This window comes from Helianthus annuus, chromosome 6 (assembly GCF_002127325.2).
Source record: "Helianthus annuus cultivar XRQ/B chromosome 6, HanXRQr2.0-SUNRISE, whole genome shotgun sequence".
Classification (NCBI taxonomy): domain Eukaryota; kingdom Viridiplantae; phylum Streptophyta; class Magnoliopsida; order Asterales; family Asteraceae; genus Helianthus; species Helianthus annuus.
The window spans coordinates 3,949,033-4,020,844 of record NC_035438.2 but is presented as its reverse complement, the minus strand read 5'-3'; the positions used below and the strand labels follow the sequence as shown (position 1 = coordinate 4,020,844).

General features: G+C 37.5%; 7 protein-coding genes across 8 annotated transcripts in view; 4 read left to right on the top strand and 3 right to left on the bottom strand.

The window, feature by feature from the left end:
• Positions 1-2,641, bottom strand: part of LOC110864425 — an 8,118-nt gene extending 5,477 nt beyond the window's left edge. The window contains exons 1-3 of one of the 2 annotated variants that reach the window (XM_022113481.2): positions 2,449-2,641; positions 1,861-1,914; positions 1-502 (exon numbers count right to left, since the gene is read on the bottom strand). The exon at positions 1-502 is cut by the window's left edge and continues 639 nt beyond it. In XM_022113481.2, coding sequence (XP_021969173.1) covers positions 1-502 — 502 coding nt within the window. In that variant the 5' untranslated portion in view covers positions 1,861-1,914; positions 2,449-2,641. Of the gene's footprint in view, positions 503-1,306; positions 1,595-1,860; positions 1,915-2,448 lie in introns of those variants that run through there. The other variant, XR_002549825.2, reaches the window with a different exon arrangement.
• A 7,520-nt stretch (positions 2,642-10,161) lies between these two features.
• On the top strand, positions 10,162-14,869 carry LOC110944297 (endoglucanase). The gene is made up of 8 exons (XM_022185959.2): positions 10,162-10,502; positions 10,571-10,783; positions 11,404-11,604; positions 11,768-11,845; positions 13,082-13,234; positions 13,375-13,483; positions 14,285-14,439; positions 14,510-14,869. Exons 1-8 carry the CDS (start codon positions 10,293-10,295, stop codon positions 14,846-14,848), a joined length of 1,458 nt encoding a protein of 485 aa, XP_022041651.2. The 5' UTR covers positions 10,162-10,292; the 3' UTR covers positions 14,849-14,869.
• Positions 14,870-21,411: 6,542 nt separating this feature from the next.
• LOC110864423 (WRKY transcription factor 22) lies at positions 21,412-23,181 on the bottom strand. The gene is made up of 3 exons (XM_022113480.2): positions 22,792-23,181; positions 22,563-22,676; positions 21,412-21,993 (listed from the first exon to the last, which is right to left on the bottom strand). The coding sequence occupies exons 1-3, from the start codon at positions 23,124-23,126 to the stop codon at positions 21,513-21,515; spliced, it is 930 nt and encodes a 309-aa protein (XP_021969172.1). The 5' UTR covers positions 23,127-23,181; the 3' UTR covers positions 21,412-21,512.
• Positions 23,182-34,512: 11,331 nt separating this feature from the next.
• LOC110864422 lies at positions 34,513-37,600 on the bottom strand. Its single transcript, XM_022113479.2, has 3 exons — positions 36,907-37,600; positions 36,420-36,833; positions 34,513-36,346 (listed from the first exon to the last, which is right to left on the bottom strand). The coding sequence occupies exons 1-3, from the start codon at positions 37,586-37,588 to the stop codon at positions 34,791-34,793; spliced, it is 2,652 nt and encodes an 883-aa protein (XP_021969171.2). The 5' UTR covers positions 37,589-37,600; the 3' UTR covers positions 34,513-34,790.
• Positions 37,601-43,967: 6,367 nt separating this feature from the next.
• LOC110864421 (probable serine/threonine protein kinase IRE) lies at positions 43,968-54,193 on the top strand. The gene is made up of 15 exons (XM_022113478.1): positions 43,968-44,329; positions 45,427-45,623; positions 45,902-47,005; positions 47,610-47,782; positions 47,866-48,115; positions 48,679-48,771; positions 49,783-49,923; positions 50,016-50,108; positions 51,485-51,692; positions 52,163-52,248; positions 52,389-52,529; positions 53,022-53,078; positions 53,561-53,731; positions 53,800-53,880; positions 53,979-54,193. The coding sequence occupies exons 1-15, from the start codon at positions 44,179-44,181 to the stop codon at positions 54,069-54,071; spliced, it is 3,039 nt and encodes a 1,012-aa protein (XP_021969170.1). The 5' UTR covers positions 43,968-44,178; the 3' UTR covers positions 54,072-54,193.
• A 12,470-nt stretch (positions 54,194-66,663) lies between these two features.
• On the top strand, positions 66,664-68,590 carry LOC110864420 (1-aminocyclopropane-1-carboxylate synthase). The gene is made up of 2 exons (XM_022113477.2): positions 66,664-67,194; positions 67,326-68,590. Exons 1-2 carry the CDS (start codon positions 66,749-66,751, stop codon positions 68,317-68,319), a joined length of 1,440 nt encoding a protein of 479 aa, XP_021969169.1. The 5' UTR covers positions 66,664-66,748; the 3' UTR covers positions 68,320-68,590.
• A 372-nt stretch (positions 68,591-68,962) lies between these two features.
• LOC110944296 lies at positions 68,963-70,225 on the top strand. The gene is made up of 3 exons (XM_022185958.2): positions 68,963-69,521; positions 69,576-69,703; positions 69,845-70,225. The coding sequence occupies exons 1-3, from the start codon at positions 68,963-68,965 to the stop codon at positions 70,223-70,225; spliced, it is 1,068 nt and encodes a 355-aa protein (XP_022041650.2).
• The last annotated feature ends 1,587 nt before the right edge of the window (positions 70,226-71,812 follow it).

Genomic DNA, 71,812 nt, shown 5'->3' with positions numbered 1-71,812 from the left:
CTGATTGTGGACAATGGTACTTGATAAAAGGCTGTTTGAATTCTTGCCAAGTCAAGGTTTGAACTCGATTTTCTCCAATCTCCTTACTATACGAGTCCCACCAATCTTTAGCCCTTCGCATGAGTTGCCCCGTGGCAAACATGACTTGGTCTTCCTTGTCGCAATGGCTTCGAATGAACACCCCTTCCATGTTGGCTATCCATCTTTGGCATTCGATGGGATCAATTTCCCCGTTAAAAGTCGTAGGCTTACATGCCATGAAATCTTTGTAGGTGCACCGTCTTACTTCCTTCTTGCCTTGAATCCCCGTTATCATCTCTTTCAACTCCTCTACTTTGCTAGTGACCATGTTCTCCACTGTACTTAATACTTGACCCTCCACTTCTTGTGCTAGCCTTGAAACATTTGAATCAATTGCCTTCGTTACTTCATCGGAAATCATCTTGTTTAACTCATCTCGAGTTATACGTTCGGTAGTATGCGTATTTCCTCCACTTGCCATCTACAAATAAACATTCGTGTCAAGTATTATCACATTCATTCTCCTCATCGTTCTATATACTATTCATTCTTAATAACTCATCCTCATAAGTCATAAACTTCTTAAATCTTTCCTTACAACATTCTAAGACATTAGTTACTTCATTCTTTTATATACATGACTTCCGTTCTTTTACACATTCGTCATTAAAACATGTGAATTATCTTAAATTCTTAGCTTCATGAACAATTTGAGGTGTTCTTTAGGTTAAACGAAGATTTAAGACTGAATTAAAGGTCCTTACATAACAAACAAACAATTCAGGAAAAGCAGACAGGGAGGGGCCGTCGCCGACGGCACAGGTGTGCGTCGCCGACGGTCCCCAGAAAGTTGCGTCGCTGACTTTAGCCCGTAGGCAGGAACATAAGCCGTCGGGTGAAGGGGTACCGTCGCCGACGGTATAGGGGTCCGTCGCCGACGGCCTTTCTGATGTGCAGGCGCTGAAAAACCAAAATTCTCATTCCCAGCCCCTATTTCCAACCCGAAATGGTCCCGGGCAGCCCCGAAACCTTCCATAGAGCACCTTAACATTCCCAACCATATTATACTAACAACTAAACCATAACCCAATCCCATTTCTATCTATAAGCATAAAATCTTTAAATCACTTACTTGCGTGGCGCTTTGGATCGAACACACTTTCACCAGAGCTTTCGGTTTGAGTTCGAGCACCACAGCCTACTCGAATCTCTCAAACCTAGGCTCTGATACCAACTTGTAAGGGCCAAAACATAAAAGACACTAACGAGCTTCATTCGAAAAAAATTACCGAACGGGTCAAATAATTCATAAGCAAAACTTCTGCATTTTAACCATAGCATGACTAACTAGAAGATGTTAAATTAACTTACAACCCAACATTCATAAACAACTAACATTGTCTTCGACTACGAGTTCGACATCTAACAACAAACAAGTTTTGTTACTTACAAAAAGACCCATTTTACCAAAAAGTACATTTAACAAAAGTTTTGACCAAAGCTAATATCCTTGCGGAAGCGTGCTTCATGAGTGTGTTCGATCCGAGTGACGCCATTTAACAAGTAGATTTACCTACATACAAGCAAACCGTTAGACATTCTCATTACAAAATTCATACGACATCAATTACAAGTATAGACCACAAGTAAGCCTTTTAAACCTTCTTTCGGACATAAGCTCCTCTAAACTTCTCATCCTACCCTTTTTAACTCATTCGACTCTTATATAATTTACATATACGGCTCACATCAACATGTCCCAATTAAAACAATTCCAACCATTGAACAATAGGATATAACCACATTACATGCTAAAACACAATGTAAGCAAGAACTTACCTTTGCCGTCCTTCGCTTGCGACCCGGATTGATTTGAACTTTCTTCTTTTATTCCTACATTCCGAATTCACATACTTTAATCTCATGTCATATTTGAAATCCGTTCTTAAGATATGCATTATCATTCAAGGTTGTCTAGGTCCTAATCAATGTAACAATGCATCAATATGAGACTTATTTCTTTCAAGCATTTTAACAAACACTTGGCGTGCGTACTACCTATCAAGCATAGAGTACAAGTATTATGAGCATAACTTAACTATTTCATATCAACTTCATCAAGAACATCAAATTCTAATAATTTTCTATGCAACTTTCATTCATAAATTGTTTCTAACTAACAATCCGTTGATATGAACACTACCAATTCTAGTCATCATACCAATTAACATAGAACTTTTATGATTCTTCTTATCATCACATTTGCAAGTGGGTTTTATACAAATCTTTAACTAAATCAGAAATTAAACATGATTTGGCCCTCTATAAGGTAATTCCAACATACATTCATAATCAATTTCAAAGAAAGCTTCATACTAAATCAAAACCCATTCATGAAAAATTACCAAATCATGGAATTCGACTTACCAATCGTTTGTCTAGCTTAGATGATCGTTTCTATGCAAACATGCATTGATTTGGACCAAGAATTCTGCTTCAATTTACTGAATTTGTAGAACTTGAGGGCTTGGGGTTTGTTTCCCCTTGGTTCAGTCGACACACACACACACTGAAGTGTGTGTGGTGTGTGTTAATATTTGATTTTAAGAAAATCACTTTCCCCTTTTCCCTTATTTGGTCCCTCAAGTTTATACAATTCGTCTTTAATTAACTAAACCTTCTCTTTTGGGTTATTCTTTCAAATTACATTCTAACTAGGTTTATATTTTTATTTAACTACATAATATACATACTTGTAGGTTTTTGGGGTGTTACATATTTTGATACGTACATAAAAATATGCACGTAAAAAATGTTTTTTAAGTAAAAGAATGATAGAGATAAACAAAATAATTTAACGAACAAAAGTTACTGATAGAAAATTAAATTAGTAGAAAGGTAGGGATTAAAAACGTCAAATGCCTAAATAGAGGGGTAGTAGATAGAAGGGACTGTTGTAGTTTATTGGGTTAGTCATAGAGATTTAAGTACACCAAAAGGCAACTTCATTTTTGATGTTTTTTCCTTCTATGCCCTCATGCAATTTATATTATCCATGTATATGAAAGGGTCAAACCAAAGCCAGTGAAAACCCCATCGACTTTGGTTTTTAAGATAGTACTAATATTTTACCCGCCGCGCGTTGCGGCGTCTCGCGACGGGTGAAAACGTACATATGACAACACACGATTTGTAAAATGCAACGTGTAAAAGACACTAACTAAAAAAAGCGTAAAACATGCGTAAAAGACGAATACAAAAAAATATAAAACACAAAGGTAGACAAGAAGTGTAAAACACAATGCATTGACAATTGCAGAAGTAGGAGTAGGATTCTAGAAGTTAAAATTGCAAGTTTTTAAAGTAAGAGTAGTAGTCCCGCCGTGTATTGTGGCGGCACGCGATGGGTGAAAACGTGTAGCAAAACAAAGAGCATAAATCACAATGCGTTAAAAAAGAAAAAAAGTTATGGGTAAAAAATGTAGATTACAAAAGCATGAGCAAAAAATGTAAATTTCAAAAGTATTATTAAAAAATGCAAAATGTAAAAGATGGGGGGACCAAAAATGTAAATTATTAGTTGGGCCTATATAAATTAAAAACCATATGAGAAAAAGAGGAGGGGTCAGTGTAGAACTCCAGCACTCTTAGGTGGTGTTTGTTTTTTCTGCAGGAAAAGGTCTCCAGTCTGCGGACCACATCTGCAGACATCTGTAGGAGAAGAGGTGGACCAAAGGTCTGCAGTCTGCAAGAAGAAGAGTGTTTGTTTTATAAAACAAAAAGCTCTTCACACACACACAAACCTCTTGTCAGACACTCCTCTCTCTCTCTCTCTCTCTCTCTCTCTCCCTTCATCTACCACCACCACCACAACCATCCACCACCACTTCAAGAACCACCCTCCACCTGCCACCACCACAACCAACAACCACCGTCAAGCACCACCGCCCCCTGTCTCCTGCCGCGAAGCCAAGAACCACCCCCTGTTCGTTGGAGAGAGAGGTCGAGAGAGAGAGGGAGACGTCGGAGAGAGAGAGAGAGATCGACAGAGAGAGGGAGACGTCGGAGAGAGAGAGAAACAGAGCCTTATGTCGACGATTGCAGCACCGGCGGAGGTCGATGGTTCAGGTGGTGTGTCGGAGGAGATGACGGCTAGGGTGGGTTGTCGAGGGGCTGGTTGGGTCATCGAGGTGGTGTGGCGGCGCCGGAGGTAATGGCGGAGGTGGAGATGGTGGAGAGGAGATGCACAGCGGCTGCTTGTTCCTTGTAGTGTTTCTTTTTAGGGTTTACTTTGGAGGAGAAGTGTTTTGAAGAGGCCAGCAGACTTGTGTCTATGTCTGTGTGAAAAAGAGGCCACGAAGAGGTTTTTTAATGAAAAGACTTCTAAAAAACAAACAAGCTGCAGACTTTTATGTCTGCGCATGATCTGCGTGAGGAAGAGAAAAGAGATTCAGAAGTACTTTTCTAAAAAAACAAACACCACCTTAATGAATTGGTGATGGAAAAACCACTACAGCAACATTTCATTTAGAATATTTTAATGCAAACAAATATTTTATACAAAGGATAGTCAACCAAAGCCGGTGGAAACCCCACCGACTTTGGTTTTTAAGATAGTATAAAATTTGCAAGTTTTCGATGCATAACCATGTTGTATCTTATGCTTAAAGTGTGTTTAATGATGTATTACTTTTAACTTAAAATTTTTCTTCTTTTACAATTTAAACTCACAACTTTTTTATTTTTAACTTTAATCTGTTATACTTTTCATCTTTTGTAAATTTTCGTTTTACGTTCAGGTAACAAAAATTTAAGATAACACGGCGCAACGTGTCCGTTTGAGAAGTTCATCGCAACACTCGGGTCCTATATCGACTTAGTTATTATTTTCTATGTTTTACGGTTCGGTCGAATGTCTTCGTATTAACACGCCACAACTTCAGTGTTGGTAGTCGCTAGCGATTGTGTGATATTGATGTAATTTGGCAAAGTTTTACGCCTCATCTCAACGCAAGAGGACTTAATTCTAGCTAGTTATATATTCATTTTAGAAAGGGTAAAGTAACATTATTATTATCTATATATTAAAATTAAAACGAAATGAACAGTTTTTTTTATATATTATATTATAATAAAGTTATCTATATATTAAAATCAGAACGAAATGAACAGTATTTTTTATATATTATATTATAATAAAATATTGTAATAATTGTTATTCTCTTTACTTTTTCAATTTTATATGTTTGGTGTCAACTGATACTTGTATCGAAAATACCGGTTCAATGCTAAAAGTCGGTACCAGATTGAGTTTGATAGTCTTTTAGTTCGAGAAATTTGGTACTGCTACCCAGTACCATTTGCTCATCCCTGATCACGGGTACCGTACGAACAACAACGGTATCGTACACCTTTTTTTTAGTTTCAGGGGTAGGGATGAGCTCGGTGCCAACTGATACCCCGGTTACGGTATCGGTATATGAATGTAAAAACCGATAGCGAACCGGTATTAGGAACGCCAAACGTTAGTACCGAACTGGTACTTAGGATCTTTCGATTCAGGAAATTCGGTACCGGTACCCATTACTATTTGCTCATCTCTGACTACGGGTTTCTACCGAACAACATCATTACCATACAACTTTTTAGTTGATTTTCTTTCGGTTATTTTTTAGTGTTTTTTTCTACATTTTCTTTTTATTTTTGTCAACGGTTCAATGTGCAACGCGATTCTATTGATTTCAAACACATATAAACATAGACTAAATAACAAAATAAGTTCGCCGCAACGCGACGATAGTTTTTATAACTAGTTATTATTAATTAATACTTATAGCCATATAAATTTTTTCTTAAAATCTATAGGTATAACATTATTTGGCAACATTTTGATTTTTTTTTATTCTTGTTTAAAAACTTATGTAAAAAGTATTTATGGGATTATTGGTGCGTTTTAATTTTCTAGTGTGTTTTTTTTCTTCAACAACCAATATTTCCTTTTTGGCCAACAAACAAATGCGATTATTGATGTGACCAATGTTTTTTAATATTAAAATTAAAACCTCACTCATGTGACCAATATTTCTAATGAAATGAAATTAAAAACCTCACTAGTTTTTAACATCAATTTTAAAGGAATGATCGAGGAGAGATTATACAAAATTTTGGATTTACGTATCAAGATAGAATTAAATTTAATACTTTCTTTAGAAACAATGTAAACACATCATGGAATATAGTTTTATATTTCTACTATTTTTAATTTTAGTATCAAACAAGATGACTTTTATTTTTGAAACTTTGTATAGTTATCGATGGTGCATAGATCTATAATTTAATCGGTTTGTTATGTAGGTAACTCATGCTCTAATGTTATATACATATAGAGAAAGAAAAAAACCATTTACAGTGAAACAAAGCCAAAGCCTAGCTAGCAAGTTCGTAGTCAGTAGTGATTCCTAAGTCATTCTACGTAATATGTATGTGTGAGATGGAAAATGGGTGAGACTCCACGAGGGGACACACTATGAACAAAATGTAGAAGACATATATTAATATTGAGAGTATACTTGTGTAGAGAGAGTCGTCCATTTAACCCTAGATTTTCTCGAATGCTACATCAACGTTATATCAACTTTTTACCAATTCTTCTCAGATAAAAGGGAATCGTCCCATATTTCCCCAAAACTAATATAATTTACTTTAGTTTAATATTTAAAATATCAATATATTTAAATATTAATATATAACTAATTTCGGCCAATAGGTGAACTTTGACAGTCCTAACTTGGAGGTTGATAATGGTGGACCTAACAAGGATAGTGTCGGTTCTGGACAAGATGATGTCACAAACTCATGGTCAGTGGCGAAGCTTGAATTTTTCGGCCACAAATTTGTATAGAACCGGGGGGGGGGGGGGGGGGGGAACGTATATACCCACAAATTTCTATACGAAAACTACATATATAATACTACTGAGCGAAAAAATCGAGGGGGGGGGCGCCCCTCCCCGCCCCTGCTCATGGTGGTGCTTGAATTGGAGAGATGGCGGAACTCGGATCTGTGTAGCATATAATTAGAAGTCTTCCCATTCAGACAGCCCTTTTGCACATGTTTATTTAGATGTAGTATGTTCATGAGCTTGGTTCTTTCTATGTAAATTTGATGAGCTAGAGTAGTAGAGGTTTGCTCAAGGGACTGAAGTTGCCCATAACAGTGAAGTATGAGAAACATATCTAATTTAGAATTAGGGGAGAGTATGCGAGCTGCTAGGAAAAATGAAGAGAATAAAAATAGTTTGTTTATTTATTTAAATTAAATAGTTTGAATTATTTGTTTATTAAATATGTTTATATAATTGGTTTATATTATTATTTAAATAGAGTTTGAGTGTTTTTTTTTTGTTTGTTTTTTTGAAAGGTAACCTTCATTGAAAAACCTGCCCATCCAAGCAGGGCTGACAAAAACTACACAATAACCACATTTTTACAAAAGAACACCACTCCTCCCAATCTAACCCTTTGTGTTTTGATCTATTAGTAAACCATAAAAAACCTAAAGCTTTAACCTTGCTAATAATGCTATCAATCCTGACAGAAGTATTAGAGAACTTAGCGAGGTTCCTAGCGTGCCATAAGCTCCAACAGACGATCATAACTATGCCTTGAACTGCTTCCTTCTTTCTTTCCGAAACTCTAAGGTCTTTACAGAAAACAAGAAAATCCTTTAGCGAGAAGGCGAAAATATTTGGGATCTTACACCACGTGCTAATGCCATTCCAGACAACCGAGGCGGCTTGACAAAAAAAATTATAACTTTCTGGAAAAGTTATAAATAGAGTTTGAGTTGGGTTATGATTAGAATGAGTAATAAAGCCATGTCTGGCTTAGCTTTTCAAAAAAAAAAGTATAACTAATGAAGTGACTTATTGACTTTTCCCCTCACAAAATAGTTTTATCCAAACACTTTTTAACTTCAAAAAGTCAATAAGCTAATAAGTCACTAATATAAGCACCCCCTAAATAGGTGGTTAAGTTTATTTTAATTTGGTGTGGTTTTATAGATAAATAATAAAAGAGTTGAATGAGTTTGTTCATATCGTCTTTGTGTGTTCTATCAAGGGTCTGACTTTCCAACAATTCGTATCATAGTTTGGCGGTCCCAACATGGCAAAGGCGAAACCTTTAAACATCTAGGTGAGGGAGGGGAGGTTTTGGGTTCAAGTCCCACAGATGACAAGAAATTTTTGGCAGATGTAGGTTGTTCTTTTTGGCAGAAGCATCTGATCAGATTTACGGGTAGACGAACATAAGAAGATTTATCAAAATGAGGGGGGGGGGATTTGAATCTTGTTGCGTTTAGCAAGGGAACAAGAACACGATAGAAGCGGCGTCCTCGTTTTGTCTTTGATCGGTGATCGAGAACGGTGTAGTGATAGGACCAGAGAATAGGGATGTCAACCTTGGTCAAAGGATTGAAGTTGTCACTAACGGTGTGAATGTGAAGCGGGTCTAAATTAGAATTAAGGGGTGAATGAAGAGATAACTATGATTTGGAGTATTATCCAAAGACTTTACATGGGTTAAGGATGATTCAAGTGGCTTCGATATAAATATAGTTTGGTTTATTTATTTAAATAGTTTGAATTATCTGTTTATTAGATAGGTTTATATAATTGGTCTTTATAATACTTAAATATAGTTTGAGTTGGATTAGGATTAGAATGAGCCTAGTCTAAATTGATGGTTAGGTTTATTATAATTTAATGTGCTTTTGTTGATTAATAATAAAAGAGTTGATTAATAATAAAAGAGTCGAATTAATAATAAAAGAGTCGAATGGATTTTGTGTTCGTGCGACCTTATTTCCCAACAAATACGATAAAACATATCACTAGGCTTTGGATCTTTACTTCTAGCTACATAAACTACATTACTTTTTGTATTGATTAAGAACTTACGTATTTTGTATCCAAACTAAAAGTTTTACTTGAGGGCTTGTATAAAAGGTCAGACGATACACGACACGATAAAACATGATACATCAAGACACGATGACCTGAGATGTTAGATACAAACATGACATGATAACTTATCGTGTCATTATTTTCCGAACACGAACATGATCTGTTAAGAAACAGGTCACACGAAACGACCTTTTAACAAACCTGTTTAGGGACATGATAAATACCACATAATTACGAACTTTTTTATTGAAACAAAAATTGCCAAAAGCTTATAAAAGTCTTTAACTAATACATAATCCTTAGCAAATTTAAAACAAAAATCCATAAAAGTCAAATCATAACATCTCATCATCATCATCATCATACTCAGTTAATTCCACCAATAGCAAAGCAAAGGTAGAGTCTAAGGAGCGTAAGATGTAGACAGCCTTACCTCTACCCCGTAGGAATAGAGAGGCTGCTTCCAGTGAGACCCCCCGGCTAGATAGTAGTTTTGCATCAAGCCTTGGACATAAGGCACATAACACTCAGCACTCGGGACAAAGACCGATTAGTGAATGTACCCTTTTGTCTCTCAGCTATCAACGCCACCACATGATGCAAAATTAACCATCCTCAGCTTTTAACGTTATTTTCACGAAGTTAGTAAAATAACGTTAAAATTCGTGCACTTTCATTTTTGCCCCCCGATGGCCCACACATATTCAAATCATAACATCTATTACAAATATAAGCATATCACTAACCGGTTGCTAATTAACACGTCTTTAACATGTATGGACACAAATGTTATCGTGCCCTAAACCTGTCGACCTGTTTAAGACATGAAATCTGTTAAGCCTAAACACGAAATCTGTTAAGAACGTGCCCTGTTAACTGTCGACATGTTTAACACACAAAATCTGTTAAGCCTAAACATTTAAGAACATGTCGTGTTAACCAGCCCGTGTCTGAAAGTGTCATCCCTAAATAAAACACATTAATTATTAATGAGTAAAACACACACAATTTGCCCATGTGGAGAGTTCTAGCCCAACAAGCAAATGAATTTCATGATTCATGCAATTTTGATGAATCAATAAACAGTGTTTACGTATAGTTTGTGTGGTCTTATAAATTATAAAACCTTCTTTTGTAATATAAATCAGATTATTGTCGTATCATCAAGTTTACAATATTCTACTAATAAGAATATATATAGTTAAAAAAACTGTAGTTATATTAATTTATCCATTTTATTGCAAAAGAAATAAAATTTTAACATGCACCCTGGTGAGACCACTGATTAACAAGCAAATCAAAAGCCATGATACATGTAAGTCATGTGTTTCGGGTTGCGGTTTTATCCTGCATCATGGCGGCTAGTACTAATGCACAAGCCATGAACCATGACTACAAGGATGCACTTAGCAAGGCGATATTGTTCTTCGAAGGCCAACGGTCTGGAAAATTGCCCTCAACTCAGCGAGTTAAATGGCGTGGAGACTCGGCCCTGAGTGATGGCGAGTCGAAGAATGTATGTATGGTTTACGATGCATTATATGATAGTGTTGTGAGGTGTAAGTGTATTGTGAAAATTGGCAGGTTAGTTTAAGTGGAGGATACTATGATGCTGGTGATAATGTGAAGTTCACATGGCCTATGGCATTTACTATCAGCTTGTTGAGTTGGGCTGCTATTGAGTACCCGGAACAGTTAAACTCAGCGAGTCAACTCGGTTACCTTCGCTCGGAGATCCGTTGGGGCTCCGATTTCATTATCAAGGCGCATGTTTCATCCACCAAACTCTACACTCAGGTCTCAGTGGCAAACTAGATTTAAATAATCTGAACCGGCTGTTTTTGGCCGATAATAATACCAACTCAGTTATTTAACCACAATGGTCTGAACTTTTCCATTTTGTTTGTAAAACAGTTCGCTGTTAAAAAACATAACGGAGTTAAGTTTTTTTCCAAATTACAAACCGATGTTTTCGGGCTTTTGATCAGAACGAGGATACGAGTCGATTGATGTAAAACTGACCTCAAAACCGTGCTCTAAACGACTTGATTTTTGTTAATTAGAAGTTCAAACACCCGAATTGAAGCACCGTTTTCGTTGTTTAGAGCACTGTTTCGAGGTAAGTTTTACATCAATAGACTTGTATCCTCGTTCTGATCAAAATCCTGAAAACATCGGTTTGTAATTTGGAAAAGTTCGGACCACTGTGGGTAAATAACTGAGTTGGGATTATTATCGGCAAAAAAGAGCCAGTTTGGATTATTTAAATCCAATTTGCCTTGTAATTTTAGAGGCAATACATCCGGTGTTAAAATAATAACGAAACTTTATATTTAGTTTTCTCATACTTAAAAGCTAAATCGAAAATTTTAGGATGCCATATGGACCATCCGTGTACTTTACTCTTGTATTTACAGGTAGGAGATGGAAACAAAGATCACGCGTGTTGGGAGCGGCCAGAAGATATGGACACTCCACGAACCGTCACAGAGATCAACACCAATTCTCCGGGAACTGAGGTGGCGGCCGAATCAGCAGCCGCGCTAGCGGCTGCATCGATTGTTTTCAAAGGGGTTGATTCAAATTACTCGTCAAAGCTACTAAAGCATTCAAAATCAGTATGTAACACGACACAATTAACTATATATCATACAGAAGTTAAATAGATGTTGTTGAAAGTTTACACATAATTTATTTTGTTTTATTAATATTTTCTTTTCTTTTTCTATTATTACTATTATATATAGTTTCTAATAATTGTAGATTAAATGAATATTTCAGTTGTTCAAGTTTGGTGACAAATACCAAGGATCATACCAGGGTTCTTGCCCATTCTACTGCTCCTACTCTGGTTACCATGTAAAACTTCTATCCTAAATCTGTTCAAGGGTTAACGCATGGTTTTGGTTTTGTTTATCCATATAACTTAGACCATCCGTAATGGTTAATGCCTCTTAAGGGGCATTTTTTGCCGTATCAGTATCATAACCATAACGCTCTATGTAATGGTTAAGACCCCTTAATGCCCTGTCATTTATTACTTTCCATGTTTTTCCTCCGCAATGACCATTATTCTAGAAATGTCTCTCCCTAGTCATGCTCCTATAATACCCATGATAGATGGTGTGGGGTATTATCAAACCCTTTCAAGCCCCTGTAATGCCCATTGCACATGGCTTTATAAGATGTCAAATTAATTAAAAAGAACCGAGTTAAATTAGTCAAAATGGTTCAAAAATCTTCTAGAGAGGAAACATGTATGGTATTAGGTGATACATGACTGAATGAGTATGAGTGACAAAAGTTCACCAATTGGGCATAGCCCCCATTATATAATTAAAAAAACAAAAAAATAGGAAAAAATAAATAAAACAACCCTCGGTAATCCGTCGCTAATTACAGACTAATACCCTAACATGGAAAAACTGATTATCACCGATGGATTACTGACTGACATCAAACCCCGGTAAAAGTCTTGATCCGGTTTTTTTTGTGGTAACACTTTAGTGACGGGATATCTGTCGATATTTTGTTGCTAATTTGAGGAATATATTAAGTTGTGGATAAGATCCCCTTCAGGCTTGTTAGTATTAACATGTTCGTGTTCGTGTTTCGAAAATCTGACACGATAAGATTTCGTGTCTTGTTCGTGTTTACGTGTTTCAAGTTCGTGTCTTATCGTGTTCGTGTCTTAACAGATCGGGTTGACCCGGTATGCCAGCCCTAGAAATCACCGAATATAGACATTTTTGACCTACTTTTAAACTATAACTTAGCTCACAAAAAAATATAATGTATCCAAAATAAACCAATTAGAAAAACGCCATATAAACCATGCAAGAAGGCTAGAATCTAGCAACAAAAAACTTTGCAAAGTATTATGGGTCCACAAAACAATCAATCAAAAACAATACACGTGTAAAAAGCTAGCTAAACTTTGAAAACGACATGTAACCAGTATATATAGATCACATTTCACAATCATGTCTAGGAATTGGGTTATGAAAACCCCATATACCCGGCTCGTTATCATCCCATTATTTTTATGAGTCGCTACTAGCTTAAAATGTTAAAAAGATATATACATCGTTTTAGGACGAATTGTTATGGGCTGCGGCTTGGCTTTACAAGGCGAGTAGAGAAAGCCGGTACTTAAAGTATGCGATAAGCCATGGAGGATGGAACCAAGCCGCTACAGAGTTCAGCTGGGACAACAAGTTTGTGGGAGCTCAGATATCACTTGCAAAGGTAATACAAAAAAAATAATAATAAAATAAAATAAAAAATTAATACATGTACATAATAACAACTTGTGCATTTATCCTTGTTTTACAACTCATTAAACCTATTGTATTTTTATTTTATTTTTTTTTGTTGGAAACATTTAGGAATACTTTGCAGGAAAACATGAGTTGGAGACGTTCAAAAGGGGGGCGGACTCATTTGTATGTGCCATAATGCCAAATAGCAGTGTCGTCCAGATTAGAACCACTCCCGGTGAGCCTTCAAAGAGTTTTTACTTTTTGCCCGGTTAACCGGCTCATCGGTTAAAAACCAATTAAAAATAGTCGGTGATTTCTAAAAAACATTCTCTAACCGGTTACCAACCTATGGTTAAAAATAACTAATAATCGGTTACTCCTTGATCGGTTATTAACCAGTTACGCTTTCGATTAATAACTGGTTACAATTATTTAATTGGTTATGTTGTGCACCTCTAATGACGTATAATGCAAGAGAGACAGACCCATAAGAAAGTACTAAAGCCCAATCATGTCTAACAAAATCTAGATTAAATGTGATATAGAGTAGAGGTGCAAATGAAAGGGACACGGAACCCGAGAAATGCCAAAACCGGGTATGACGTACCTGATTCTATACCCGTCGATTATAGATCGCTCCATACCCTATGACTTGAAATCGGTCTCAACCTGGTTAGACACGAACTAAGCCGGTCAAGAACCGGGCAATTCATTCATTTCTCTCTATAACTTTAATTTCTTATTTGAAATTGTTTTAAAGAATTTTGTTATACTATGTAAACTAAAGCCAGTCCAAACACAATGGGCCAGGCCCATGTTATAAAGCCTTTCCAAACATAAATGAGCCAGGCCCATATATGATTAACAGGGTTACCATTCTGCATTTCTGCTTCTCCTAGGTGAATATTATTTTGATGCCCTTTATATTTTAAATGTTGACAGTATCACACAATTACATTTTTACCTTTACTCTATGTGTGGTTTCAAAGGTCATATTAAGTTAGGATATAATAACTAATGTATAAAGAATAAACAGGAGGACTTTTGTACACTAGAGATAGTAGCAATTTACAATATGTCTCAAGTGCTTCCATGGTGTTACTTGCCTACTCCAACATACTCATCGGAACTATTCAATGCGGCAACACGAAATTCACTCGTGCCCAGATCAAATCTTTCGCAAAATCTCAGGTTAATATTTATTAAACTAAGCTACGTAAAAACTTGAAAACTAACTACAAAGTATTTCAACAATTTTCAGGTTGAATACATTCTAGGAAACAATCCTCTAAAAATGTCATACATGGTTGGATACGGTAGCACGTATCCGCAACAGTTGCATCACCGAGGTGCATCCATTGAATCGGTCTATGTCCACCCAACTAAGGTGGGGTGCAATGACGGCTACTCGAGCTACTATTCCTCTAGTAAACCTAACCCTAATATACACGTGGGTGCGATTGTTGGAGGACCAAACGCAAGAGACGAGTTCAGTGATACAAGACCAGACTCTTCTCACTTGGAACCTACAACTTATATGAATGCAGCTTTTGTGGGTTCCGTTGTTGCGTTTCTTGATAATAGTCTTGACAAGTACTGATTTCATTTCATACGTTTGATGTATCTTTATTTTTATAATCCTTTTCATATTTTATATTATAAGTAGATATAAAAAATGGTTGTGTAATATAATAATTTAATAAACAATTCACGTTGTAGGCTGTGAATATATATTTAATTTCCAACTATATATTATTTTATTTTTGTGGATATTAGTAAAATATGTTTGACCATCTCTTTCAATTGCCATCAAAAGCGTGAGGCAAAATTCGGCGTCCGCAAACTAGCTACACTTTCACATTTTATTATTCCCATATGGCCATTTTCTTCTTACATCATTTCCACCAATAATTCTAGATATGGTCCAATATATTATTTAATTATTATTTGTGAATATAAAATGAATTAATTCTAAAAAATAACTTTTCCGTCATCATATATATGTTACAACGTGAAATGCCACCAGTATAACATATTAAATAATCAAAACGCAATAAAAGATGGTTAGTAATTTAAATCCATTGTTAATTTTTTTTTTTTATTGAAAAGGTTCTTGTTTGGTAAAGTGGGTACACCTATGGTATTACAAACATCCCTGATTGTAATCACCCCAAGCCATAAGTAGCTTGTTAATCCATAACTTTTGGATCTACTTCAAACCATAATAATACGTAGGAGTTATTTGGTAACCACTGCTAATTTATTAAGTGTTGAGCCATTAAGATGACTAATTAGGTAAAAGACTATGAACCAGTAAGAGGACTTACTTGGCTCGACCTGATTGGTTGGTGGTGGTGGATCGAGGAGGTGATGCATGAGTGGTCGGTTGACAGTTATGAACACGGGTGAATGGATAAAGAGGTGAAATTTTAATTCAGCATCATTTTAAAACTTAATGGGTAAAGAGGCTTAGTAACTGATTTAGAGGTATCTTGTCATTGAACTAAACACACTTAATGTTTTTCATCAGACGTACACCTAAGCTTATGCATCCTAAAGTCGATATATCTCAAAAGGTATATGAGGCACTCACCACCTCAGAGAGCCTATATCCTGATACCATTATAAACATATTAAGACCTAAGTAATATGTGATTGTAACGTGTAACAATTCGTCTTATAAAATAGAATAGTCAGATATAGCACCTTATACGCTCTTAAATGTGGTCTATTAATAACTTCTTTGTGGTTTTATATTGATTTAAAAGTTACTTGTCGAATCTAGTAATTCAGCTTCATGTATGAATGATATTTGACCGATAGTCTATCGAAGTGTGTCGCAAAGGAGGCTTTTGCCTCTCATAGGGATGGAGAATTAGAATTTAATCATTTTGTAAGTCTTACGTTATATGTAGTTAGGAGTGACTTTCGAAATGGTTTAAGTTAGATTTCAAATTTATTAAGTAATTTTAGGCTTAAGTTTTAGCATAAACTAGAAGTGAAGTTATTTAAGAATACAATTTCACCCCTCAAAGTAAATTATCCTCTAATTTGAGCTATTGTTTTTAAGGCAATAAATTTAAACCTACCGCATTTATGTGATACTCACTATACATCAATTGGAAATTTAATATAGATAATTGTGATTCTTTTAATCAAACTATATTTTAATTTGCTAATTAATTAGAATTGAATCAGTCATACAACTCTCCCGTCGTGTTTTGTTCGTAAAAAAATAAAGATAGGATCTTCGTGTAACCCACAAATGCATTTCAATTTAATTAAAGAAACTTATTCTAAATACAAAGGAAAACAAGACCGTACAAAATGGTTTTCGTATCTTCCAACTTCCAAGGGCCAACAAATTAACAAAAACAACCCTAAATAAATAGTCTTTAGTTATAACAAAACACACTTGCTTATATAAATTAATAGAGTTTGTGTTCATGAGAGACATGATGTCGTGATATTTACGCTGTGTTCCCGAGTTAAGTTAAGGGGAGAAAAGAAATGATTCTTTCATTTTCTTTTCTCTTCTCTCCGTTTCTTTCCAAATTGGAAAAATTAAATTTAGGCAAAAAACCCTCTAATTTTCTCTTTTCTTCTCTCCTTTAATGAAACTCTGGAACACAACTAAAAATTATTTCTTTCCAAATCTTTTCTTTTCTCTCATTTAATGAAACTCAGGAACACAGTGTTAGGTGCTTCCCCTCTATTAAAATAGGTAAAAAGTTCTAACTCTACAAGGTGCAAATATACTCGTAAGTTACTTTGGCGTTTAAAAAGATAGTCACTTGCAATTAAATTTACCTATCTACTTATTGGGGGTAAAATCAAATAAATAGTTTATTTTGCCTAAGTAGGATGACTATTCATTTTTCAAATTAATGGTTAAAGATGAAAGTGTAGAAGAAATGATGATTGCAAAGGTATCTTGGGAAAAATTTTATTTGTGGACTTTCTCTCTCCACATGCAAGGCACATGCATATTCCACCCTCGTTTTTTAAACGTTCATAACTTTTTTATACGACATTATTTTTTCATAAAAATTTCACCATAAAATCGAGCGTCTTTTTATCTTTAATTTGAGTACCATATTGCTATATAAAATATGAAAACTAAAAAAACCCACCAAAATGTGTTGTATTTCTATGTTGTATAACATTTTTTTTTGTGCTGGATTTTTGTACTATATTTTTGTGCTAAATTTTTTGTGTTGAATTTTTTGTCTTAATTTTTTTTCTCAATTTTTTGTGCTTGATTTTTTTTGTACTACATTTTTTGCTGATTTTTTTTTGTGCTATATTTTTTTTTTATTAGATTTTTTTGTGCTACATTATTTTGTGCTATATTTTTTTTGTACTAGATTTTTTATGCTATATTTTTTATAACATTTTTTGTGCTATATTTTTTTGTACTAGATTTTTTGTGCTAAATTTTTTTGTACTAGATTTTTTTGTACTATTTTTAAAAAACAAAAGGGGTGGCACATGTCATTTTTACTCATATTTATAAGGACTAAAATGTCCTTCATTCCTCCTTATTAAGAGTGCCACATGTCATCATCACAATCCTTCTTATGCTACTTAGGGAGGGGCTCATGCGAGAACCACCCTTATTGTGAGAACCTTGAGAACCAATGTGAACACGACCTAAAATAGCTAAAAAAACCTAAACCCCCCCCCCCCCCAAAGCTAAATGCAAAAAACTAAAACCCCAAAAAAACCTAAAAAAAACCTAAACCCCCCTCCCCTCAAAAAAAAAAAAAAACCTAAACCCCCCTCCTCCCCCCCCCCCCCCCTCCAAGCTAAAATGTTAAAAACTAAACCTCCAAAAAACCTAAAAAAATCTAAAAAAATTTAAAAAAAAATCTAAAATTTTTTTAATACTTTTATACTCAAATCGCTACTTTTAGTGGCCAAAAATTTTTTTTTTTTTGCCTTCGAAAAGTAGCGATTTTTATATAAAAATATTAAAAAAAAAATTTGTGTGATTTTTAGCTATTTTTAGGCATTTTTGGTGTGTTCACATTGGTTCTCGCGGTTCTCACAATAAGAGGTGGTTCTCGCATATATATATATATATATATATATATATATATATATATATATATATATATATATATATATATATATATATATATATATATATATATATGTATATATATATATATGTATATATATCAAAAAGAGTATGGAATGAATAGTAATAAAATATATATTAAAAACAGAATGGAATTAACAGTAATAAAAATAGAATTGAATAAATGTATCAGGTACTGGTGCCGGTATTGAATTTATCAAACCGGGTGTATTTTTGGTACCGATTCGGGACCGGTATTCATCGGTTTTTACCCTCAAATACCGGTGTCGTACCAGTACTGACCGGTACCGTACCAGGTATATTCGGTACCGGTACCCACTTTTGGGGATTTCGGTAACGGTATTTTCGGTACCGGTTGATATCGAGCTCATCAAATCCTGTAGCAACGTAGCAATGCAAGTAATTGCACCATTTAGATTACTTTTCATACACACAGTAAGTAAACTGTATTTCGTTTGAATGATGTTTTATATACACAACAACTTATTTTACTTTATTTTTTGTCTTTTTCTGTAATGAGTGCATTGTAACATATAAAATTAACTTGAATATTTAGATTATTGATGAGCAATCGTATCAAATCATGTAATCAAACCGGTTTCGTATCGGTACCAAATTTACTATACCAAATCATTTTCGATACCAATTTGGTACCTACCTTTTGGCGTTTTCAGAATCGTTACTATCGGTTCGACATCGGTCTAGCACCATACCTATATTTATTGATTTTTACCTTCAAATACCATACCGTATTGTACCGAGCATTTTTGGTGCCGGTACCTAATTTCGATGATTTTCTGGATTGGTACTTTCGTTGCCGTTATCGGTATCGAGCTCATCCATATTTTAACGTGTTAGTGCCGTAATAGCTGAACTGAAAACAACTGAATTTCCAACATGTATGACGTGTGGGTCCTATTATTATATATATTAGGTTATTTAAAATCGATTTTTTAGGACGGAGTGACTATCCTTTTCACGATATTTTTATTTATGTTTTGATATTCGGTATCTGTTTGCCGTTACTGACACGCGTTTTACAGTTATTGGGTCCCCGCCGTAACTTGCGGGCGGAAAATTAACTAGTAAAGATAAATTAGTCATTAGATCATATAAAAAAATAACAACAATCACATGCATGAGACGGTCAAATTATGATAGCAGTAATGATTTTGTTGAGCAAAATTATGTTATATATATCCCCTCAGATATTTTGAAGGGGTATGATCTCAAATTTTACGTCGATTACATGATGCAAGCTTTGGCCGCACGCAAGGAACTATACCTAAATTAGATGAATTCTGATACGTAGTCCATTTTTTAATAAAACCTTGCAAGCTTAAGCAGCGCAAGCATCAAACTGCCAGTAAGGTACAATTCAGATAGTACTATTAGTACGAACATCAGAGCAAGTGGCCAATAGGCACACACAGGCTGTGTCCAACAATTCCTCACGATGAGCAATCGTGTAGGAGACAACAATTACACAAGGACACTGACGTGTCACCAATCATCGCGCGCCGACACTACTCCATGATCTCCATTTAAACGCTTATGACAAACCTGACAACAAGTACAACTACCAGGACACGTGAATCCATACAGCGTGCGCCAACTCCCCTTTCGCCTTCAAACACTAACGATCATGTTTAAGGAGACAAACATGATATTCCTTGTTGCCGACGTCAGGCCCATCTCCTTCATAACTTTCTTCGGGCTATAAATATAGGACTTTATCTTCAAGTTTAATGATCGCTCTCTTGCTCTCTCACTTAATACACACACTTACTATCCTCAAAACAAGTTCTTATTCTCACGCCGGAGGGTGGTTACAAGGAGAACCCCTCCGATCCTCCTTGTAACGAGCACGGCGTGGTGTTTGTTTTGCAGGATCTCGTAGCAAACAATCGAGGAAGAAAGAAGAATGACCTTATTTTGACGAGACCAAACCCACAAATTTAACCTCTGATTAACTTGGCGTTTCTTTATATTTGTTTTACGTTAATGATAGACACTACAACTTGGATGATACTGAGGTTACTTAGAATATACGTCTTTAGGAGTTAGAGGACTCAAGACTCAGTGATCTACTTTTAGTTAAAAAAAAATCTTATAATTCAGATTGTAGGGTAAAGTTCTTGTACAAATAATCTTAACATACTAAACATACAAATTGAAGGAAAACTCAAAAAGACAAGGTGGCATTTTTGTAATTATCAATAACTATCAAAATTACTCTACAAATATACCTAAAAAAACCTAACCACTCCCCCCACCCCCAAAAAAAACCTAAACCCCCCACCCCCCCCCCCCAAAAACCTAAAAAAAACCTACCCCTCCACCCCCCAAAAACCTAAAAAAACCTAACCCCCCCCCCCAAAAAAAAACCTAAAAAAAAACCTAACCCCCCCACCCCCAAAAACCTAAAAAAACCTAACCCCCCCCCCCACCCCCAAAAACCTAAAAAAAACCTAACCCCCCCCCCCACCCCACCCAAGCTAAAATGCTAAAAACTAAACCCCCAAAAAACCTTAAAAAATCTAAAAAAATAAAAAAAAAACACACACAAATTATTTTATTTTATTTTTTTAACATTTTTTATTAAAAAATCGCTACTTTTAGTAGCAGCCAAAAAAAAATTTTTTTTTTTTTTTGCTAACGAAATGTAGCGGGTTTTTAATAAAAAATGTTAAAAAAAAAAATTTGTGTTTTTTTAGGTATTTTTGGTTGTAACTTTGATAGTTGGTGGTAATTACAAAAATGTCACCTTATCTTTTTGGGTTTTCCTTCAATTTGTATGTTTAGTATGTTAAGATTATTTGTATTTGATCTTTTGCCTCAGATTGTAACTGTAATATCAAAGATTAAAAAAGAATGGTCTATGCATACATAATAAGTGACCTCTTTGACATTATAAATGTTAAATATTCATTAGTTCATTACAATAAGAACCTAACTTATTATTACATTTGTTGATTGTTTTTTTTCCTTTTGTCGTGATTTAATTAACATTTACATGTTTTATGGTTTACGGATTATAATATGTAAACACAAAAACATAAAAATCAAAATCTTATACTGAACTTTAATTAACACCTATTAAAAATTTACAAAACAAAATAGAAAAAAAAAAAAACAACTTAACATATACATTCACATACTAACAAAACACATGAAGAAATTGTTTCGTCGACGATGACTCCATTTTATACCCTCCCAAATCCTCCAAACCGTCGAAGAAATCGTCACTAAAAACCATATAGTCGTTGTCATTGATTGCTGGCATCATATCTAGTCCTTGATTATTGTCAAACTTATTGTAAAATGTTGTCTCGTGTGTGATGTTTGAATGTTGGAGGACTTCATCTTCAATAGATGAGACTGAAAGGGTTGTAGGAGAGTGAAAGGGGGAGTCTTTTGATATTGTGACAGTTTTGCCACAGTCACTACTGGTGGGACTCTTTGGGATAGCCTTGACTCGATTACTACGGTTGATTCCAGCTAAGGAATTGCGACGAGTAGGTTGCGAGTGGTTATGATCCGCGGTGTAGGTTAAAATGTAGATGCTTGAATCAGTGCAACTTTGCTCAACTTGTCTCCTTGCCATACAACCTTTTGAAGTACTACATCTATAATAGCTTCTGTAGAGTTTAAACATCAAACTATTAAAATGTATTGCCACACTAAAACAAAACCCTAATTTGTGACCCAACTAATTAATCAACTTTTCTTTAATATTGCCACACTAAAACAAATCCCTAATTTGTGACCCAACTAATTAATCAACTTTTCTTTAACGGCTATAAAATGTTTTATTGATAATTTTTTTTAAAGAGCTATATGATTTCCCTTCAAAATGGTAGAAAAAATATATAAGAATAGCAGGTAAACGGGCAACAAGTAGTAGAAAAATTACATAAGAATAGCAGGTAAACGGGCAACAAGTTGCGCTGCAATTAATTTTTTCATTCTAAAGCGTTGAGTTTGGCCCTATTTTCTTATATACATAATAAAGACGCCTTATAGCAACACATATAATGATCTGAAGAGTCTTGTAATCCTACTTTTAATCTACATCAATATTGTCATATAAGACTTGCACCCTAATTAATGTACCACACTTTTTATTCACAAAATAAAACCGATTATAGCGACAAACATAGCCCGTTTAGTGACCTTTAAGCAATTGGAACGAGATGTATGTATGTACCTTGGATAGATTGAGCCTTTGATTGGTTTCTGACCATATTTTCTCCAAGCCCATGGATCTGAAGACAACCCATCGGCTGTTACTTGAACCACCACCCTCTTTTGTTGATTCTTCCTGCTCAGAAAAAAAGTGTCACTAATAATTAATAGGTTTAACTATGTCACTAATACTTGCTAGATGTAGGGTTTGTAAACATTTCAAGAAAAGAAAAATAGTCACAAAAGCACACCTTTTTTTGAGCTTTGGTGCAAGCTGGGAGGTTTTAGGAGCAGACCCACAAAAATTCTTGATATCTTGCTCTTGATCTTGTTGAATTTCTTGATCAAAACCATGATGATGATCAATGGTCTGATAAACAGGCTTGTAAAGTTGGTCAACTTCATCTGTAACAACATGGTCATGATGATGATGATGATTATTATCAAAGAGATGAGGGTAACAAAAGAGAAGAGCTTGATCATATTCTTTCTTGGTATCAATGGATCCAAATAAGTTGTTGTGATCAAGATGTTGATGATCATATTCTTTAGGTCTGATGACAGCTTGTAAACCCCAGTCCGCCATTTGTTAACTAAGATTTTTTGAGTATAAAGAGTTGAAGAGGAAGATGATATATATAGATATAAATATAGATATGGAATAGAATATGGTGCTTAGGTTTTTATAAGTAATTGTATTATTTGTGTTAGAAATATCGCAGAAGTTTGGTTTGTGTTGAAATGTGTGTAAAGTATACAAGTGGGATGTTGACTTTTGTGACAAGTCAAAGGGAGGGGGGTTAGGGTGGGACAAAAACGTAACACGGCATGCCATGCGGATTTAACTCGCTTCTCAATCTATAGAATTTTTCATCATAAAACTTGAACTCTCAAACTATTTCGTTTGTGATTAACTCATTATATATATATATGGAACCCATTAAGTGTAACGAACTTTAAAATCAATATTGACCATTGGATCTTGCTGAGATTAAATCTCAGCCTTTTAAACTCACAAAATTAACTGCTAAAAGGGGCAGTAGTAGTTCAGGGCAGTTTTTTTGCAGTTATCTCCACCTTTTCCTTCCCATCATCTCCACTCCTACAAATATGGATAGTGCTATCAGTTCAGTTGAAAAGTAATGTTATATAATGTACGCCAGCATTCTTGAAGAACCATTCGAGCAGTCAAGTCAATAGATTCTTCATCAAGCCTCATCCACTCCCCTGATTGTTCAATCCTCAATTGTGATCCTTGGTAAACTCTTCACCTCCTTAATTGTTCCTTCTTCAATTAGAAAAACTAGGGTTTATGGGTGTTTGTACAATGACAGCGGAAAACTCAACTGCTGCCAGAACCAATCCGCCCACATTCTGCTTCTACACTCCCTTATATTCCACTCTGCAATCCCCATCTCCTCTTTAACTCTAATCGCCTTGACTTAGATAACCCTAAGCATCACCACCTATGATTGTACGACAATCATCGCACAACCACCACCACAACGACAAGAATGGATCGACAACCGTCACACCACCACTCCCTCAACAGCCGCATCAGCGTCGAACTTCCGGCTCTCTATTGTAAAGTCATATCTCTCTGAGATCATATTCAACCGGAAGGTTCTAATCAGGGATCGTTCTTGGATGTAATCGTGAAGACTGTAGGCGATACGTATCATCTTCACCGTTTGATTCTCTCTCGTAACTCATATTTTAGGTTTTCGATTTTGATATTTTGAATTCTGTTTTTGTCTACGGATGCATTAGGTTTTTGATATTTTGAATTCTGATACGTATCATCTTCACCGTTTGATTCTCTCTCGTAACTCAATGTTGCCCCGCTTTATTTTGCTCCGAAAACTTCAACATTTATATTTTGTTTTTCCCACCCATGCTTTAAGAAAATATGAAGATACGTACTTTCTCATGCCTAGTGAAAGAAACTACAATACCAGTCAAGAAAATTATCTTCTCTCTTAATCATAGTCAAATCTCTATTGGAATAGATGACTAAGGGTGCATTTGGTTTGTGAAATGTTTTGGAATTGGAATTTGTATAGGAATTAGAATTTGAAAGGAATTGGATTTGGAATTTAAAAAATCCAATTGGAAATGGTTGGAATTGGAATTTCAATTCTATTTTTTATGTATTTGGTTGTCAAATGAATTGGAATCCATCACCCCGGCACCCACCACCCCCGGTTCGGGTGGAAACGGTACAAGTCGAAACGGCTCGCATCAAAACACTTTGGGTCAAAACGATTCACGTCAAATCGGTTGGAGTTGAACGGTACGAGTTGGAACGGTTCGGGTAGAAACGGTACGGGTCAAATGGTTCAGTCCGAAACGTTTAGGTCGAAACGGTTAGCGTCGAAACGATGTCGAAATGGTCCGGGTCGTAATGGTGGGTCGAAACTGTTTGGTTCGAAACGGTTCGCGTCAAAACGGTTCGAGTCAAACAGGACGGGTCATAAAAGTTTGGTTCCAAACATTTCCCGTCAAAACGGTTCGAGTCGAAACGGTACGGGTCAAAACAGTTAGGTTCCAAACCCAAATGGTTCGTGTCATAATGGTTCGATTCCAAACAGTTCGGGACAAAACGGTTTGCGTCAAAACGGCTCGGTTCCAAACGGGTCGCGTCTAAACAATTGGAGTTGAAACGGTACGGGTAAAAACCGTTTGGGTTGAAACGTGTGGGTCGAAATGATCGAAGATTTCAATGAATTTACTTTAATTTCTTCACATATAGGAAGGGTTTTGAATTCCTTTAGTTAAAGGAATTTGAATGAATTCATGCTGAATTCCAATTCCAATTCTCTTGTCAACCAAACACATGAAGATTGGAATTGAAATTCCAATAACAACAAATTGTGTGAACAAAATATCTTAAGAGATGAAATTTAGATTCCAATTCTATTAAATTCCATTGAATTCCTACAAACCAAACGCACCCTAAATGGATTGGTCGTGAGGGAGTTGCTACAAGTCTGTTGGTTGTTGGTAAAACAATAATGTTATCAATTGCTCGTATGATGATCAGCTATTTTTCTTGAACTAGTGTAGTGGAAATTTGAGTGACCCCTTAAAACCAATGATTTATGGCAATGCTTGATCATGTGAAGAACATTACGAGTGATCATATGAAGAACATTAAGAGTCAGGTTGCGTAGTATGTTGAAAATAAAAAGCTTAATGAATTAGCAAACATTACTCTAGAAGTTGTTTTCAATGATGTAAATATATCTGATGACAAAGGATTAAAAAAATTGAAAAAATGCATGATCTTTGCAAAAGATACAAATTAGATGGTCTCATCACAAATAAACCATACACAAATTGGTGAACTTACCCCTATATTGCTGATGGAAGCCGAATCTTTGTACATGTATAATACAATTGTTTTTTGTTTTTCTCATTTGAGACATGAGACTTCTTTTGGTACATAAGAGTTATTAAGAGATGATTTTGTATACTGTTATGCTAGGCATGTTATTCTGGATTATAAATTGAAGAATAGTGTTTTGTTTGTCATATTGTGTAATTTTGTGTCCGCTTAATATATGTTAGCTTTGTTTATCACGTTGTTTGTATAGTTTTGTGTAATCTGACACTCTATTTTATTTCTTTGTGTTCATATTTTCCTTCATGTTATTACTATATAATACATCAACGTAGCCCGTCCAACGGACGGGTATTAAACTAGTTAAATATTTAATTGAATTTAGCTTTGAGTTCCTAACATTTGTGATTAACTCATATAGTATATGATTGTGCAATAATTTAAGTACATTTTCTATTTCTTATTTCATTTCCTATATAGGGTAGGGTTTCATGCGAGAATCAACTTTATTGCGAAAACCGCAAGAACCAATATGAACACAACAAAATAAACTCACTACATCACCCAAAACCCAAAAAAAACCTATATCATTTGACACATATATATCATTCCACACTTTGTAAAATTTAAGCCTTGAGGCATGTATAAATAGAATCACACAAAAGTTGTTTTTTTTTTAAAGAAAATGGTTAACTTATCAGTCTAAAGTTTGATTCGAGGTGAATACTATTTGAGCTTCTGGCTCGGATTAAATACTACATGTATTGGTGATGAATGTTTGTATGTATAGTGAGTAGCATCTTGCTACAATGAATAAAATAATTTATGTCGATCGCTCAAAAAAAAATACTACATGTGTGGGCTTGAAATGCTATTGACTCAAGCCAAGCTTAATATATTAACTCGATTTAAACTCAGTCATTGTACATTGTAGGTTCTTCGATTCATCAGTGTCTTATTGACTCAAGCCAAGCTTAATATTAACTCGACTTAAACTTAGGGCATTGTACATTGTAGGTTATTCGATTCATCAGTGTCTTTCGACATTTGATAAAACTGTTCTATCCTGATCAGTCCACCCGGATTTTCGTCTCACATGACCGTGTGTTACGCCAGAGAGTGTTCAGCTCTTGTTGTGATGACACAACATCTGTCAAGTAGCAGTCGGCGGTATGCTTTCCCAGGGAACGTCCAAGCCAAACTCTGAAGCCAACGTGGGCCCGGTTAAGACAACATAGTTTGACCGAAGTGGAATAACGAGGCTCTCCAATTTGGGGAGTGCGATAGCCTAATACAGGAATGTCGCCGTTTTAAATAAAAAATAAAAAAATATTATACATTTATAATTATGTGTATTGTATTAAATATTTACTACATGTATTTATTAAAGGTAACCTGAAAATTAAGAGAGTCGGCCCTGCCCCTATTTCTATACTACCAGTTTTTGCTGTGTCTAGATTAGCTAACTGTGGGTTTTACTTGACTATATTTAACCGATATTTTTTCTTTGAACTAATTTTGATCATTCATGATTTCTGCCGTACAAAGTTTAACTTTAATTTCAAATTTGTGACACTTAATTCTAATTTTCATAACTGCGTTTATTAATTTTGTGTTGTGACGTAGCCATCAAATTTATTGTTGACACAAGTGTTCCTTAAATGCTAAAAGTAAGTTTTTGAATGACGAGGTGTGACCCGCGTCGCTCACCCGACCCGGTTACAACCTTTTATATTTACATAAATACCCAGAATTATTCTAGAACCTTCCATATCTATAAGGAAGGTGCATAACTAAATCTCCCACTTTTCGGGAAGATCATGTAAATCTCCACCTTATCGGAGCACATCCTAAAATAAGGGAAACCCTAATTGAGAACCTATAAATAAAGACAAATACGTAAGGTACGATCATCTAATTCCCATACACTTTTCCCTTCATATACTTCTCCAAAAGAACGAATACTTATTCTCACGCCGGAGGGTGGTTACAGGAATAACCCCATTCCTGTAACGAGTCCTAACGGTGTTTCTGTTTTGCAGCCACACGTTCGGGTCATTGATCGTTGAAGTTTCCAGAGTTGTTAAGGTCAGTGTTTCTTCATTGGCGCCATCCGTGGGACCAAGCAAGAACAACAAAGAGCTTCATGGCAAGTGATCAGAACATGGCTGGTCAAAGAGCGACGAATGATAATCTGACGCTAGGGGCGGGAGGCGTAACCGCCCCAGTATCATCACCGGCCGTTACCAGATCGTTAGATTTGGAGTTCGAGGCGGAGGGGCCACCACCAGGGTTTGGTAACGTTACCACCGTCTCTTCCCAGGCCGTGGTTACAAACCCTTACTTTTACATGCCCTCACAAACACAACCCGGAAGGGTGGAGGGAGCAGGCAGCGGCACTTCAGCCCTAGGGGCTGCTATTTCTTCACAGACTTCTCGTCTTTTCTCCACCCCAGTCATCACCTCGGCGAGTCCTAGCATCTTAGCACCTGGAACCAACACTCCCCAATACTACCAACCGTTGATCTCCAGCCCAATGCCACCGTTGTATTCAGCCGCACTCACGGCAGCATTGTCCACCCCGCCTCATCAGCCGGTCATCATGCCAACGGGAGTAATGAATGCCCCTGTCACGCCAGGCAATCAGATATATTTCCCGGGATATTGCTACGCGCCCCCTTTCGGGTACTTACCATCATACGGGGGAACAGCCTATCCCCCTCAGGGAATGACACAAGGGATGTCACAGTCGCCCTACGCGGCTTACATGCCGCCGTGGTGGAACTTTCCGAGTCCACAACCAATGTATACTCAGGCGTCAACTGAACCCGTACACGACAGGGAAAACGCGGTCCGACCCCGGTTTACTCCTTTTGAAAACTCCGGTCCAGGAACAGGTCCCGCCCCGGGTGCAAACAACCCACCGGCACAAACAGTGAACTTAGAAGAGGACGAGTTAACCAAGCCATACAAGCCAGTAGATGCAACATTCCGATCTAAATTTACACGCCGTATCGCCGAAGCCCCTATTAAGGAAAAACCAAAGATGCCCCAAACAGTCGGCAAGTACGACGGCCTCACCGACCCGGATGATCACCTTAATCTATTTAAGAGTGCGGGTGAGGTGGCTTGTTGGCCCATGCCCCTTTGGTGCAAAATGTTCGTACAAACCTTAGTAGGAGCAGCGCGAGTATGGTGGGACAGCTTACCCACAGGCGAGATAGACAGTTTCGAGGATCTGGAATCAAAGTTTATCCTACAGTTCAGTCAACAGCGCCGACATACGAAAGATAGGAATGAATTACTCCATATCCGTCGGCGAGACAACGAAACGGTAGAGAATTTTATCATCAGGTTCAATAAAGAAAGCCTGGCGATACCAGGTGTCACTAACGATTTGGCATGCGGAGCTTTCCTCCAGGGGGTTAATGATGACGAATTACTAAGAACGTTGCATGGAAGGGACGGGGTACCCCCGACCATAGACGAGATACTGCGGATTGCCAAAGTATACGTTATACAAGAAAAAGCGGTAGCGGCCAGCCACGCGGCTAACAGAAAGAAAGAAGCCTTGAAGAACCAAGAAGAAAAAGACAATCGGGGGTCTAAAAGTAAACACAGGGGAGACCGATATCAGCGGAACGACAGAGACTCGCGTTACGATAAGCATCGGAGCTCATACTCAAGAAATGAAACGTCAAAACCCCGTTCTGAATATCCCAATCTAAGCAAGACCCCGGCAGAAATTCTGGCCTCGGAAAACCTCAGGCTCAACCCACCAAAGCCGCTGAAAGATAACCCGAACAAGGATACGAGCAAGTACTGCGAATACCACAAGGGAAGTGGACACGACACCAACGATTGTTTCCAGCTTAAAAAACAAATCGAGTACTTCGTAAAGTCAGGAAAGTTGGCACATCTGGTGCGAGATATCAAGCAGGGTCCGCCGGTGGTCAAGGAGGAAAATGACAAGGCGGCAGGAAAAAGGCCGCGAGAGTTAAACATGGTCCATGCTGGTATAGGAAGAGGGGCTAAACGGAGTTTCTCCACCCTCGAGCCTTGGATGTTGGCAACAATGACCATCGAACCACGAATGGAAGATTTGCATCTTACCACGGACGCCCTGATCGTTTCCGCGGCAGTAGGAGATTACCGAATGAGGCGAATTTTGGTTGACACCGGAAGCTCAGAGGATATCATATACGAGCACTGTTTCGATAGAATGCAACCGGAGGATAAAAAGCTGCTCGAATCGGTACATGCTCCCATTAAGGGTTTTACAGGGGAAAAGGTGGATCCCATTGGTCAAATCACCTTCCCGGTAACCTTCGGGCAAGCACCCAAGGAAAGAACAATACTACTAACTTTCCTCGTGGTCCGCGCCGAGTCATATCACAATGTAATCATCGGAAGGTTCACTTTGGGGAAGTTAGACGCCATAGTCTCCACGGCAAGAGGTTTTATGAAGTTCCCAACACCGCAAGGTATTGCCACGGTGTTTCGAGATAGAGTTGGAGAAGTATTGGACACCAAACGATGCCGTCAAGGCCCCGCAGGGGTTACAGGGCCAGAGAGGTGGGTACTGAGCACACGCCACCCGGATCAAATGGTCACCATCGGCGATACTCTGTCCCCAGAGGTAAAGAGCAATTTGAAACAATTGCTAAAAAGAAACGTAGACATATTCGCTTTCGAGCACGCCGACATGACCGGAGTCCCTCGCGATAAAGCAGAACATAAGCTCTCCACGCTCCCAGGCATTAAGCCAGTCGCCCAGGGTAAACGCAGTATGGCCCCGGATCGCCGGGCAGCGGTCGTTAAGGAAGTACGCAAGTTAGTGGAAGCTGGAATCCTCAGAGAAACACAGTATCATACCTGGGTGTCTAACCCGGTCATGGTTAAAAAGCCAGATGGCACATGGCGGATGTGCATTGACTTCAAGGATCTGAACAAGGCGTGCCCGAAAGACGCATACCCGTTGCCGGAAATTGATTTAAAAGTTGACTCCCTGGTACCGTATCGATACAAGTGTTTTCTAGACGCATATAAGGGATACCACCAGATCAAGATGGCCAAAGAAGACGAAGAAAAAACAGCCTTTCACACCGACGTCGGCATTTTTTGTTACACCAAAATGCCTTTTGGGCTACGGAATGCGGGAGCCACCTACCAGCGCCTCATGGATAAGGTTTTCGAAACACAGATCGGGCGGAACTTGGAAGTTTACGTAGACGACCTGGTCATAAAAAGCAGCGAAGAGAAACAAATGTTGGCAGACATAGAAGAAACTTTCCAGCGGCTCAGAAAGCATAACATAAAGTTAAACCCAAAGAAGTGCTCTTTTGGGGTTGAAGAGGGAAAATTTCTGGGGGTAGTAGTTACCCACAACGGCTTTAAAGCCAACCCAGAAAAAATAACCGCCATATCGCGGATGCCATCCCCCCGAACGTTGAAGGAAGCTCAAGCCCTAAATGGACGACTGGTAGCAATCAACAGGTTCCTTGCAAGGCACGCTGAAAAATCACTGCCGTTTATAAAAACGCTGAAAGATTGCCTCGACAAAAAGAATTTTAAATGGACGGCAGAAGCGGAACGAGCTTTGCAGGAAATGAAGCGGTTCATAGAAAAACTACCCACGTTGACCGCGCCCAGACACGGCGAAGTGCTAAAAATGTATCTGGCGGCGGCCCACACAGCGGTAAGCGCGGTGCTCATGGTTGAACGAGAAGGGAAACAAACACCCATATACTACATAAGCCGGGTGTTGGCGGGGCCTGAAACACGTTACCCTACACTGGAAAAGCTGGTATTAGCATTAGTACACGCCACCAGGCGATTAAGAAGATACTTCCAGGCACACCGCGTACAGATCTTAACTAATTACCCGCTACAGCAGATCCTGCACAAACCTGAGGTCTCGGGTCGATTGGCTAAATGGGCTATCGAGTTGGGAGCCCTGGATATCGAATATCAGAAACGCACAGCAGTCAAGGGACAAGTTATCGCCGATTTCTTAGCCGAAATACCAGAAGGAGAGGTAGTCACGGACCCGGTTGTCCAAGACATACCAGAAACGAGCACAGCGAGGCAGACTTGGAAGTTGTACACAGATGGATCGTCTAGTGGTAAAGGGTCTGGGGCAGGTTTGATGCTGATAAGTCCGGACCAAATCAGGCTAATGTACGCCTTACGTTTTGATTTCGAGTGCTCCAATAACGAGGCGGAATACGAGGCGCTACTGGCTGGTCTACGAATGGCAAAATCCATGGGTGCAGCCAGGGTCGACGCATACGTCGACTCACTGCTGGTCAACAATCAAGTCAACGAAACATATGAAGCAAAAGACGAGGCAATGGCGAGATATCTGGCAAAAACCAAAGAGCTCATGAACTCTTTCGATAAAGTCACGCTCAACCACGTGCACAGAGGGAAAAATCAGATAGCAGACGCCTTAAGCAAACTTGCCACCTCCGGCATGGAAAAGGAAGTCAAGGTTGAGACATTACAGACACCTTCAATTGAACCGCGTAGCGTCTCCGCTGTCACAATGGAAGAACCCTGTTGGTATACCCCGATCCTGCTTTTTCTCAAAACCGGCGAACTGCCTCCCGCCAAGGGCGAGGCACGAAAGATTCAAACGAAAGCACTGCAGTACGAGGTCAGCGATGGTGTCCTGTATCGAAAATCTTACCTAGGTCCCCTCCTACGATGCGTCTCCCCGGTTGAAGCGAAATACCTCATCAGTGAAATACATGAGGGTATATGCGGTATACACGCGGGTCCTCGAGCAGTGGTCGCTAAAATTCATAGCGCGGGGTATTACTGGCCCGGGATGCATGAAGACGCCGTCAGAGAACTGAGAAGATGCCTCAGCTGCCAAAAATTTGCCCCTCAAACAATTCGGCCCAAAAATAGTCTAGTACCGGTGACATCGGCTTGGCCTTTTCAGAAATGGGCTGTAGATATTGTGGGACCTTTCCCGCCCGCTCCCGGGAAATTAAAATACTTAATCGTGGCGGTGGACTACTTCACCAAGTGGGTGGAAGCAAAACCCTTGGCTAAGATAACGGCAGAAAACGCCAAAAAGTTTCTCTGGGAACACATTGTATGCAGGTTTGGCCTACCGCTCTACCTGGTAAGTGACAATGGGACGCAGTTCACGGATAGAATTTTTCAAGAATGGTGTGCCGATCTCCACATTCAGCAGATCTTCACGTCGGTAGCACACCCACAGGGTAATGGGCAGGTAGAGCGGACGAACAGAAGTTTGTTAGAAGGTATCAAAAAACGGCTGGGACACGAGGGAAGCTCGTGGGTGGAGGAGTTGCCACACGTCCTTTGGGCGCATCGAACAATGCCCAAGACCAGCAACAATGAAACACCATTTAGCCTTACCTATGGAATGGAGGCTATGATACCTGCTGAGGTAGGGTTACCATCGTTACGCCGTCTCGAAGTAAAAGATAACAATGACCAATCGCTGAGAGAGGGCCTAGATTTATTGGAAGAGAGGCGTGAGGCGGCCGCCATTAGCGAGGCACGGTACAAAAAAGCACTGGAAAAGTATTACAATAAGCGGGTGTCTAAATTAAGTTTCAAGGTGGGCGATTACGTCATGCGCGACAACGAAGCAAGTCGAGCGGAACCAACGGGAAAACTAGGCCCCAACTGGGAAGGTCCCTATGTCATCCAGGAAGACTTGGGCAAAGGAGCCTATCGCCTGTCCCGACTAGATGGCACGCCGGTCCCGCGCAGTTGGAACATCGCACAGCTGAAGAAATGCTATTTGTAATGCCTTGCTCCTAACAGCAAGAGTCAATTACCTTTTCCAGTTCGCATTTGTAACCCATCATGGGATTTTTACTCTTCGTTTATTTTTTAATGCAAGTTTAATAAAGATGCAAGTTCATCTATTACAAAAATTACCATCGCACAATGAATGCATTATCCGGTAGAAACAAAAACAACACCCTTAAACACGAAATATTTTTCATTATAAGTCATAGGGTAACTATAACAAGCGCTTACGGCGGGTATCTTGGTAATAGATACATAAACCGCCTCAAAAAGTAGATAGGCATCATTACATATACATAGCCTATCTCAAAAAATCAAAAACCAAGTACTTGTCCCTGTTTTTAATAAAAACCAAACATAAGGGAACCAAAATACAGAACATGTTCATAAAACACCTATTGATGAAAGATGGGTGCCGTCACCACTGCAGGGGTAGGCACCCCCACATCATCATCGTCTTCCACCACCACCACAGGGTTGACGACCAAGGGAGCAGTTGAGCCACCAACCATTCGGAACATCAAGCCAGAGGCATCCGTCGGCTGCCCCTTCGTCCGACCACCGGACTGACGTTGGTAGGTCAGACGATATCGCCGTTCAGGGTCCACCTGGATCAAGTCAGTCAACACATCAGCCGATAGCTGCATTCTGGGATCCTCTGGTTGAGGGTCCGGGATAACAAGGCTTTGACATGCTCGGTTGGCACGAACCGGAGCAGCATTTGGGATTGGTCGTCTGCTCCTAAGCATTGATCTTGTTACCGGATGCTGTAACATCAAAAGGCCATCAGCAGCGTCAAGCACCCGAAAGATCTCGGAAAGCCTGTGCCGGTATCGTTTTCTTTCCATGGCACAAACATAAACAAGAATGGAAACGAAGGGTGAATTTATAGCAGTAGTTAACAAGTTTTGACAGTGATGACATCAGGTATATTAATTAAAAGTAATCATCACACATCACAGAGTCATATTTTCAACGACGGCGGTGTCAGAAATCATGACATTTGCATTAATTTGGCTGTCAAATCAAAACGGATAATGGGCACTAAACCCAATTTAAACAGTATCAGCAAGAGTACACAACGAGCAAAACAAATGAATAACGGAATGGTCAGTCTTCTTCGGACTCGTCCGCAGGGTCCAGCATCAGACGTAGCGAGTCTATTCCATCTTCATTAACTTTATCCATCAGATCGCCATAGCAAGGTAGAGGTTCGGTGTACGCAGCTTCAAGAGCCTTCGCCATATCAGCCTGTAACTTATTTTTGAGGGTTTGGAAGTCCGGCGGGACTCTTTCCGCTTGCTGGCAGTCCATGTAGCCCTTAAGTACACCATCATGATGACCAGCTTGGTAGGCAGCGGCGGAAAGACGGTCAATCAGGCTAGTAAAGTGGGACGACTCACGCAGAAATTCGAACGCCCCCACTAGCCCATTAGTTATCAACCAATTCCTGTCTCCCCGCATAGCCGCTAGCTGGTTGGTCAAATCATCGATCTCTGCATGGGATTGTGCCAGCGCGTCCTCCACCTCCCTTAACTTTGAAGACGACGATGCAGCAAGCTTATTGTTTTGGGTGACAAGGGAATCACAATGATCTTGCATCTCCTTGAATTTTGCCTCACGCTCCTCCAACTCTCCCTGCATCAGTCGGATCTTGGTATGACAGGTCTCTACTTCGGTCGTCAAATCCTGGTACCGCTCCTGAACCTGGGACACAAAATCAGTGTCAACACGAAATTTTTCCAATTGGGCCGATAACTCGTGTCTCACCTTCTGAGCCTCTGCCACAGCCTTGCGTTCCAACTCCTCTTGTACATTTTTCGCTTGAGCCAAAACCCTATCTTTTTCCGCCATATCGCGGGCCCATAAGATCCTTTCCTCAGCGAGATGTTCAGTTACCCTCCGCAAATCCTCCTCGGCCTTATTCTTCTCTGACAGAAATCGGGCCTCTTTCAACCCAGCGGTCTGCAGTTGACTTTCGAGGCGATGCTTGTCATCCCTCAGTTCTTGGATAATGACCCGGGCCTCATGAAGTTGGGTGTTATCACGCACCCACCGGCGCCGTATCTCTACCAACCGGCGAGGTAGGGTCACAGAATCTGATATAGACGAATTCATCAAATCCTCATTGTTTAACCCCTCAACATACGCCGCTTCAGCGGGGGGGTACGCCCTCTCAACCCAATGTTGGACAACTGGAGGAAAGATAAGTCGGGAAGATTCAGCAATCTTCCATTGAGGCTGGTAACGTTTATCCTGGGCATGAGGATCCCAACAAACGGTAGGTATAAACAAATCATCAATCAAGCGGGCACCATCGTCAGCAATGCCGCTGCTCGACGCACGATTATCGCCTCCACCCACGCTAGTTGCCTCATGCGCGGTCGACGCGGCAGCAGCATTGGTGTCAAAACCAGCAAACATGTCCTTGGGCGATTCAGGAAGGGTTGTGTCAAAACCACCTGATCGAAGCGAGGGCAGCGGCTCGGAAGTTACGGCTATGGATACCGTAGAACTAGGAATGGGCATGATGCAGCTCACAGCGGGAGCGAATGACGCTGAAACTTGTGGACTCGTAGGCATGCTGGTACTACCAGTACAAGACGCCGCCATAGTCGAAACAACAGTGGATGGCACACCCCCGGATGATATTCCCGCAAAGGTACCTGCACCACAAGACCAGACGGACGCTATCAGCAGGGACACTAGTATGCCATATGGTTATTTAAAATAAAATACCTGGTGAAATTGCACATGCGGCTTGCACCGCCTGAAACGCGCTCAGCGTAGGTGCCACAAAGATTTTCCTCTTTTTCGAAGCACGGCCAGGACTGGTCAGGTCGGAAGCTAAGGAAACTTCACGACTCGCGTTGGGCGTCTCTTCCATCACGGGCACGCTGACAGTGGGTGCTGCAGGTTTTCTCCCAGACAGCTTTAGCCGAATAGGTTTCTTCTCTGATGATGCTGAAGTAGCGGCCGCCATACCCGACAAGGGAGCGATATACTCCAAGGGATCCGTTGGCATCGCCGGTAGAAGAAATTGTTCCAGATGCACTTTCAACACATCTGGTTCCCCTTCATCAAGTCTCCGGTCGTTGGGTTTCAACGCCAGGTGACGTGGTGGATCAACAAAGTCAAACATCCCCCACTCCCCTGCGCAAAATACGTGATTTAATTAATACCGGATTTAAAAATATGTTAACCAGGTGTGGTAATGTAAACATACCTCCATCTTCCCGTTGGAATGAGGGATAACGCCTTATATCCGGCCATAACAGGCTCATACCGGCCATCACTAGCGCCCCTTCTGGAATAATAGTGCACTCAAAGGGGCGGCCACACAGTTTTACATACAGCGCATTTGACGCGTACGAATCTGCAGGGGGAGCATCATCCTTCACTTTATCCTTCGGTCCTTTATCTTGCCAATGCATTTCCCCGGGAATAGCACTGGCATCCAGGTAGAAGAATTTTTTCTTCCAATCCTTGTCTCTAGAACTTGTAGGGATCTCCCTCAGACATGATACTTCGGTATCCCGCCGATCAAAGGTAAAGAAAGGGGATTTCCACACAAGTACGAAGAAAGCCCTAAAGACGATCAGTTCTGGGATGTGACCAAGAGCTACGCAGGCATACTCAAATTGTCGAAGTTTCACAAGGCCAAGAGGATGTATTTGAGAAATGTGGATGCGGTAGAAATCAAGCACCAATTTCAAAAATTTGGTGATGGGTAACCGGAAGTTGCAAAACTTGAAAAAATCACTAAACAAAGTGATTTTACCTGCTTTCAGGGGAAAGGCGGTGTCGGTTTTTGACGGCAACACAGGATTCCATTCAGCCCTAATGCCATAATCATGGACCAAATTGTTGAAAGACATCACGCCCCATTTGCACAGTAGTACGTCCATGGAAGCGGCGGAAGAGGACTCGGTCGTTTTTGAAGCCATTGAATAGAGAAGATGGTGATAGAGTAATTTGGGGGTGATTTCTTGAACATCCGTTTAAAGCATCGTCTTTTATAAGATACGAAAACTTTTCAAATTCAAAAATGTGTACGAATCGACGCACGTGTCAATCACGGGAAAAGACAGCTGTCATTGACGAGATGACCCAACTGTCACATCCGCTATTTTCGCCGTCATTTCCAAAGGTCGTCACACAAATCATTACGAGTTTCCCCTTTTTCTTTTTCTCTTAGTCCGACCTAATGGACTCCCTCCATGAGCTCGGACTGGGGGGACATGACGAGGTGTGACCCGCGTCGCTCACCCGACCCGGTTACAACCTTTTATATTTACATAAATACCCAGAATTATTCTAGAACCTTCCATATCTATAAGGAAGGTGCATAACTAAATCTCCCACTTTTCGGGAAGATCATGTAAATCTCCACCTTATCGGAGCACATCCTAAAATAAGGGAAACCCTAATTGAGAACCTATAAATAAAGACAAATACGTAAGGTACGATCATCTAATTCCCATACACTTTTCCCTTCATATACTTCTCCAAAAGAACGAATACTTATTCTCACGCCGGAGGGTGGTTACAGGAATAACCCCATTCCTGTAACGAGTCCTAACGGTGTTTCTGTTTTGCAGCCACACGTTCGGGTCATTGATCGTTGAAGTTTCCAGAGTTGTTAAGGTCAGTGTTTCTTCATTGAACATTTAGACTTAGATGCACTTCCATTTTCCTTTTTGGAAAGGAGAAAAAAAAAACCTATAACGACTTATTTACAGGAATATAATCTTCCAATGAGGAATAATGAAAAATAATAATAGCAATATTTGGCTATAGCTAATCAGCCTGTGATGGAGTGCAAAGAGAGAGATTTGGATTTCCAATAGACTCAAGTTCAATTTCTGTTTCTCCCCACTAGTTTTCAGCGGCACCTGGTGATGATGGAAGACTAGGCGAGTAGGCGGCGATCGCTAGTTCGATCCTTGAACTGAATGGGTTTTACCTCACCGCATTGGCGTGCCTTTGTGCGAGTGTTCACGGGCTTCTGGCCTAGGTGAGTGAAGAAACACAGAACTAATCTGGGGATTAGTTTGGGCTTATGTTTCGACAATAAGGTTAATCTTCTTGATCTTTCCTGAGCCGTGAGCTTGATCTTCCTGCAAAACACTAAACACCCCGTTAAGCTCGTTAAGAGGAGGGGAATAGGGGGTTCTCCTCTTAACCACTCTCCGGCGTGAGAATAAGTATGCGTTTTGAGGAAATAAGTGTGTGATTAGTAGTGAGAGAGCAGAGAACAGAATAGAATTAACTTGTACATGAAGGTTCCTATTTATGGAGTAGGATCAAATACAAACCACATTTCGCATACAAACTGTAAGAACCATTTAAAAAGTGTCACGTGGCATTCAACCAATTATAGAGCAATGATAAAATAATATTCTAAATAATATCAATTATATTGAATTCCTATAAATATGCTAACAAGCAATTAATTCTTTATTTGGATCTTCCTTTTGTTTTCAATGTGCTGATTAAAAAAAAAGTGTTGATATCATTCAAATATGTGCTAAAATCAATTATCTTGATTAATTTTCATGTGCTAATATAATTCAAAAGTGCTACTTTATGTATCTTTTGTTTTGGTATGTGCTAATTTAACTTTTTTTAAGTGCTAGGATCTGTTCTTATGGTTTGTAGGATAAATGTGGTTTGTACTGGAACCAACCCCTCCTATTTATAGCCGGAATAGTGTAGAGGGAGATGGGCTGATGGACCTTGGGCCAGGAGTCGACAACAAGGAATATCCTTCTTGTCCCTTCTGTCATGGCCGTTAGCGTTTCTAGAAGGAAATGGAGCTGGCGCACGCTGCGTGGAGCCATGTGTCCTGCCCGTTGTCCTTGTTGTCTTTCTGACATTAGCAGGTGAGTGGAGATCATGGAGCAGATGTCGTCACACGCTGATTGGTGCCACGTAGGCGTCCTTGTGTACCTTCTTGTCTCTTGCACGATCGCTAATCATGGAGCACCATAGGATACAGCCTGTTAGACGCTGATTGATCCATTTCTCTGCCACTTGTACCTTTTGTACTGTCCAGGAAGGACCCGCGCTTCTGTCCCCGCGCGGCCTCTGGGGCAAACCCATATAGCCGGCGCAAGGTTTAGGGGGTGAGGGTTCTCACCCAGGACGCTAAATATGGAATCTGAGCTTACCTTTGCTTGGGCCCCGCAAGCGACCTAGGTTTCTCCTAATTAATCGGCGCGGGGTTTAGTAAGTTGTCAGATTATTGCAGTAGGAGTATGGTCCTGCGTGCGGCCTGATTGGTCAGCGCGACTTTTTGGGACCATACCCCTTCAGTGAGGGTTTTCCTCAGTTCGGAGACAAGTGTATCTTGATGTGGTGCATTTCGCCAGTAGCCCTTTTGAATGATTCGTTGGCCATTAAAAAAACAATATTTGGCTATTTGCTCCAAGTATGTATGTTATATTAAGTTAACTTGGTTAGAGAGGCTTAAAATATTTATTTTTAGTAACATGTCAAACATACACACACATATATATATATATATACCAAATTTTTATCAAGAAATTCCATATGAGTTTAAAAAACCCATGAAACTCAATTGATGAACCTGCCACGTGTTACATATTTTCCAGAATCTAACACGTAACACTTTTTCTGTCAGGAGAGAGAAAGGGTATATGTTACATGTTTCAATTGTTTACATTATATGTAACATCATATGTTTCAATAGCATATTTTACAGATGATATGAAGTGTAAATTTTCGAAATTAGAAATTACGAGTTTTCAATTTGTAGTACATGTAAACAAAATGTTACATGTTATAGAGAATTTTTTAATGTAACAGACAAACCCGTACACCTTTTTTTGTGTCAGACATGAAAGAGAAAAGCAAAAAACTGTTACATACTTTTGTCAGTATGCAAAACATGTCAAAAGAAGTAACTTTTTGTAACACTCAATCTCAACTATAGATTTCTAAGATGGTTGGTGGAGATTGAATTTCTTGAACTCACATAGGTTTTCTTTATATCCCTCCTCTATATATTAGGGAACCACATAAAAGTGGTGAACCGGGAAACCATGGATAAAAAAAGTAAAACAACTCATAAAAATTTAAATTTTAGATGTAAAAAATGATTTTTTATCAAGTCTTTTTGGAAGCGCTTGCATATAAACACAAATAGAAGCGATTTTAGTAAAAAAAAAAAAAAAAAAAAAAAAAAAAAAAAAAAGAAAGAAAACTAAAAGGTTCAAAGGGTGTTAATACTTCCACACCCCTCTCCTCTATCTCTCTCTGTATATAAATAGATACATGTAAAGAGAAATATAGTAAAAAGGGTGTGGGAATAAGATTTTAAAGTCGTAGGAATAATGAGAGCCTAAAAAACAACTTGGGTAAATTTTATCTATTACAAAAATTAAATTTTTGTTTGAACGACTTTATGTTTATATGCAAAAAGCTCCCATAACATTTTGTCAAAATGCATAGATATGCATACAATACATGCACATTGTTGTACTTTTTAAAGAAAGAATATAGAGATGTGAGTAAAACAAAATTGAGGAGACAGAAATAAATCATTTTTTGAGCTTTACCTTTATTGAAGCAGTTAACCCAACCCAATATTGTTTGTTAAATGAACACGTCTAAACATGACAATCCTATCCAAAGAGATACATATGGGCTTATTTAGTCTTTTAAAAAGGTGTTATGGGTTATAAGAAAAGGACTGGGCTTGTACAGGCTGAAACAAATAAAAGAGAAAAACTTTTTGTTATTGCAAACAAAAGAGAAATCTGCTTCTGAATTATTTGTGGCCAAACAAAAAAAAGGGAACACACAAAAGTGGTTAAGTACACAAAAACCGATACCGATACCAAATGATCCTACTACTCTGAGCGTTCGCTATTTTCATCTTTCCGGTAAAAAGGGTCATGTTGTTTGACTTGAATCGCTTGTGCGTATAAAGGGTCAAGTCCCTTGAACCTCCATTTCATAAGCTCCATTTACGCAATGGTAGCTTTTTCTCTCGAAACTAAATGCGTAATCAAACTATCCACATCTTTCACTTGTCAAGTAAAGATAACTTATTCAACTAAATATACTAATATTAGCCACGTTCGTTCTCAAATGATAAGACTAAAGCATCATGAACATGCATGTTGTGTAGACCAACAAAAACAATGGATCATAAAGAAAACACAACTATTACATGAGAAAACTTGAATCATACAATATTGATTTTTTTAACTCCATTCACTCTATAAAATGCTATCTTTCATCTTTTTATTATTATTATTTTTTTAAATGCCACTTTAGTCACTGTGGTTTAGGTCATTTTGCTAATTTAGTACTAAGTATTCATTTTTCGCCTGTGAGTCCAAAAAAGTTTCACTGTTGACATTTTAATCCACTGAGTTAACTTCATCAATTTTTTCGTTTAATGATAAGGGCAATTCGACCATTTTAATCCACTGTTGCCATTTTACACATTTTGTTATATAATAGCTTTTGTTATATAAATAGATGATAAGGGCAATTCGACCATTTTATATGTAATTCAGTTAATTAGAAGAGTCATTTTGATTTCTACATCTAAAATGCTAACTTGTGACGCTTTTATAAGCTTTAGTGGTCAACATTAAGATAGGTATGCTTTACTATTAATCTCATTATTGATCTTCAAGTAGAGCTGGCAATCTATACATATAATAAAGTAAATCACATGAGTACACATGGCATTTTATGAGTTGATCTCAGTTATTTTTTCCCTCCTAAATAAATAGATATAGATAATATTTTTTTAATAAGATTCAAATAAAAGAAATATTATTTTAATACATGAATTTTATCTTTTTATCCTTTACCCTAAATAAATATATATAGATTATATCTCAAATAAAAAATATATTATTTTAATCCGTAAACTTTATCTTTTACCATTTTATTTTCCATTTGTATTTATCATATCTTTGCTTTATAGTAGAGATTAATAAAATTCAATTATAATAAAATAAACATGTAAATAACTAATGGCTTTACTAACGTTTTAGACTTTTAATGTAAAAATATCAATAAAATATAAGTAATAATAAAATAAATATATAAGAACTAAAGTTGGTAGGTGTAATCCATATGAGATTATTTTGTTTAGAATTTTTTTGAATTTTTTTATTGTTAGTTATTTTTACAAATTAATCATTTTTAATTGGTTGCTTTTATAGGCGAGATCGTATACTTCCATATGGTAAGGGGATGCGACAACCGAGCGACAAACGAGCTGAGATACTTTCACTTTGTCATTAGACTTAGAGGGGGGGGGGGGGTTATTGCACGGACCTCCCGGCCGCTGGAGTGATCCCACTCCACAAGCTAGCAACGTCCCAATGCTGCCTGGCGGTGAATACCCCATCCCGAGCTGAGTCCGTTTCCCTCTGGGAAGAAGGTGGCAGAATACCCCCTGCCTGGACTCGAACCCGGGTCTCTATGAAGAGTAGAGGTGGGACTGGCCAATTGGGACACCCCAGTTGGTTTTTGTCATTAGACTTATGTAGTATGTATATGCAACTTTCTTTTATGCACGTTTAATTTTAGTTTCAATCAAGACCATTAAACATTCAAATTAGATAACAATGAGAATATTACAAATAAGACAACCAATGTGGTGTACTAATTTTTTTTAGTGAAATCTGAATTATTCGTTGTATTTTTTTTACCTATCATATGGGTTTTTAAGTTTATTTTATTTATATTAAAATTATTTTTATTATTTTAATTAAAACCAAACAAATTCAAAGTATTTTCATTTATTTTAAGTTTATTATTTTTTTTTACCTATCATATGGGTTTTTAAGTTTATTTTATTTATATTAAAATTATTTTTATTATTTTAATTAAAACCAAACAAATTCAAAGTATTTTCATTTGTTAAACCACGTGTACACGTGGGCTCTAACCTAGTAAATATATGTATAAGACACGATTAGACTTGTTTACTGAAAAAGTACACAATGTGATTTTTTTACTTTTTAAAAATAAATATAAAACGTAAAACTGTGTTATAAACATGAGATATAAAGTAGTTAAATGAGTTGTATTCAAGTTTAATATTTATGTTACACACGTTGTTAGAGACCTGTTAAACTCGATAAGACATGATTTGTCAGCCCTATCTCCAATAGTCGCACTAGCTTCTATCCTTAAATACTATTTAAATGAGTTAAATATGGCATATGGCAGGTCAAAGTATGTGATATTTAGTAATTTAACATGTGTTCATTATCCCCTTCCCATGAAAATCTCCCCCCACCATTTATATTCACAAAACTTCCCCATAATTAACCCTAATTTGATCTAATAAGATCTACATCAATTAAACCTAGAATTCACAATCACAGAATCATCACTGAAGAACAATCCTTCTCCGATAAGCAATCATCTCGGATTCGAATAATCATCAAATCAGATCACGTTCACTCGTCAAATTGAGGAAACAAATACCGTAACTGAAATGAGCGATAACAATGATCGACATGGAGATGATGATAGCGAAGGTACGGAAGAATGTGATCGTCAAGTCAACGAAGCTGATGCACTCGATGCTTCTTCTTCTTCACATCATACAGAGAATGTTGAAAATCAGCATGCAAAAGTTGATACAGGTTTCATATTATTCTTTTATAATATAATGACCTAATATTGCAAAATATATATATTGTTTATGTAGAATTTGGATTTAAATTATTACATACAGTCAGGTTATTTAGTTAAATCATATGTTAAATGACATGTAGTGGTTTATGAGTGAGGGTCTGTTTGGCAACATCTGGATGGTTAAGTGCTGAACCAGTAAGAGATCTGAACCAGTAAGAGGTCTGAACCATTAAGTGCTGAATCAGTAAGAGGTCTAAACCATTAAGAGCATGTATAATGTTTAACCGTTCAGTGGCAAATGTCTGACCAATTCAGATTAGAGGTCTTAGCCATTCAGACTCTGTATAAATCTTAACCATTCAGAGGCAAATGTCTGAACCATTCAGACATCTGCTCGTGAAATAAACAGTCTGAACCATTAAGTGCTGAACCAGTAAGAGATCTGAACTAGTAAGAGGTCTGAACCATTAAGTGCTGAATCAGTAAGAGGTCTGAACCATTAAGTGCTGAATCAGTAAGAGGTCTGAACCATTAAGTGCTGAATCAGTAAGAGGTCTGAACCATTAAGAGCATGTATAATGTTTAACCGTTCAGTGGCAAATGTCTGACCAATCCAGATTAGAGGTCTTAATCATTCAGACTCTGTATAAATCTTAACCATTCAGAGGAAATGTCTGAACCATTCAGACTTCTGCTCGTGAAACAAATAGTCTGAACCATTAAGTGCTGAACCAGTAAGAGGTCCGAACAATTAAGAGGTAAACAAACAGCCCCTAAGAGTTTTAAAATAATACATTGTATATCCATTGATAGAGTTTCAGGTTTTATTTAGGTAGCATGCAAAAGCTTATAACAGGTTTAATAACATTCTTTTTAAAATGACCTAATGTTGTTGGGGATATATTGTTTGTACAGAAAGTGGATTTACATAGAGTTATGTTAACCTATAATATGATATATAACATGTAGTGGTTTATGAATAAATTTTATAAATAACAAACTAGAGGCAATTCAATAAAGGAAAATATTTTGTTTAGATATAAAGTAATTGTTCAAATCTTGAAATTAGATTCAACTCTTGATCACATAATGGTTGTTTATCTAGGCAAGAAGGTGACCTGGGGACAATCTAAATCGTTAAACGTACAACTATCATACGACGCTGGGTTTCCAGCCGTTATGCGTGTCTCAAATGGTCGTAAGAAGAAAGTTCCCGATATTAAAAGCTTCTCACATGAACTCAATTCCAAAGGCGTGCGGCCTCTGCCGATCTGGAAACCTCATGCACATGGGCATGTGGAGGTATGAACAAACTACTGCTTGCAGTGGTGGATCCAGGATTTTTTTTTTTTTTTTTTTCAGAGGGTTCATTTTGCTAGATTCTCAATAATTCTCACTAATTTTTTTTGAAATCATACAAGGTTTACACTAAATTTTTCCATTTTTTTTCCAAACCGAGAGGAACCCCCCTTGGATGCGCCACTAGCTGCTTGTTTATCGTTTCTCGTTTCTGATCAACTTTATAATGTAATTTCTTTATTTAAAGTTTAAACCCTCTAACGCGTATCAACCAACTTCAGGAGATCATGGAAATGCTAAGAGGGAAGTTCGAAAAGCTGAAGGAAGAAGTTAACCTTGATTTGGGTATCTTTGCGGGTGATTTACTGGGGATTTTCGAAGAAACGTCAGAATCTCATCCCGAATGGAAAGAGATGCTGGAAGACCTGTTGATTATGGCGAGTAAGTGTGCGAAAATGACATCCGACGAATTCTGGTTGAAGTGCGAAAGCATTGTTCAAACGCTAGATGATCACCGCCAAGATCTACCTATGGGTATACCCAAACAAGTCCATACGCGTCTCTTGTTCATACTCACACGATGCACTAGACTCGTGCAGTTTCACAACGAGTGTGGTCACGAAGATAGCCACCATATATTAGGTCTTCATCAGCTTAGTGATCTTGGTGCGTATACCGAAAGCGTTAAAGAGTTTAGATACACTGAAGTTACCGAGGAAAAACCGACCAATGAACATGAACGGGATCATGAAACCGCAAAAGGCGTTGTTGCTTCATCTGGTAAAGTAATATCTTCTTGGAAGAAGCTTCCGTCTCCGTTAGAACGGAATTTTAAAGACAATAATGCCCTTGAGGAATCAAAGGAGTTACCTGATCATCCGAAACTTAAAAACGAGCATCATCAACTTCACGCAGCGTACGAGAGTTTATTAATATGCCGCATATGTGAAGTTGAGATACCAACAGTACACATGGAGCAGCATTCTCGAATATGCGCTCTTGCTGATAGATGTGATTTAAAAGGACTGAATGTTAATGAAAGACTCGAAAGAGTTGTGCAAACACTCGAGAGTATCATTGATTCGTGGACGCCAAAAGGTGCTGATGTGGCAGAAGATTTCTACCCGTCATCACCTATGAGCCACCGTATTTCTTGTCATTTCTCGGGGGATGTACTAGAAAATGTTCATGATACAGAAGACTTACACAGTTCGCATAACATGACTTGCAGCACACGCGCGACTATGTTACCTGTTGTGGGTCCCACAGCCTTGTCGACTGGATGTTTGACTCCTCGAACGCCTCTAAAAACACCAAGAACGAACCAGATTGAAATGTTTATGAGCGGACGGAAAATGATATCCGAACATGAAGATTGTCAGCAGGTATCTTACTGTTTTATGCTTAGGGGGTGCTAAACAGGTCGTGTTCGTGGGTTGGCGAGTCCAACTTGACCTGAACCCGAACCCAAAAATCGTGTCATACATATGAACCCGAACAAGACCCGAATACTCACGGGTTGACCCGAACACGACACGACCCGTTCAACCCAATTTATTTATTTATTTATTTATTTTTTTTTTTTGCAAATCAGTGTGTTAAAATAAAAAACTTTACTATGAAAACGCAACATTGTAATTATAAAATTTTGTGTTAATTTCTGTTTTTAAGATAAAACTATGGCATGAAATAACCACCCAATTTAATTTATGGCAATAAACATATTGTAAAGAATAAAAAATCATATGAATGGGTTAAACGGGTCAACCCACCAACCTGACTGGGTTGACCCGAACCCGACCTATTTAGCTAAATGGGATCGTGTGTTCAACTGAAAGTGACCCGAACCCGTTTAGGCTAAACCCAAACCCGAAAATTTCATGTTAGGTTCTTGTCGTGTTTTCGGGTCGTATCAGAAATTCACACCCTTAGTTTTATATCTACTTAACCTTGTTAACGGGCTCAGATAATAATATAATCAAATCATAGATACACAAGCTACTGGAAATTGCGCGATCGCTAGCCCGGATAAACACTAACGACTACAGTGCACTAGATTTCATGCTTGATTGTTTAAAAGACCTCAAATACGCTATCGAAGACAGAAAGGTGGATGCCCTTGTTATCGAAACATTCGGGAAACGTATTGAGAAACTATTACAGTAAGTGGATTTACGCGCAGCGTATAAAAGTCTAACTACGATTCAAAACTAATGAGCACTAGTTTAACATTTCAATATGACAGGGAGAAATATGTAAATCTTTGTGGGCAGATAGAGGATGAAAAAACAGCATTATCAAGTAACATGGCGTATGAAGATAGTTCAGTCGGACCCGATACAGCTCGTAGTCTGCATGCTAGTCCTGCAAGTTCGTATTCTACATATCGAACGTCTATTGAAGATTTTGAAATAATAAAACCGATTAGTAGAGGTGCGTTTGGGCGAGTGTTTTTGGCTAGAAAACGAGCAACAGGTGATGTATTTGCAATAAAGGTAAGGGGTCAAATGGGTCGAAGTTCGCTAAAAGTGTGTTTTTAATGCATAAAACCTCCAAATAAGTTCATCGAAAGACTTTAATTATTTTTGAGTAAATTACAAGTTTTGTCCATTCTGTTTGTACTAAATTGTAGGTGGTGTCCTTTACCTTTAAATTTGACGAGTTTTGTCCTTAACGTTTCAAAATCTTGCATGTTATGTCCTTTAGGCTAAACACAGTTAGATTATTTGGTTAAGTATGCTCATGTGCCTTGCACATGAGGGTATTCTTGTCATATGAGTTTAGCCTAAAAACGTGCAGGATTTTGAAACGTTAAGGACAAAACTCGTCAAATTTAAAAGTAAAGGACACCGCCTGCAATTTGGTACAAACATAAAGGACAAAACTTGTAATTTACGCATTATTTTTTATGATGTAAAATGCCATTATCTTCCCTGAGCTTTAGCCAGTTTTGCAACTTTGGTCTAAGTATTGCAGGAATATTATATTATAATCTTTAAGTTGAAGAAAAGAATGCAGTCCTTGACCTAAAATAACTTATTTGGAAAAAGTATTGCAGGTTTTAAAGAAGGCTGATATGATTCGTAAAAATGCAGTTCAAAGCATCTTGGCGGAACGCGATATTCTGATATCAGCTCGTAATCCTTTTGTGGTATGGTCATACCTATAAATTTGTTTAAGAGTAAATTGCCTGGATAGTCTTGTGTTTGCTATTTTTTCACCTATAGTCCTCAACTTTCTGAATTTACATATTTGTTCCCTGTGGTTTGATCACTGGTTGGTTACTCGAATAGTCCTTAGATATGACAATTAGATTTTTCAGTTAAGTTTATGTGAAATTACTTATTTACCCTTACGAGTTATATATTACTTTTAATGTTTTAGTTATTTTTTTCTAGGAATATTGGATTTTAATAATCCCAATTCGTTGTAGACCGCCAACAGTCCCAACTTCAAAAATAACCACTGGCAGTCTCAACTATTAAAATATTGGCCTCCAATGGACCCTGACTAAAAGGACCCTAACGTTTTTTGGCCAAAAAAAGGTTCAGAAAGGTCCGATCTAAGGTTACAAAGAGGTTTGGGACGAAAATACTGAGTTTTCTGGCCAAAATGCTGAGATTTCTAGCCAAAAAGTTGAGTTTTCTGGCCAAAAAGTTGAGTTTTCCGGCAAAAAGGAGTTTTCCAACGACCTTAATAATTAGGGCTTTTCCTAGAAAAAGGTTCCTAAAGGTCCGTAATAAGGTTACAAAGAGGTTTGGGACGAAAGGCCAAAAAGGAGTTTTTCGGCCAAAAACGTTTTTCCGGCGACCGTAGACTAATGGCGTTAGTGTTTTCTTAGTTAGGGTCCATTGGAGACCAATATATTAATAGTTGAGACTGCCAGTTTTTTTTTAAGTTGGGACTGTAACGGCGAATAGTTGGGATTATTAAAATCCATTTTTTTTCTAATGATAAGGGTAAATAAGTAATTTCACATAAACTTAACTGGAAAAACTAATTGTCAACCACTGTAAGGACTATTCGAGTAACCAGTGATCAAACCACAAGGAACAAACCAGTGATCAAACCACAGGGATCATCCAGGCAATTTACTCTTAGTTAAAATATAACTTTTTAGAAATCTAAGTCCACTAAGTTAATTACGATTTGACATAAACAGGTTCGATTTTTCTACTCCTTTACATGTAGAGAAAATCTATATCTGGTGATGGAGTATTTGAACGGTGGAGATCTTTTCTCTTTGCTGAAAAATTTAGGTTGTTTAGAAGAAAACATGGCGCGTGTTTATATTGCAGAACTTGTGAGTTATTTACTTATTTTCTTTCTTTTTTATTTATTTCTTAATAATTTTTTTTGGCGTTCATGTTTTTTAATAATGAGTGATGATTTCAGGTTCTTGCATTGGAGTATTTGCATTCTTTGAATGTGATTCATAGAGATCTAAAGCCAGACAATCTGTTAATTGGTCCATATGGCCACATAAAGGTCAACATCTCCTTTGCTTTATGATTGTAATCATATTTGCCGGATAAGATACAGGGCCGGCCCTGAGAATTCGTATACATGTTCGAGCTCCAAAAAAACGTGCCCTTAGGTCTTAACGAAATTGGGTATTGGGCTCGATAAAGTTCTAAACCTAATGCTAATGGGCTAATATTCTAATAACTAGTCTAAAGTATAAGAATAGTTTTGTAAGTGGACCTATGTTGGTGTTTGTACAGGTATACCCTGTTAACAAGAAATTTTTACGTATACATATCGGGTTTTTTCTAAAAATAGCGTGCCCTCCGAAATATCAGGCTCTGGCCGGTGGTCCTCCCTGCCCACCCCCAAGGCCGATCCTGATAAGATATTGTTATCACTTGATATCATAAAATATCATAAAGATGCAATGTTTTGTAGCTTAGCTTTAAGGGGTCAGCTTGGGTTATGTTTTATCTCTAAAAGGTTACCTAGTATAATAAAATGTTAACTTAAAAGGAAACGGGTCAAATGAGTCGAAGTTCACTAAAAGTGTGTTTTTAATGCATAAAACCTGCAAATAAGTTCATTGAAAGGATTGGATTATTTTTTATAGAGTAAAATGCCATTATCTTCCCTGAGGTTTGGCTAGTTTTGCAACTTAGGTTCAAAAGTTTGTTTTTACACATCTGGATCCAAAAGGTTTGAAATCTTGTCATTTTCATCCGGCTCGTTAATTTGTCCATTTTTATCCATTAATTTAAGGGTATTTTCGTCTTTTTTGCTAACTTAAAGGGCAATTCGGTCTTTTTTACTTTATGTAAAAAGTCGAATGCCCCTGATAAAGCCTGAATTGCTCTTTAAGTTAACAAAAAAGACGGATATACCCCTGACTTAACGGAGAAAAATGGATGAAGTTAACGAGCCGGATGAAAATGGCAAGATATCAAACTTTTTGGATTCAGATGTGGAAAAACAAACCTTTGGACGAGATATCAAACTTTTTGGATTCAGATGTGGAAAAACAAACCTTTGGACGAAAGTCGCAAAACCGGCCAGACAAAAGTGTTCAACCCAACCTGACCGAACTTATTTTGACCTGTTGCCCAACTCACTAGATCTGTCTATTTGTGAACGCCAATGCTACTATAATAACTTATTCTACACTATTATAGATTTTTTTTTTAAATTTATAAATGAATGTTAATCTTGGTTTTGCTATTCAAAAAGGGGTAGCGGCGCAGCTTGTTGCCCGTTTACTTTCTATTTCGATGTAATTTATGTTTGCTTATGAAAAAGAGACGGAGATTTGAGTGATGAATGTCGGAATGTTGTGCACTGTTATGACTTGTCAGTGGACACCTTTACTCATCTTACGATTCTAATTCGTTTTTTTACAGCTGACAGATTTCGGGCTATCCAAGGTTGGTCTCATAAACAGCACGGAGGATTTGTCTAGTTCCGCAACCGTCAGGACCGCTATTTTTCAGGATAATGAAGTCAAAACCGAGTCAACATCAACGATGAATAAAGAAGAGCGCCAAAAGCTTTCGGTTGTTGGCACTCCTGATTATTTGGCACCCGAAATACTTCTCGGCATGGGACATGGTTCGAGATTCAACGTTGTATTATATACTTCATAAAGAAATAACAGAATAAAATGTCATTTTCGTCCTTAGGTTTGGCCACTTATGCGACTTTCGTCCAATGGTTCGTTTTTTCACATCTGGATCCAAAAGGTTTGGAATCTTGCCATTTTCATCTGACTCGTAAAATCCATCCATTTTTAACGTCAATTCAGGGGTATTTTCGTCATTTTAGCTATTTGTTTTGTTTATTTATATCAAAGTGGCAAGATTAAATGACGGAAATGCCCCTGAATTGACGTTAAAAAATAGATGGAGTTAATGGGTTGGATAAAAATGACAAGATTTCAAACCTTTTGGATCCAGTTGCGAAAAACAAACCTTTGAACGAAAGTCGCAAAACTGGCCAAACCTCAAGGACGAAAATGTCATTTTACTCTAAAGAACATATTTACCGTTTTTCTTTTGTTTTCATGTTTATTTTTCCAACAGGTGCAACAGCTGATTGGTGGTCTGTTGGTGTTATTCTTTTTGAGCTACTTGTAGGGATACCGCCATTTAACGCAGAATCTCCACAGGCACGTTCGCTTAAAACAACATACTACATACGTTTTCGTACAAGTATCTTCAAACGAAGCATGTTGTAATCAATAGACTACTAACAAAGTTTTTTGCTTTTTTTGGTTAGTAATTTATACATGATTTTAATTTGTTGCAGCAAATATTCACCAACATTCTGAATAAGGACATACCATGGCCTCAGATTCCAGACGATATGAGCGAGGAAGCATACGATCTAATAGATAAGTTGCTGGCAGATAATCCACTTCAACGCCTAGGTGCAACCGGGGCGGGGGAGGTAAGTTAAAACGGGCCCAGTCCAGTAAGATGTGGCCCATTGGGTTGGCCCACTTTTTCTATATAAAACTGCGAGTTAATTGCCATTTTAGTCCCTGTGGTTTGGGCCATTTTGCCAGTTTAGTCCAAAGGTTTCATTTTTAACATCTGGATCCAAAAAGGTTTCATCGTTGCCATTTTGGTCCAACTGACTTAACTCCATCCATATCTGTTAAAGCTGCCAAGGGCATTTTTGTCAGATATGGATGGAGTTAAGTCAGTTAGACCAAAATGAAATGACAAAAATGCCCTTGGCAGCTTTAACAGATATGGATGGAGTTAAGTCAGTTGGACCAAAATGGCAACGATGAAACCTTTTTGGATCCAGATGTTAAAAATGAAACCTTTGGACCAAACTGGCAAAATGGCCCAAACCACAGGGACTAAAATGGGAATTTACTCTAAAACTGCAAAAGAAGCCTATAATTCTTGTTATTTACAATTTAATTTACAGGTGAAGAAGCACCATTTCTTCAAGAATATTAATTGGGATACACTAGCAAGGCAGAAGGTCACTGAATCTAATAAGTTTCGATATAAATTTTAGAGTAAAATGTCATTTTCGTCCCTAAGGTTTGGCCAGTTTTACGACTTTCGTCTAAAGGTTTGTTTTTCTGCATCTGGATCCAAAAGATTTGAAATCTTGCCATTTTCATCCGGCTTGTTAACTCCATCCATTTTTCTCTGTTAAGTCAGGGGTATTTCTGTCTTTTTTAAATTAAAGGGCAATTCTGTCTTTTTCAGGAGTATTCAGTCTTTTTTACATAAAGTGAAAAAGACAGAATTGCCTTTAAGTTGACAAAAATAACGGAAGTCCCCTGACTTAATGGAGAATAATGGATGGAGTTAGCGAGCCAGATGAAAATGGATCCAGATGCGGATAAACAAACCTTTGGGCGTAAGTCGCAAAACTAGCCAAGCCTTAGGGACGAAAATGGTATCTTACTCTAGTTTTTATTGACAAACTATCTTAAATGGTGCTATATATTGCAGGCAACATTTATACCCGCTGCCGAAGCACTTGATACTAGTTATTTCATGAGTCGCTATATCTGGAATCCCGAAGACGAACATATTGATGGAGGTAGCGACTTTGATGACATGTCAGGATCGGACTACACTTCTTGTGGCGGCAGTTTTAACAGTAACATGTCAGATGAAGAGGTATATTGTCTACCGCATATACATTTACATATAAGTGGTTTAACTAACTTGTTTCGTTACTTAATCAGGATGATGAATGCAATAACCTGGCAGACTTTGATGCCCCGCCTCTTAATGCTAATTATTCATTCAGCAATTTTTCATTTAAGGTTAGACGCATGTTATGATAATAACTAATGAGCGCATATGTCGCAAACTAATACATAATTTATTATATTTACGTGTGTAACGTTGATTTTGTGATCAGAATTTGTCCCAGTTGGCTTCCATCAATTATGATATGCTTATAAAGAGTACTCAAGATGAATCCGTAGAAGACACAAAACCAGACACACCATGACAACCATTTTTTGACAAATTAATGTCGTGTTGTAAATATATGTTGATGATTTTGTTCTTTAAAGTTATTAACTGCTTTATTCTAGATATCCTATATAAACATTAATTTATTTTTGTTACACACTTTTGCTTAGTTGCGCATTCTGTTATCAGTTAAACCGCTCGCTCTACAAACTTTCGACCCCGGGTATAAAAGGCACAACGGGTATTGGTAAGTGCAATCAAGAAAACCAATTTATTACAAAGATATGATTGTAAAATGCGCGAAAAGTAAGGACATAGAAGACAATATGAACCAACTATATGCACAAATAATTGTTTTTAGGCTAGAAAACTTTCAAAAAGTTGCATACTTGCAACATTTAAAACAAAGTTATTATATGTTTCCTCTCATGGAGAAAGCATAGAACAAAAAGTGGAGCTTACACACAAGCTAATGATGAATTATCTACTTATTGATGTCAACCTGTCAGTTGTAATGCCTGATTGAGCTTTACAATATTGTTCATGTATGATCAATTATAGCTATGTAATGTTTGACTAATTATAACTATACTTGACCGTTTATGACTGTGTTTTTAACCATTTATGATGTTGGGACCAGAAACATGATTCACACAAACACAAGAACAATCTGCAGCAAGCACACACACTCACACACTCTAAATCACAAGAACAAGAACACAAGATTTATAGTGGTTCGGTCTAATCTGACCTACATCCACTCCCACAACTAGTTCTCTTCTTTATTAGGTGCTCCAAAATTTACAAACATGAATGAGAAGTATATATAGGGGTTACAATTAGGGTTGTTGACTTTAAACTATACTAAGAGAGAATACTCCTGCTAGCTGCAGAAGGAGTATAACACAGAACACCCCTGCTAGATACAGAAGGAGTGTAACTAAGAACACCCCTGCTAGTCAAATCCTCCACAACCCAACAATCTCCCACTTGGAGGCTTTGACAACTTCAAATTGCACTCCATGCAACTTCATATTCATAAGTACCTCTGTAACCATTTCATCTTCACTAGTTGTGGGCGGCCTTCTCATCGGTTAACCTGAAGGCCCGTTGAAGCTCCCACTGAGCTTCAACTCATCAGTCACTACTCGTGACTCGTTCTCTGTCCCTATCGGCTCCCACTGACATGAACTGCCCGATCCTGAAACATCCTGAGAACAAACACTCTCCGAATAAAGCAGATAATCAACTGGAGAGACTGTGACAGCTGGAATACTGGTTCTCTTAACCCACTGTCGTCTGGTAACTCTGACTAAAGCACGACCCGTGCTCCCACTGCCACGAATGCCCCTGACTGGTTTTACTGAACCTTTTCTAGCACGTTCAACCTGAATCTGACCTGTGACTCTGGGTTTGCCATCTGCAAAGCAAACCTTCTTCTGCCCACGAGATCCTGTGAACTGGATCTTGGTCTTCTTCTGAACTGGGAGAACCTCTCCCTCAGGCGGTACACTGACCATGTACAATGAGCCTCTCTTCTTGCCAAGTGCAACTACTAAATTTCCCTTAATTACCTTCCATTGTCCACTACCGAACTTAACCTCGTGACCCTGATCATCCAGCTGCCCGACTGAAATAAGCATTTTCTTCAAGCCTGGAATAACTCTCACGTCTCTTAAAGTCCACGTAGATCCGAATGGAGTAACTAAGTCAATATCACCCATGCCTGTGACATCTAAGACTTCATCATTTGCAAGTCGTACCTTGCCAAAAATCCCCAATTTTAAGATTCCGTAGTGCTTCACTGCTGTGGGTAGCGTGAAATGAAGCACCCGAATCCATAACCCAGGAATCCACACTGCTCTCCACATTACAGATCAAAACTTCATCATCTGAATGGTCTACTGCAACATTAACTTCTTTCTTGTCATTTGGACATTGATTCCTAAAATGTCCAACCTCTTTACAGTTCCAACTGGTCACATCATTTCGAGCTCTAGACTGCCTCCTCTTTCTATTCTTGCTGCCATTACTTCTGTTATTCTTCCTACCTCTGCCAACATGCATTAAATCACCCGATGATTCACCTGAATTTCTTCTTCTGACGTCTTCGCCCAGAATAAGATCCCGCATCTTCACAAACGTAAACTTGCTCGTATCTGAAGAGCTCGTAACAGCAGTTACGGTTCCGGACCAACTATCGGGTAATGAGGACAATAACAATAGGGGCTTGAACCTCATCATCAAACTTGATGTTCACAGACACCAATCGAGACAATATCGAGTTTAAGTTATTGATGTGCGCTGTAACTGAATCACCTTCCCTCATCCTGGTATTCACAAGCTCTCGAATAAGATAAACCTTGTTCGCCGTAGAAGGCTTCTCATACATATTAGATAATGTTGCCATTATTCCTCTAGCTGAGGTCTCCTTCTGGATGTTGAATGCAACATTCTCCGATAGAGAAAGTGTTATCACTGCCCTGGCTTTCTTATCCATCCTATCCCAATCTAGTTGTGGCATTTTTTCTGGCCTTTCATCCTCGAGCACTACATCTAAGTCTTTCTGACAAAGTAATGCTTCAATTTGCATCTTCCACCAACCAAACTTCTTCCCGTCAAACTTTTCGATTTGCACCTTCCCGTCTTCTGCCATGATAACACAAGCACGACTAAAACGAAACTGAAATCGAAACAAATAGAAAACCAACACTGAAACAAATACAAATAGAAAACACCTGATTCAAGTTTCTTTGATCTTCAAACAGATGGTTTAGCACTTGTATCTCAGTACTTATCCCTATGGTCAAAGTTGAGGGGCCTTTTTGCAAATAAGAGAAAGCTGATTTTCTCTTAAAGAAACAAAGAAAAATAAAAGAACGCCCAGTTCTTTCTTCTTCCTACGACCTGCTCCCACAAACTTCACAAAATCAGGTGACCAAGGTGCAAAATCAAAGCCTCAATCTTTGATTTTTGGAACCCTAGATGCGATATTCAGCAAGGGTGGTCTTCAATTTCGTAACCCTAGGCGGCGGCGGCGGCTACTGGGTTATCGAAACCCTAGTCGCAATCTGCTGAAGATGTCTTCAAATCGGAGCCCTAATCTGAGTTAGGAACTAACGGCGGCGTCAGCTGTGCTAGCGGCGGCTGGTTCAGAAACCCTAGACGCTATGTCTGCGACTATGACTGAAACCCGAGACCACGGCTTGTTCTTCAACAGGTAAATATTCTTCTTCACCTCTTACCTAGTTTGTGTGAATCGATCAAGAGCCTGAGCTCTGATACCAGTTGTTGGGACCAGAAACACGATTCACACAAACACAAGAACAATCTGCATCAAGCACACACACTCACACACTCTAAATCACAAGAACAAGAACACAAGATTTTTAGTGGTTCGGTCTAATCTGACCTACATCCACTCCCACAACTAGTTCTCTTCTTTATTAGGTGCTCCAAAATTTACACACATGAATGAGAAGTATATATAGGGGTTACAATTAGGGTTGTTGACTTTAAACTATACTAACAGAGAATACTCCTGCTAGCTGCAGAAGGAGTATAACACAGAACACCCCTGCTAGATACAGAAGGAGTGTAACTAAGAACACCCCTGCTAGTCAAATCCTCTACAACCCAACATATGACTAGGGTTGTAAACGAGCTGAGCCGCTTGTCAGCTTCTCGAGATTGGACAATGATTGACTATATTTAATTAACCAATTAGTACCTTGTTGGACCAATGAGGGATGCATTTGAACACGTTTGACAATGTTTGACCAATTACGGGTAAGCATGAGTTTATTCGCTAGAGATCAAGTATAATCTACATTGACCCACCCACCTACTATAAACATGTCAAAATTGTTAACTCCACAAATTTTCTTCTTGCAAGTTACATGCTTCAAGAATGTGCCACATTTTTCTCTCATTAATCTTGTTTATGTGTTTTTGTTCCTGAGTGGCTGGTTGTTACTAGAGGTGCACAAACCGGATATTTTTAATAACCGGTTCCGGTTTCTCATTTTAAAGGTTGGAACCGGTTATTGTTATAACAGTTTCGGTTCTTAGGAAACCGGGTATTAAAATACCCCTTTTTCGGGTTTTTATACCATATTTTCGAGTTTTTTAGTTCTATATTTTCGTATTTTTTAATACTCTATTGCGTTTTTATTACCCTATTTTCTCGTATTTTTTGTTTATTATCATTAAAAATGCATTGTATAATGTAAGAAAATTAAAAGAGTTAATTACATAGTTAGTCCCTATGGTTTGCACAAAATAACATACTTAGTTACTAATAGTTTAAAATCACCTTCTAGGGTATTAACTTTTCATTTTGTAACGTTTGGAGGTATTAACTTCTAGAGTATTAACATAGTTAGTCCCCGTGGTTTGCACAAAATAACATATTTAGGTACTAATAGAATGTGATTTTAAGCCTACAAATAATGTTAATACCTTCAAACGTTACAAAATACAAAATGAAAAGTTAATACCCTAGAATGTGATTCTAAACTATTAGTACCTAAGTATGTTACTTTGTACAAACCACAAGGACTAACTATGTAATTAACTTAAAATTAAAATAAATGCACTAACATAAATTTGAAAGATATTAGAATGATGTATCGGGTATAGCCGGGTATCACCGGTTCCGGTTCCGATTCTTGTTCGGTTTCGGGTATTAATCGGGTATGATCGGTTCCGGTTCTGGGTATTGAGATCAAAACCCTATCTATACCCTACGGGTAGAATCGGTTCCGGTTTCAGGTATAAAATACCAGGGTATTAAAAAAACCGGTTCTGGGTTTTTTACCGGGTCCGGTTCCAGTAACGGTGAGACCTAGATAATATTAGTAATAATTTATTCCATGGGCCACTTGAAATAAACGTTCTCCTCCTTATTCTCATGTTTTTGTGTGGTTTGTACTTTAGTTTATTATACCATGGGCCACTTTAGGTAAACGTACTCCTTATTCTCATGTTTTTGTTTGGTTTTTACTGTGGGCCACTCTAAAACCTTTCTAGTAGTTTCAATTCAACGGTCTAAAATTTCGGACTATTTGACTTGAAAATGGATACCCATGAGGGCTTGAACAAAGTGCCCGACTAAATTACATCTTTGACCCCACTACTTTTCTCTAAATATCGAAAGCCTCCTTTATCCCAACATTTGACTTCATCTCCGTCCATTAAATGACAGAAAAAACCGACATTTTGACTACGAATAACTTTGACTCTTTGTACTGCTTTGTGGACCATCTCTCTTGACCCAACTTTGCATCTATATAGTAAATTTATGATGATCTAGATCATATGTGGTCAAATTTTGATGAGTTAGGTACAGTCAAAATGGGCGAACTTTCAACCCGTTAAAAATGTTACTAAAAAGAAAATTGGATTTTAATAATCATAATTTTGACATATTGGCCGAGATTAAACCTAACTCAGAAATGTTTACCGACAATACCAAGTTTGAACATTTTTTTGTTCATGGATCTCATACTAACTGAAAGTTAACATACTTAGTTTTTGCTGACGTGAACAGCTTATGTGGAAAAAAGTCAACATTTTGATGATGTGGACTGCTTATGTGGCAATCCAAGTCAGTAGAAATAACTGGATTAACTTTCAGTTCGTATGAGATCGTTGATGAACACTTACTGAACGAGATTTTACGTTTGTGTTAGTTTGTTAGGGAAATGAGCTTGTTCGTGTTCATTTGTGTTTGTTTGTTAATATTAGGCAACGAACGTCGAAGAACACAAATGAGCACAAACTAATGTTCGTGAACACAAACAAGCGTTCATGAACAAAATGTATAATACACCGACACTTATTAAATATTTTATTTGTCGGGATTTTAAAGTATTTACATAAATATAAAAACTAAAAACATTAATGAACTATCAAACATAAACGAACATGTTACCGAACGTTCACAGACATAAATGAACAAACGAGGCCTCTGTTCATGTCCGTTCATTTAACTAAACAAACGAAATTTCTTGTCTATGTTCGTTTATTTGATAAACGAACAAACACAAACAAACTTCCCCCGAACGGTTCACAAACTATTTATTGAACGTTTGGTTCGTTTGCGACCCTACTCAGAACCACATCGTGAGGAAAAAAACGTCCCTAATACATATTTTAAATAACAATTTAGAAAAATATAATATGATCAATTTTATAATAAAGAACATAAATTTTACAACAAAAAAAATATTGTTTTAAAGATATTGTATATTAGAAGAAACTAACAAAGAGAAAGAGATTGAAAACACTTATTAATTAATCTTAATCTCAAAAGATTAATACTATAAAATGTTTCACTTATGTCATCCTACTTTAGATATTCTAGATATCAAGTAAAGAGTCGATAGTAGAAGATGGCTATTGCAATTTGCAGCACCCAGAAGTCCCCTAAAATCAAAATAATAGAAATTAATGTTTTGAAACCAATTCACCTTTCAAAGTTAGCTCCATAAGCAATAAAAATCAAAGTTCATATCATGAATAAAAGTTTATCAACAATTGCATGAGACGTTTTTCATTTAAAAATATCTTCTTTTTTATAGTGTGTATACGCGTTCTCTCTTTAGTTATTGGATAAAATAGTAGATACGTGTATTAAGTTATTGATTCATAGATATTTCTGGTCACGAAATCGACATGTAATTAAATGTTACATGTGTTTATGTTAATCTACCTTATTAATTTATGTATTGCTAGTGTCTACTAATACGTGCTTTAGATGTCATTAAGAGGTCTAAATCTTATGATTGTTAAGTTTAACGGAAAAGTATTTGATAAGAAAGGTTTAAAGTTAGGTTTTGCACCAGTGTCTTTCCTACAAAAAGTTGACATTTCTTTATTACGTGACTAGTTTTCTACAAATATATGTATAAAGGTATAGTATTATTCAAGCTTGAACAACTTTGGAAGTTCATATGTGCATTCGATTGTTTACACGTGTTCTTGTTACGAATGTTCAGATCCTTTTATATTAATCACAACTAGCAGGATGGTCATGGATGCGGCGAGAGCGACACATTACATTGCAATACTCGTAATTAATACTTTTCTTATTCATATAATATTTATTGTAATTAATATATATATATATATATATATATATATAGCGTACCAAAAGTTATAACAGTTTAAAATGAGGAGATAAAGTGTAATCTAGACGAGAAAACAAAATTAACGATATTTAATTACTTGGCATTCTGTAGCTATTAAGCATTTTTGGATAATGACTAAGTACGTTGGGCTTTAATTACTTGTACACTAAGGCATCATCTACTTGTACCTTTTAATCCACACGTCAATACTGAATAAGACAACTATCGAAACATCGACAAAATGAGTAAGTCGTCACGGTACTTTTAGATTTTTTTTTAAACATTATAGTTTATAAGATACGATAAAAATACGTAAAAATATTATAAGTTTGTTGTGGAAGGTAAAAGTGTAAATTATTACCCATAATTGTGCTAAAACTAATGGATTTAAATATAATAAGATGGGGGGCTAAAATATAATTATTGACATTGTTTAAAAGACCAATTTATCCTCATTTTAGGGGTGTATTTATAAATTAAGAGGAAGAAAGTTATTAGTTTTTTGTATCTTAAAATGTCCATCTTTCATGCATTAGTACAGATAGATACTAAATAACTCTATCAAAACGGTAGGATATAATTTGTAAATTTTGATTAAAAAAAACTTAAAATACACACCAATTCTTTTTTAACATTTTTAGCTATAAATGTAGATTTTTAAAATAAAAAAAGAACAATTAAAAAATAAATTAAGGAATTAGCATTACACACACATATATATATATATATATATTACTTTGATATATAGCATAACATATATTATTTAGTTATTTTTATTATAATTATATATATAGTAATAATTATTATATTAATCTATACTTTGATAATTTAAGTAAAAACGTTTAAGCTGATAAGTTTGGGCTCTACTCGATTGAAGATTTTAGCGATTTGATATCGAGTAGCTCACAAGCGGATTGTCTCGTTTACACCCCTACGTCCCAAATCTATCCCAAATTGTTTACCATCCCTATGTGTGATAAAGCTTGTGATAATAACCCGTCATTCGTCAAGAAAATACTCAAGTTAAAGACAACAAGATTAAATTCCTTTTGTAAATATATGAACACTTAAATACTGTTGATGATGAAAATATTGATGTAAACTTTTCTATATGTAATCAGCATCATGGTTCCCTCTTTGCTCGAGACAACCATGATCAACATATCTGATTGTGCTTAAATCTTGCTAAGAACATAGAGACTATGATCGATGCACAACAACTATGTTATCGACCATTGAGAACTACACAACGGCTATGTTATCGACTAGTGGCCACTAGCTATGATTTGTGTAAATACCATCCAACCTCAAAATTGTTAAACAAGAGAGCAAGACTAAATTAAGAGAAGTTTAGCTAAATACAACATTATTGTATTGAAGATCTCTTCTTAATTTAACATAAGGGTATGATCTTTTATAAAGTTTGCTTATTTTTAATCTACACTCCAATGCATATTTTATTGCAAATCGAGTTGTGCCTGATAATATACAATTAATCGAAACACAAACATATGAATCATCAACTTTGCTTCAAGGATTTTTTTTTTTCTTTTTCTATTTTTTTCCTCCTCCTGTCACCTTTAGAATATGATGTTTTATAAAATTCGAAATTTGTTGTTACAACTTGGTTATTTTTATCAACCTTTCAATGTGAATTATTTTTACAAGGTTAGTGCTTATGTAAAATTCATCAAAACCAAACCTTACAAATTTTTGTAACCACAAACCCCGCCGTAACATACGAGTTTCATCCACTTCTTTACTCTATAAAGAATGAAATAGTGAAATCATCCACCCAAAATTAGATTCAATGGACAATGAACGGAGTGACCATATAAACTGAACCAAAAAAATATAAAATATGATAAGCATTTTTTTCATGTGAATATATGTAGAAAAGTTGTAAATGATCACTGTTCAAACTTTTAATTTAATTTTAATAAAACTTATATTATAAAAAAGCAGATCTAATATACATTCGCATGCACTAAAAGTTGAATATAATAATAAAAAATCCAAATTAGTAAGTTGAATACAATAATAAAAAATCCAAATTAGTTTTATTAAAGATTAAGACACAATAAATTAAATATGTACGTCTTTTGCAATAGTTACATGAGAATTTCATTTTGTGGTTTCAACATTTGTATCCTTCTTGAGATCACTTTTAAATTTTAAATATGTTTTCACGGATACCATAATATACTTTATACATTAGTCGGTGCAGCCAATCAACATTTTTTTTAATATTTGAAGATACGCTTGAGTTTATTATTATTATTATTATTATTATTATTATTATTATTATTATTATTATTATTATTATTATTACTACTACTACTACTTTTAAACACATTTTATTTTTTATTTATAATGTTTAAGATACGATAATTTGTAAAGTTCCGAGTATGTACGTTGTGACGTTCTTATTTTTATCAACACGTTGATACAAATTTTATTTAAAACCGAGTTCTGAATAGTAATGTACAAGTGATTGATACATGTCATCAAAACTGGTACACAATCTAGTTTATTTTATTTATTTTTATTAAAGTGGCGTCTTTTACATTTTCATCATTCCATTATATTTGGGTAAGGGTTACCCCCGATAAATTTTATAAATGAACCAATAAGAACAAGGGTGTGTCAAAGCAACACACCAACTAGGCTTGGCATACCAAGCCTAGGAGAACAATCAAACAACCAACAAAACAAAAACAACCACACAACGTATCAAGACCTAGACACAACCACGGCCAAACAACACGACCGAAAAACTCTATACTAAACAAAACTTCTAGCCCGGATCAGGATGATCATCGTTGCTGTCATTCATCATTCCATTATAAAATAACACATTACAAAATTTCGAATATACAGTTGCAACGTTTTAATTTTATCTATGTTACGATAAAAGTTTGTTCAAATAGAACAATAGGCATACGATTCTACGTATTGAATCCTTGAAGCTTCCATATGTCGTCATCCTCTTAAAGCTTTCGTGTGCTATCTCTCTTGAGGTTTCTTTTTTCACACATCTACACTTCGAAATACAAACATACATGTTATCAAAGCTACACCACTATTTAGTTAGTTTTTTTTTGTTGTAAAAAGTGACACCATTAACCATTTTCATCATTTTGATAAATAATACTAGGTGATATAAAATTCTGAGTGTACCGTTTTGACGTGTTTATATTTATCTACGTTCCGATAAAAGTTTTGTTCAAGATCAAACGGGTCAAATATTTTTTTCCTTATTGTGATGATCATCCGAACAACATCAAAATAGAGTATGTTTTTAGTATCATAGATATATCGGATGCCAATACCGTGTAGAAACGAACCGATATCTTCTAAACAACATCGGTACTGATACCGGTATTCGTTGTTATGGTTTTCATTCCATGTAAAACACGTGTTAATTGCTATACCAAGAGCCGGTATCACACATCTATTGATATTGACAGAAAATCTGTCGCGTAGCGCGAGATATCTCACCACTTATGTACATTCTAATTCTAATCATAATAAAAAAAAACAATTTTATATATCAAAATATTCCCTAATATTATTTCTATGCACATAGATTTACATAATAATTCTACCAACAACGAGAAAATGTAAGGACCATGTGTTTCACCATTTACGGATACACCAAAGGACCACCTTAGTTTTCATGACCTCAAAAGTCAAATGGTCAAGTTTGAAGTGGTCGGAATCGTTGCACATCACACACATATACTGCTTAATGTTTTCATTTTGAAAGCTCTCGTACGAACAATGTTTTTTACATGTATACACATATGCATAACCATGTATGTATATCTTATTTTATGTACGTCTCTATTTATTTAGTTCACATGTAGATGCCTTGCATATTGTGTTCTTTTCTTTTCGTTAACAAGCTCCTTTCATCCCGTGGTTTTTTTCATCACGTTCGCCTGATGACGTGGCTGCCACATGACGTTTCATGCCTTCTCTTCTTGTCCCTCCATTTCGTATAGTCTAAGAGCTATTCTTCTATACTCATTTTGTTAAAAATATAATACTTTAATAACCGTTAAAGAACTAATTAATTGAAAAATCGTAATTACGAAATGAATAGGCCCTCTTTTTTTTAGATCTATATTTTTTCATGAAATAACCATCACGCTAATATCATGTTCATTTCATTACACGTAAAATTGTCAAACCAACAAATTACAAACAAATGACAGGTAAACGAGAAATAAGCTGCGCCACAACTTCCTTTTGAATTGCAAAACCGATCCGAGCAAAGACGAAATAAGGGTCGAGAAATTACTATTCACGACCTGCTGGACCCAGTTCAGGAATTCCACGGCCTTTGAGGCTAGGGAACCAAAAGTATCAAAAGCAAATAGGATAAACACATGTTGATTCTCTAAACAAGCTTTCTCGTGTTTAGCGACCTTGCCTGATTCCGCCTTCAACGATGTCTGGCCAACAACAACCCTATTATCCCTAAGCCTGACAAGAGGTGACACTCCTATAAGGTCCACACAAGCATATTTCCCCCCTGCCCACCCAAACACGAGAATATCAGCTGGCCGAAGAGTAGACCTCCCATCGAGTAGATCCATCAGAAAGTTCACCAGAGCCTCCTCCTTTATAGAAATCCTTGCCCGCTTTAGAACATCACAAAAAATATCTCTAACTAAATCATGTCTATATTTAAACTCAGGTAAATCCTTAGAATGGAATAAAAACTAAAAACCCTAAGTCATATAACAGAATCATAGAAATAGTTAATTGTGTACACAATACAACAACTCTATAGCATGTTAATTTTTATGTTGAAACTCATAACAAACACAAAGTAACTAGTCCTACTAACGTAACAACCATCATTCATTCAATCCATTAATGCAATATAGTAAATGCACACGCATAGCCAATACACGTTGTATATCAAACTTTCATTCATTTATCATCTTCTCATTAATGAATCACTACCCTACCTTACCCTACCCTACGCGACATCAACTCTCATATAATTTTTTTTTTTGCAAATGATTCCAGTCCAGGCCCAGCTGGTTGATGCATTGGAAATGATGGGGAAGGTCTCAGGTTCGACCCTTGATCTCACCCGAGTTTTCTACTACAGTGCATTGTAGTCCAAAGGGTCGGCTTTTGTGGAGGGTGCAACTCCTGTCATGTGGCAGGAGGCTAGAAATTTTCTCGGGGACAGCGTAACGCCCCTCTCGACCAGACGTGGGTCCGGTTAAGACAACATAGTACTCGTAATGAGTGGTGGCGGGCATACGTCTTGCGGGTGTGAATTAACCGTCTGTTGTGAAGTTCATCTGACAAAAAAAAACTCTCATATAATTTAAAAAAAGTTAAATAAATCGGAAATGAGTTGGCAGCCATGGCCCACACACCACGTCACCAAAACCTTCAAAAACATCGAACCTTCTTTTGTTCTTCCTATCTTTTTCCTATTGTCTATATATATCACAATTTCTATTGCATTTTGTCATCAACTTAATTTCCAACTTAACTCAATTCACTTCATTTCAAACATCTTCATCTATAACATCTTCATCTCTATAATCCAATGGACCACAACTTGTTATCGAAAATCGCAACCAACAACGGCCACGGCGAAAACTCGCCATATTTCGACGGTTGGAAGGCGTTCGACGCCAACCCATTCCACCCTCAACACAACCCGGACGGTGTTATCCAAATGGGCCTAGCCGAAAACCAGCTTTCGTTCGATTTAATCCAAAAATGGATTGAATCGAACCCGAGTGCCTCTATTTGCACCCCACAAGGAGCTTTTGGCTTCAAAGAAACCGCGATTTTTCAAGACTACCATGGCTTGCCCGAATTCAGGACCGCGGTTGCTAACTTCATGAACCGTGTTCGTGGAAACCGTGTTAAGTTCGACCCTGACCGCATTGTCATGAGCGGTGGCGCCACCGGTGCTCATGAAACGCTGGCGTTTTGCTTAGCAAATCCTGGTGAAGCATTTTTAGTTCCCACCCCCTATTATCCGGCGTACGTATGCACATTATTTAATAAAAGTAACATTTATACGTGTTACAAAATTGTTATTATTATTATTATTATTATTTTTAGTTTGACTTTGACTTATAATTTTTTTTTTTTTTTTTTGGGAATTTATTTAGTTTTGATCGAGATTTGAGATGGCGAACCGGAGTCGAGCTTTTTCCTGTGGTTTGCGAAAGCGCGGATAACTTTAAGGTCACCCGAGAGGCTCTCGAAACCGCCTACAAGAAGGCGAAACTAGCCAATGTTAAGGTTAAGGGAGTGCTTATAACGAACCCGTCGAACCCGTTAGGTACTTTTTTGGACCGGGATACCTTAAAGGATATTGTGAACTTCGTTAATGATAAAAGTATCCATCTCGTGTGTGACGAGATCTATGCGGGCACGGTGACTAACGGTGACGAATTCGTGAGTATTGCGGAGGTGATAGAGGAAGTGCCGAAATGCAACCTCGACTTGATTCATCTAGTTTATAGTCTTTCGAAAGACATGGGGTTCCCCGGGTTTAGAGTTGGGGTTGTGTACTCGTATAATGATAATGTTGTGAATATCGCTCGCAAAATGTCGAGCTTTGGGCTTGTTTCGACTCAAACACAACATTTGCTCGCCTCTATGCTGTCTGACGATAAGTTCGTTGAGAACTTTATCTCTGAGAGCCGAATTCGGCTGGCCCATAGGCATGATATGTTTACCCGTGGGCTAGCCCAAGTTGGGATTGGGAGTTTAGAAAGCAAAGCGGGGTTGTTTTTTTGGATGGACTTGCGGAGATTTCTAAAAGAACCTACCTTCGAATCGGAAATGACGTTCTGGCGAGTTATAATTAATGAGATTAAGCTTAACGTCTCACCAGGCCAGTCTTTTCATTGCTCTGAGCCTGGGTGGTTCCGTGTTTGCTTTGCAAATATGGATGACGAGACTACATTGGTTGCGTTATGGAGGATTAAAACGTTTGTAAGAAATAACAGAAACCTTGAGATCAAGACGAGGAAACAATGTTGGCAGAACAACCAACATTTAAGGTTATCATCGAGAAGGCTCGATGATATCTTGACTCCTCATCGGATGTCGCCGCACTCTCCTCTCGCCTCGCCCATGGTTCGGGCACAAAACTAGGTACATGATGCATGGTACAAGTGCTAATGCGTTGTGTACTTTTAATGTATAAGTGGTGAAGCAATGTTTAGGATAGGTATCGCTAAGGTGTCTAACCAAAAATAGATGGTTGGTTGATACATTTAAGTGTGATAATTGTAGGGTCTGTGACATAACTATAATTTGGTTTATGACATGACCTAACCTATTGTAATAAATGATAGTTAGAAATAAGGGACGAAATATGTATTGATAATTTTTTTGTTCTTAAATAAAAGTTAAATTATAAAAATAATCTATACATTAAGTGGATAATTATGACTTTGATTCCTTTGTTTTATTACATTGGTTACTGGTTTGAACTATTAGGGCATACGGTGTGGTTGAGAGTTGGGGGCGGCAAAGCTGTTTGCCGCGCGGCAAACACCGCCGCCAACCAACTTTGAATGCGGCAAAACTTCATCAGCGGTGAGGGAATACCGAGCGAGAAAGAGAAAGAGATAAGGGGGGGCCCCACTCCAACGGTCATATGACCGTTTAAATAAAAAAAAAATAATTTTTTTTTTTTAAATTAAACTCTATATATATATAACACACACCATTAAACCATATACTTTCCAAATACTCATACAAACCAATTCCTTCAAAAAGTTTATCTTACAAAATGGCGGATGGCCTCCCCCCGTTATGGTTCCCACCCATGAGTAGCGACGATTCATCCGATAGTAGCATTCTTTTTTTTCAAAATCTTATCGAAGAAGCCGAACTTCAAGATACCGGCACATCTAACCGAAGGAGATATATTGAACGTCAACGTGAGGAGGGGCATGAGACACTCATGGCGGATTATTTTGTCGAAGACCCGAAGTACAACGAAGATATCTTTCGACATAGGTTCCGTATGTCAAAACGTTTGTTTCTACAAATTGTGTCCGATGTGGAAGAGAACGACCCGTGGTTTGTAGAGGCCCCCGATGCGCGAGGTAGGAAGGGCTTTACGCCCTTGCAAAAGGTGACATCGGCTATTAAACAGCTCGCAACTGGAAACACTCCAGACGAGAACGACGAGTACTTGCATATGGCCGAAAGAACTTCCCGCGAGTGCCTAGAATATTTTTGTGACACGGTTTGCAAAATATATGGTCCAGAGTTCTTACGTAGACCGACAAGCCACGACATGGCACTTTTATACCAAGCTCATGAGGAAAAACATCACCTTCCAGGTATGTTCGGTAGCCTTGATTGCACCCATTTTGTTTGGCGTTTTTGTCCGACAGAGTATCGAGGCCAATACATGCGAGGAGATCATAGATACCCGACTATTATGCTCGAAGCGGTTGCTTCTCAAGACTTATGGTTTTGGCATGCTTTTGCCGGTCCACCGGGTTCTCAAAACGATATCAATGTTCTACAACAATCTCCGTTATTTTTAACGGAACGAAATGGAACCGCGCCAAAATGTCCATTTTACGTTAACAACCATTTATACAAACGTGGTTATTTGCTCGTGGATGGAATCTACCCTTCGTGGTCCGTGTTTGTGAAGTCTATCCCTTACCCTCACGAAGTAAACGAAAAGAAATTCAAGAGGCAACATGAGGCGGCAAGGAAAGACGTCGAACGGGCTTTTGGTGTTTTGAAGGGGAAATGGGGTGTATTGAGTCGACCGATGCGAGCAAGATCGGTTAAAAAAATTAGGAATGTCGTGTACACGTGTATTATTTTACACAACATGATTTTGAAAGACGATGGAAAGGCGATAGCACCGGTGCACATTCGGGATCCTCCGGTCGAGCCGGCTCTAGACGATACGGTGTTGGGCGAATTGTTGAATGAAGACACCCATTGGAGACTCAAACACGATCTCATAGATCATCTCGCAAGTCAAGATTTGCCCCATCTTTTGGCCGATTCCGACGAAGACTAGTTTAAATTGTTTCATGCTAATGTAATTTTATTGTTTTTTAATTTAGTGTAACTTTGATGTTTTTAATTTAATTTATTATGAAAGTTTATTGTTTTTTATTTATTTATATTAAATTAATTATTGCAAAAAAAAAAAAATAATCATAAAAGTTTACCACTTCAGCAAGTGTTTAAACCAATGCCAACACTTTTCAGCAAAGTTTAAACACTTTTGCCAAATTGACATGGCACGCTCTGATTGGTCGGTTCAATGTTTTGCCACTCTAAACTGTTTAACCACTCCTTATACCCTTAGATGTTCTTAATTATAAATTCCTTTGAGGAATAAGCATACACAACATTCGCAAAGGCAAAACCTTTAAACACCTTAGAGAGGAAGGTCTCGTCTTGGGTTCAAGTCCCACAGACGACAGGAATAAAAGAAATTTGTCGTTCAAAAAACTAAAATGAGAAACGAAACTGGGAACCAATAATATATTTACGATATTATGGCAGGTATTTCGTATCAATTAGAAATAGTTACGAAATACATACCAATAATAACCGGACCGGGGGTTGCAAACGGTCTTTGGTCAGACAGGTTGTTTATTGTTCGGGCTATTGGGTTGGACTGAAATCCAAAGTGATACAAATTGCCAGACAATCTTTACTCTTTAGGCCTTTCAATCATAGTTGGGCCCAAATGAATATTGAAACTTTTCATTTTAGCCAGTAGCCCAGTAGCATGACAGGCCCAGTTTAATTTAAATACACACACTTATGCCCATGAAAAAAAAAACTGAATTGTGGTCTTGAGATCAGTATTGTATAAAGATTCAAGATGAAAACATGGAAGAAACAATACGATTGAACAAACTTGAATAGGAGTTCTAAGGACATACGGTGTGGGGTTCGTCCCCGGGCCGTCGAGGGTAGTCCTGGGCCGGCTCCACCGCCCCCTGGGTACCGTCCCCGTCGTCTTCGTCCTCCCAAAACCGCTCGCGACGTCCCTCTCTTTCTTATCCAACACACACACACATACCTACCTACCTACCTACCTACCTACATACATACATACATACATACATACATACATACATACATACATACATACATACATACATACATACATACATACATACATACATACATACATACATACATACATACATACATACATACATACATACATACATACATACATACATACATACATACATACATACATACATACATACATACATACATACATACATACATACATACATACATACATACATACATACATACATACATACATACATACATACATACATACATACATACATACATACATACATACATACATACATACATACATACATACATACATACATACATACATACATACATACATACATACATACATACATACATACATACATACATACATACATACATACATACATACATACATACATACATACATACATACATACATACATACATACATACATACATACATACATACATACATACATACATACATACATACATACATACATACATACATACATACATACATACATACATACATACATACATACATACATACATACATACATACATA

Bases quoted from the DNA above. Each gene is read 5' to 3' on its own strand.
- LOC110864422 (XM_022113479.2), bottom strand. From the start codon at position 37,588: ATGGACGTACTACTGTGCAAATGGGGCGTGATGTCTTTCAACAATTTG. The intron at 36,834-36,906 runs GTATGTTTACAT...TATTTTGCGCAG, and splicing joins ATTCCAACGGGAAGATGGAG to GGGAGTGGGGGATGTTTGAC. The intron at 36,347-36,419 runs GTATTTTATTTT...CTTGTGGTGCAG, and splicing joins CGCATGTGCAATTTCACCAG to GTACCTTTGCGGGAATATCA.
- LOC110864421 (XM_022113478.1), top strand. From the start codon at position 44,179: ATGAGCGATAACAATGATCGACATGGAGATGATGATAGCGAAGGTACG. The intron at 52,530-53,021 runs GTAAGTTAAAAC...TTTAATTTACAG, and splicing joins GTGCAACCGGGGCGGGGGAG to GTGAAGAAGCACCATTTCTT. The intron at 53,881-53,978 runs GTTAGACGCATG...TTTTGTGATCAG, and splicing joins TCAGCAATTTTTCATTTAAG to AATTTGTCCCAGTTGGCTTC.
- LOC110864420 (XM_022113477.2), top strand. From the start codon at position 66,749: ATGGACCACAACTTGTTATCGAAAATCGCAACCAACAACGGCCACGGC. The intron at 67,195-67,325 runs GTACGTATGCAC...GAATTTATTTAG, and splicing joins CCCACCCCCTATTATCCGGC to TTTTGATCGAGATTTGAGAT.
- LOC110944297 (XM_022185959.2), top strand. From the start codon at position 10,293: ATGATACATGTAAGTCATGTGTTTCGGGTTGCGGTTTTATCCTGCATC. The intron at 10,784-11,403 runs GTCTCAGTGGCA...TTGTATTTACAG, and splicing joins CCACCAAACTCTACACTCAG to GTAGGAGATGGAAACAAAGA. The intron at 11,846-13,081 runs GTAAAACTTCTA...ACATCGTTTTAG, and splicing joins GCTCCTACTCTGGTTACCAT to GACGAATTGTTATGGGCTGC.
- LOC110864423 (XM_022113480.2), bottom strand. From the start codon at position 23,126: ATGGCGGACTGGGGTTTACAAGCTGTCATCAGACCTAAAGAATATGAT. The intron at 22,677-22,791 runs GTGTGCTTTTGT...TTTTCTGAGCAG, and splicing joins GCACCAAAGCTCAAAAAAAG to GAAGAATCAACAAAAGAGGG. The intron at 21,994-22,562 runs GTACATACATAC...TAAACTCTACAG, and splicing joins AAAGGCTCAATCTATCCAAG to AAGCTATTATAGATGTAGTA.
- LOC110944296 (XM_022185958.2), top strand. From the start codon at position 68,963: ATGGCGGATGGCCTCCCCCCGTTATGGTTCCCACCCATGAGTAGCGAC. The intron at 69,522-69,575 runs GTATGTTCGGTA...TTTGTCCGACAG, and splicing joins GGAAAAACATCACCTTCCAG to AGTATCGAGGCCAATACATG. The intron at 69,704-69,844 runs GTTCTACAACAA...GTGTTTGTGAAG, and splicing joins GTTCTCAAAACGATATCAAT to TCTATCCCTTACCCTCACGA.